The 52,700-nt window shown below is 37.4% G+C and overlaps 1 protein-coding gene and 1 long non-coding RNA gene across 2 annotated transcripts; one reads left to right on the top strand and one right to left on the bottom strand.

Annotated features, from left to right (window-relative positions):
- Nucleotides 1–28,027: 28,027 nt before the first annotated feature.
- Nucleotides 28,028–37,796, top strand: LOC131737932 (uncharacterized). Its single transcript, XR_009329518.1, has 4 exons — nucleotides 28,028–28,199; nucleotides 31,073–31,326; nucleotides 37,530–37,622; nucleotides 37,702–37,796. It is a non-coding gene; the product is annotated as an uncharacterized LOC131737932 (long non-coding RNA).
- Nucleotides 37,608–50,145, bottom strand: LOC117405569 (seven in absentia homolog 3-like). Its single transcript, XM_034008733.3, has 2 exons — nucleotides 49,840–50,145; nucleotides 37,608–38,260 (listed from the first exon to the last, which is right to left on the bottom strand). The coding sequence occupies exons 1-2, from the start codon at nucleotides 49,975–49,977 to the stop codon at nucleotides 37,682–37,684; spliced, it is 717 nt and encodes a 238-aa protein (XP_033864624.3). The 5' UTR covers nucleotides 49,978–50,145; the 3' UTR covers nucleotides 37,608–37,681.
- Nucleotides 50,146–52,700: the final 2,555 nt, after the last annotated feature.

Raw genomic sequence — 52,700 nt, 5'->3', positions numbered from 1 at the left:
TTTGGCAAGCCAAACCCAGTCACTCGGCCTGGTGACATATATATATATATATATATATATATATATATATATATATATATATATATATATATATATATATACTGTGTGTATGTATATATGTTGGGCAGCTGGCTCTTTGAGCTTTTATATATATATATATATATATATATATATATATATATATATATATATATATATATATATATATATATATATAATAAATTACACCATACAATTATAGGGGAATGCCTACTGAAAACAATTCTCTTGTTTTCAACCTCTGCAAGTGTTTCGGTGGATTTGATCTGCTTTTTTTATTTTATTCCAAGTAAGTTTTTCCATAGGGTATCCATTTACAACATCCCTTATAAACAAAACATAGTAAACTATGAGTATGTATTGTATAATATAAATGTACTGCAAGTAATTGTAGTCCAGATATTCTTATTTGACTGGCATCCAAATTTAGTTGAAAGAATGCTGGAAAATTATCACAATAATGACTTTGGGGGGAAAAAAAGAGTAGGACCTGTGGCGCTATGAGCTTTACCTGGGAAGTGAAAACCTGCGGAAAGTGATGAGGACTCAGTATGTGCCTCCTGATCGCTGAAAGGTAACGAGTTACCCTGAATAAATGGACTGAGGTATCAATTGCAAGTTCATGCATGGTTCTGTTTTATGGCGACTTTAGTTGATGGATGAAGTTTATGCTTTTTTTGCAGCTTTCTCCTCTGGTCTCTGAATCTGAACAGTGAGGTTGTACTGGAATGGGGTCTTCTCAGTCTGTGAACGGTGTGGGTATTCCACAGCATTCCAGATCTTCTCCAGAATGTCGTAGATCTGCAGAGTTTTGTCTTTGTGTTCCGGGCAGTGCACATCTAGAGAAGGTTTCCGTAACAATGAAGGATCTTTCAGCTGTTCCAAAAATCACACAATGTCAGTGAGTTAGTACCTGACTGTGTTTTAATTTGACTTTCACATATGAAATTATCACTTTATATAGAATACATACAAAATCATTGTCATTTTAGTATGTAAGCTACGAACTGTTAAAATAGTACATAACTTTTTTTTTTTTTATTCGATTTAGAAAAATGGAATTGCTTTAACCAGAGGTACTTATGTGAGATTCACACTTGACAAGAGAACACTATTCTGTTTCAGTACATAATAAAACTTGAATTGTTTCTTATTTTAAGTAAAATCTCTGATGCCAATTGGATTGTAGCTAACAAAAAAAAAAAAAAATCCATATATCTTACCTGTTTTGCATTTGCACTTGCAGTTTTGAAACCAACATGTTACAGCAAACGTGTTTTCATTTTACAACACAATCTCTGGCACTATATAACGTTAAAGAACATTGTCAGTTTCCATGCCTTATTCACAAGGAATTTGTTTCACTTGTACTTTCTGGGTAATATTACTAAAGCAGTGTCTTCTGTGACAGAGTGTGTTACTGGTGGAAAGCAATAGGGGAAGCAGTGGGTTGGTTAATGACCAAGGAATAGCAAGACAATCTGAAAGCAAGACTTGCAAACAGACTTATTTTACCTGGTGTAGTATCAGAAATCATGTTTACATGTTTTAAGCATGCTTACTAGAACTAAAACTGCACATTTGAGAATTCTATAATAAAAGAAAGTGCCGAACAGGTAAGAATTACATCATTGTTTTGTTAGCTACACTTTTATATACTGTAATGTTTTTTTTTTTTTTTACTGGACAACACCTCTAATGGAACTGAAAAAAAAATATCTGTGTTGACAAGACAGTAGAAACCTAAAATGTTTCATCTACTGCAAAGCAAGTGCCTCAGAATGTCTCTGAGAGGCTTTGAGAGAGCAATGATGGCCACTAAAGTGTAATTATTCATTTACTATACCCATAATAGACCTTGACCTAGTCATAGAATAGTGAGATTTGTAAGATACAAAAAGTTGAAGTGGTAGGTTTACAAAAGCATACAAGCTCTCCTCACAGGGATGATTAATCTGGTGTACAAGGATACAAGACGTTCCAAGTCCCATCTGGGAATATAGTGAGAAATGTTTTGCCATTGGGATAGAACTTTTGAATAACTCTGTGATTGATGTCTCTGTAAAAGAAAGGAAACTTACCAAATTATGATTGTGATCATCAGGCTCCTGTTGCATCTCAAAAGCAGGTCGGATATCAGCCAATAGATGGAATTGTGAACTACATGAATGTATCACCAAGTGCATTTTAAACCCACCACCAAGGCTGTTTTGGACATTACACCTGGATAACAGAGTTTTTTTCAAACCGCATCCACAAACGGTTAGTTTTCTGTCTTTTATCACTAGAAGGTGTTGCAACAACATTGAAACTGCATACATGTAAACCGGACAATATCAATGTAACGTTGACATGACACAGCTGCAACACACGTGGGAAAATATAGCTATAACTCCATCATGGAGTTAAAACAATTTGCTGTGTCTACTGTTTACATGCATCAAGTCATCGTCAGTGGTCCCACAATGATAAAGCAATCATTATTTCCTAAAGGCCAATGGAATGAAGAGTTGTTAAAATGGTACTGAATTGGTAACATTTCATCATCACAGTGGTAGGGGCCAGAGGGTGGGTGGATGCTTCTGAAATTAAGCCTTGTTGATCGAGCCATTACACTGACATGCTTAGCCATTGACTGGTTTCATTCAGGTAGTGCCTTCAGCAAACAGTAACCTTGTTTGATGGTAAATCGACTGCGTTATCGATGAATGGGAAAAGGGCCTACAGCCACTGCCTTGCTGAAAATGTGTAGAGATTGATATTGAGTTTCACTATCCATAGTTACTATATATTACAGGTAGTTATGAAAAAGAGAAGTATTTCCCACTAAAACCTCACAGCCCACACAATCTACAATCCCCTCCTCCCCCACCCTCTTTACCTTTTCACTTATTTTCTCATCTATTTGCTTCATTTCTCATTCCTTTATTTTGTTATCTATTCCTAATTTTGCCTTATGCCACTCTTGCCTACATAACTAACTAGGCACTCACCCCTCTGAAAGCTTAATGTCCCATCAAGGATAATTAGAATCTCTACAGTCTGGCTTCCGGCCGCATCACAGTACTGAAACTGCTCTACTCCGGATTGTGAATGATCTCCTGCTCAATGCTGATGCTGGTGTCCCCTCTGTGCTTGTCCTCTTTCACCTAACAGCTGCTTTTGACACCATAGATAATGGCATTCTTCTTGACCGCCTTCAGAAGTATGCTGGGATCTCTGGAACCTGTCTCTCCTGGATGTCCTCTTACCTATCCAGAGGCATGCAGTCTGTTTTCTATGCTGGATGCAGTAGTGTCGCAAACCCGGTCACTTGTGGTGTCCCCCAAGGATCTGTTCTTGGAAATAATCCTGAGCCTACTGGCTAGGTGCCTAGTGAGCTTAAACGAACACCTGCAGGGCTGGCCTTTGTCCTCCAGAGGCTGGTAGCTGACCGACATCCACTCCCGAGTTCCTTGGTGTAAACAGACAATTGGCTTGGTCGTGGGACTGGAGGACACCCACTAAGCTTCAGTTCTCCTGAGCTGTTATGGGCAATTGCTGTGGTGAGGGAATGTTATTGGACCTTCTAAATTAGCCTTAGGTGGCAGAGCCTCTCTAGAAAAAGTCTCCTACCCTCTGTCCTACTGAGAGACACTTCTTTACACAGCGTGATGAGGATATGGAATGGGTTAACCTAGCCATGTTGTTGATGTAATCATTGGGATCCTTGACAAAGTTTTGAGATCAATCAGCTACTTGGAAACAGACCAGCATTGATGGGTCGAATGGCATCCTTTCATTTGTAAAGTTGCTTTAGTGTCAAATGGCTGGCCTGGCAGATTGAAGAGATACTGGTCTGATTTCTTGTTAGGACCAAAAGTTTAAGGACATAACATCTTGTTATTCATTGAGTTGAGATTCAAATATACAGTAAGGTACACTCCATAGACAACAAAGGTGCTATTTTAAACACACGTGTCTTTATATATAGCAGAACACTTGGGTTGCATTGCTTTTCCCTGTGTATACTTTGCTGGTGTTGTCTTTATAGTGATAAGAGCGGCTTATGCTGATGCTGCTGACCTACATGATATCCATATGAATGAGATTTGGTCTCGGTAGACTACGCTGCTGCAGTGTGTGTGAGACGAATATAGAAAACGTGCACATGGGAGATATCTTGTTCTTAAGAATGCATCTCAGAGAAGGCTTTTGTGATCTCACTGCTGTATATGCAAGAGGGATTATATCAGAATGTCTTGAATTGAGTTGTTACACCTTAGGAGTGTTCACTCCTGAAGAAAGGCAGCTTGCAGAGACACTGGCATTTGGAAGTGCCTTAAATAACCAGTTGCCAAGCCAGCTAGTCTCTCCACTGTCACTCTGACAGCTCCTCAACTCCTCACAGTCTGACAGCAGAAGTCCTGCTCAATCACATGATCCATCACTTCAACCCCCAGATCCTATCAGGAAGGCTGTGAAGCAGTGATAGCACTGATCTGACATGACAGCATGGGACAGCATGCACTGCTGAACTTCAGAGAGGCTGCACATGCTAGGACCAGAGACTGGTTCAGGAATCACCACAATGCTACAGCAGTGTAGTGAGCGGTCAGGGCTGTTAGCTTCTGCACTCTACTGAGTTATATGGGACAAAAATAATGGAAAACTGCCCTTTCAGGACAAAAATGCTTTGTGTTACCTAAAACTAGCAACAAGAATGTACAAGGGCTTCAGTCGGTTTGGTATTATAACCACAATTACAAAGCCAAATATAATTTTCTTCTTATTCATGTAAGGTGTCATTGACAATTTTTCTTCAGTACCACACTGACTGATGCAAAAACCCAGGCAGGGCTGGCATCAGGGGTGATGCAAGGGACTCAGCTGCACCTGGGCCCAGCCTTTGTTGGGGCCCCCCCAGCCCTGAGTCCATTTCAATTAGTTCTGAGCCCACTTTAATGACTAAATGTTAAAAACATACAGGCGCCGTCTAATCTACTGGGATTAGAAAAATAAACTGTAGCAAGGTAGTATTGGCGGACTGTCAATCAAAAAACTAATCAAATCAGAGCTAACAGATGCAGAGCGACAGCTCTGGCAATAGGTCAGTGTTACGGTCGTGTGATTGCAAAGTGGGCTGTGCAAAGCGTAAAGAGCAAAAAAGCTACAATTTTGTCAAACAGAAATAGAAAATGCTAAAAAAAAAATTGTATTATTGCAAATGTTTTAAGAGTGGGCCGTTTACGGTGCTACGGTTTAGAAGGGGGGGGGGGGGGGGGGTGCTACTTTACAGTCTTGCACCAGGCACCAATAAATCCTAGCGCCAGCACTGAACCCCGGCACTTTACCTTTTTCTGTCCTCTCGATACAATAGCAAAGATGTCGCTCTGCTCTTCAGCTGCGGGAAACATGTCCTCTTGATCCAGGGACTTCATAGCAGACAGGCGGTAGGAAATGGTTTTCATCTGGTGACCCAATGCAGTGTTACAAAACAAAAAGTTAAGATGCAATATAATTGGTAAGCAGTTATTAGGAAACAAAAATTCATGCAAAATTAACCAACAAACAACCCTGCCTTACTTGCATGGTATATAAATGATGGACATATTTAGTTAGCCAATCAAACTACAGTAGCAGACAAGTCTCACTCATCTGTGGCCTCAATTAAGGCAATGCCAATATTAAAAGAAACAAAATGACAAAGCATTTTTAAGGAATATTCCCAAATCTCACTCCGAATTCTTTCAAATCTCATCCATTTGGATGTTCTGATTTTAGCTTCTCTGCAGTAAAACCCATTTTTAAAAGGGGAGTGTGACAAGATTGGCAGAGGGTGAGGCTCAGGGACAGTTTAAAGTTCAAAATAAGTTTTTAATTCACAAAAATTCAAAATAAACAGGCACGAGGGCCAAACAAAAAGGTTTCAAACACAAAATAAACACAAAACAAAACTTACAAATAAAGTTTCCAGGCTGGGCGTTGCCTTCACTGGACAAAAACCCAACCAGTCATTCGGCAATAGACTGCTGTGCTATGCTGTCAACGGGAGCCTTTGTGCTGTCCCTGTAGATCAAAGGGGACAGTGTCCTGTGTATGGCAGGATATGCAGATCTGGGATCCCAATTGACGTCAATGGCACAGAGATTCCATTTGTACCAATAATATTGAGTTAAAAACTTTCGAGCATTTCACCAGCCAAAAACGTCACTGTCTCACGTGTTTTGACTGGACAATTCTGTTAACGTCTTTCCAAATAATATTTTAAGCATTGTTCTACTGAATATATTAAGATTGGGTGCTTCAAGTAGGGGAGTGAAATAAGGACATGCTAAATGTATTGCTTGTGGCAGGTAATCTCCCCCTAGCCTCATCTCTGGTGTTGTCGAGTCAGTTTAACTCACTCATTTTCTAAATACACAGCATGCTCCAGTGATTACGTGAAAGGAGTCCCAGACAGGGGATCTATCCTGGGTTCAGTTACTTTGTGTATTATTGCCTCACTGCCTTCATTATTACTGCATTACTTCCTGATGATTCCTAAAATAAACATTCCAAACTCCCTGGCCCTGGTGGAGGGTTTTTATTTTTTTGTTGTTTTATTTTTGTTTTGTTTATTGCCCATATGCTGCTGCTGTTGATAAGGACATGTGTAATAAATGTAATAAATATATATATATATATTTTTTCCACTTCAGTTAATCAGACAGGGTATGTAACAGAACCCACCAGGATGAAGTGAAAACCAGCTACACGACCCACTGGTAATTTAAACTATCCATTATTCTGTTGGATGAAGAAGAGTTGTTTAAACAAGACATTTCTAGTCTGGTAAACTGGTTTTAGTTTTCATTTTTGTATGTATTATTTGAGGTTAGTAGAGAGATTTAGCAGAGTGATAGTATGCATATATGTATGTATATTTTTATAATCATAGACATAGCTATTTCAATAAACAGCATCAAATCTTCATATCGTATCAAATAGTCAACGTGTGAATTCAATGCTCTGTGAGGATTCGAAAGCTTACCATCGTCAGGCTCTGTTTTCTGCTGCCAGTTCCAGTCCATGCCGGTTTGGGTCTTGGGGCACACAGCAGCACACTCCCTGCTATCGTGTGCTTGGGCCCCAATATCTTCTGGAGATGTACATTTGCTTCCACTACCTGGAGATGTTCTGTGGAGAGATTCAAGGACTTTATTACACTGCTTAACTCAAGCAAAAATACGGACAGTAAGTAAACAACACTGAATAAAGCACTAAGTATATGAGAACCTTAAGTTATATTTCCACAGCCAGACTTCTATATGGTGTCTAACATGATCAGTTGAAGGAGTGGGGAACATTTTGAAATAGTCTAGTAAACAGTGATTTAGCATGCAAATATGGTTTACATTATTTTTATGAGTGAAAATCTAACAGTCTATAACAGGTTTATGGCTATAACAGGTTTATGGCTAGGAAGTTTTATTTAATATATCAAAAAATCGGTGTTATTGGTTTACTCCTTTTACATGATTTTGGAATAAGTTAATAAAATTAGAAGCTTCAATAATGATACAGTATTTAAAATTGGGTACTGTGTAATTATAGTACTGTTTGTATGTTTTAGGTTGGTTTTGTATGTTTTGTTGTTTTTATGAAATGTCATTGCCCCCTTTAAAGTGTTTAATACCCCTTCACTTAAGGCACATTTGATGCCAGTCTAAAAAAAAGGCAAATTGGAAAAGTATAAAAAAGGATCAACTGGAATTTTAAAGTGCTGCACTTGTGGGAACAATAGGCCCGTACTGCGATCCATCAGTGTCTTTTATACACTGTTTGTACATGTCCATGCTGAAGCATGTGAGATACTAACACGCTTAGCTGCTATCTTTGTGATTTGGACCCACCTACACCGCTAAGCGTCAACTGAAGTCACCTGACACCGACTTCTCTGTTCTACTAGTAGGGTCGTTCTTTCAGCCGTTCTGCACCCACTCTGGAACATTCTGCCAAGGGATATCAAGTATGCCTCCACTTGTGCTTTTATGTATAAACACTTATTTTCAAAGTAATGCTGCACATACACTCTGGCGTGTCTTGCAATGTGTAGGCTATAGGCTACAATACAGCAGGAAACCTACAGTAAGGTGGTACTGTACAGCGACATTAAAAATAAAGTTATTATGCAAATTGTCATGTTAAATCACTTTGTAATGTGACCTGCAGTAGCAAAACATGGATACAACTCAAAGCCTTTTCTTCCAAAAGTATTTCGGGGAAGTCCACTATGTTTTTTAAATGCATCTTCCCATTTTGTCAACCACTTGGTGGCAGGAATAGTGAAGTGGAGCTGATTCAAAGCTGGTCTGCAACATTGGATCATTTTTGCATTGCGCCAGTGCAAAACTGGCAAAGGCCGCAACTGTATATTAACATGGTTTGAATGGGCCTGAGACTGAATGACCTTAATACCAGTGAGATAAGGTAGAAATGGCTGAAGCACCCTGGGGTTGCGTACGTTGCTGTCTGCACAGAACCAGCAACACAGAAACTATAGAGATTTTATTATTTTCACTGAATTGAACCATCTCATTTCCTGTGCCTTGGGAGACATCAGAAATGAATTAAAAATCAATCCGAATGTAATAGTTACACTGCTGTCATTGTGGAAGCATTGTTGTTAGTCTCACACAGCCCAACAGGAAAGTTTTAAGGAGCCTGGGGATGGTGGGTGACTTGATGTTATTAAGAAATGCACTCCAAATTAAAGAAGCCCTGTTGGCTAACCTGAGCTTAATGAAAAAGGACTGGTTAGCAGGAAGCTTTACTGCTTTTAGACAAGGAAAATGCAGCAGAATGTACAATGGGAAGCTGGGAACACTGGTATTGTGAAACTGTGTTATCTAAAAAGTAGAACAAATATCCCATCTACAACACCTAAATAATGTGCGATCACATTGAACTGCAGGAGATGGGTCTTACCGGATGGTAAATTTGATTAATTAAAACTGTATGGGCAAAAGCAACTATTGTAGCTAACAAAATATAAAATGAAACATATAATGAGTTCTGAGATTCAGTTGTTTATGTGCAAATTGAAGACTAGGCGCAAACCCTTACCATGTGATATTCTTCTGTATTTATGATATTATAATAATGAACGGTACAGGACTGTAGTGCTGCTGTATAGACAAAGACTGTGGGCTCCAGATCTGGCTGTTACTAATTACTTATTCATTATTATCTGTTAAATAACTGTTTGAAATAGGCAAAGTTAACAATGTTGATATTTTACAGATAAATTCAGCACACTGAAATATCAAAATGTCAGGGTTTTGGCTATATACAATTCAAAAACATAAACAGACACCCTCTGTCACTGTTATATGGAAATATCCGTGCATATGTTTTGTTTAAGTCTTTTGCAAACAAGTATGTTCATTACACACATATGATATGCAGCTGTGTGGGAACATAATGTCATTCTTCATAGTGATGCACACTGTGTTCGATCCAGGAGATAGCATCAACACACCGGCAGAGCAGAACTGTGTAATCAATCATGTTTACAGCCAAAAGCAACAATCCACAGCCCTGTAAACTGTTTGACTTTCAATAGAGCAATCACTGAGGGGGTCGAGTGAAAGCCTGAATGAAGAGAAATTAAGAGTGCGGTTTTCTTTTTTTTTTGTTGGCTAGTTCACTTCCAGTTTGATACATACTACCTCTTTAAGTGTTTAGGTGGGTAATAATGGTTAAGGAACAGTGACGCATGTCATTGATCTTTTGCAAAGGTGACACTCTGAAAAATATTATTGAGGTTCTTGCTCAAAAAGGTTGACTCTAAATCCATAGTATTTACTGAAGCAGAGACAGGATAAACTTTAAGTACAAAGTAAAGGAAACTCAAGTGATCGGCCCAAGAATTCAAAGCAATGGAAAGATTAAATACATGTTGGCAAATCCTTCCACCTTGTGCTTCTTGGGACCACTTCTTGGGACTTCTTTGTGGGCCCAGACACATGGAGCCACTGAAGCCTAATAGTGCAAGCTTGAAACTATTTTAGGCCCCACTGCCTGCAGCAAATAGGTGCAATTGCCCTAGATCTGCCAAAGCTGTTGTTACATGTATCTTCTTTGGGTGGATTAAAAAAATACAGAGCATGTGTTATTGCTGTGTTCTGTGGCACTAGCTAATCATCAACCAAGGACAGGAGAATGTCCTGGGTGCTTGGCAGGAAGGAACAGTAAGCCATAGAGAAGTGGACGCTATGATCCCATGTCATACCACCCTCTGCTCTACCACCAAATGACCTTGCTCTTTGGTGTATGGCTATATCTGCAGGATATCTGAACTGAACAAATGACACCTGGACCCTGAATAAACCTTCTTGAAAACTGGATAAAACAGGGAAAATACTGTCCACAGGTCACAGGTCATTTTTGACTGAATCCTGGCAAATATATTGTATGCCTCTACTGGGCCCAACCACATGAAGGGAAAGTGCAAAGTTTATATAACCGATAAATAAAAAAGACAAGAAAGTCAGTCTGCACATATTTCAGCAGTGTATTAAAAATGCACAAATACTGTAGGTAACTAGACAGTGAATACTTGATGTAGAAGAATAAGCCCACACTTCTTTTGCACATCTTAAAAATTCCATGATTTCAGATGTCTCTCTTACATTTTCTTGTGACTGGTGGATGAAGGTGCTCCACTCTGGTTTGGGTCTGAAACCTGGAACTTGTAAGCACTTGCTCCGCTGACATCTGAAATAAAGCATATTATCATGCGGAAATTGACATGCAGACTGTGTTGTATCTTCAGTTCAGCTCAATATCTTTGCTTCTGAAAAACATATATATATATATATATATATATATATATATATATATATATATACACACAAACAGTACTTACATTTTACATATATAGAAATACAGAGAGTTGATTGCAATGGTCACTGATAAACAACCTTCTGTCAATCTTTACTGACAGCAAAGTGATAATCTGAACAAATTGTCCCCAGTCTAACACCTTCTTTCCTATCTTTAACCAACCATCTGCTTTCCCTAATGACTGACATAATTTTGCAGCCAGTGACATGCTTTGACCCCACTGCTAAGGTGACCTTGGAAGTGAAACTCTAGCAGACTACATGGAACTACAAGGGATCGTAATGCAGTAAAGGAGAAGATAAATCCTGAACAGGGAGAGACACTGGTGCTATTGGAAAAATAAGATTCTATAGTTAAAGAAGCAAAGAAACACTTTGAGAAGTTAGACATGTTCCGACAGAAGAGGCTCATCTGTACTTGTCAATTTACCATAGCCTCCCACAGCAGCATCACAGCTTCCATCAGAGGCTTTCACAATTCCCACTGGGATGGCTCCAGACAGGGACTGTGCTCCGGCACTGCCCTGGCTCCCCTCTTTCTCCTCCTGCTGCTCGGTCCTCCCACTCTTGGCTCTCTGCTGTGTGCAGTACAGGTGTGTCTGCCGGATATACTCCTCCACAGCCTTCTCTGGGCTGTACTGCCCATCTGTTTCATACTGCCGCTCCAGCCTCTGCACATTCTCCACAGTGAGACTCTCAGGAGCGGGACATGGCTGAGGAGATTCGGACCCTGCAGACCGCCGCCCTTTACAGCTGGAGTGCCCAGATTCTTTGCTCATCTCGGAATGCTTTCTGCCTTGAATTTCTCCTTTATAGAGACGGGAATAAAATACAGGGGAATAAAATGAGGTACCCTCAATTGTTGAGTGGAAAAATAATGATTCATACTTAAAACTGAGCCATTGCTATAGGAGAAGAAGGGAAAGCTGACTGACCAAACATGTGTTTTAGTTCCAAACTATCAACATAAAAAGCGTGGTCATCAAGGTAATGCTTTGTCAAGTTTCACTATCAAGTATATAAAAAAAACCCAAAAAAAAACCAAAACTGATATAGCATTGAAAATGTCTCCTGTCCTCCTGTAATATTACAACATGACTGCTATACCCTTATTAGTTACACTTTAACACAGTTGAAGCCTGATTAGAATGCAAGATTTAAGTGGATTTATACTACAGTGTGAACTGCCTCATGGACAGATTTTAAAAAGCAAATCGTGCGCTAGTTTATAAATACAGCCAACCCTGTGTAAAGACCACCGCTCTTGACAAACCCAGTACGTGTTGAGGACACATACTTTGTGTAATGTTGAATGCCTTTAATATTAGTGCATGCAACCCTTATACACGTTTAATATAGTAAAGGCATGGCAAAGCGTAATAAAGCAGAAAAAAGCATGGTAAAGCATAGGTAAACAATACCCTCTCAGATTCTTTCAATATTATTTCTCATAGGAGCATGCAAGCAAATGCTAGTGCTAATGGTAACAATGTCAATAATCGTCAATTAAAGATATGCCACTGCATTCATTATGACACGTTGATATCGACGGGTACATATGATCTTCTGTACGTACAAGAGCGCATTCAGACAGCTGCAGTTCTTCAAGTGACGATTATCTAGTGCCTTGTTATCGATAATGACATAAATCACCGCTTTCATTACTAGGCCTGAACACATTTCAAATACCTCGTCAACAGCAAGTAATGCATTATCATCACTGAGCAACTAAAAATCATAAAACAATATCCAGGGTGATTAGAAAGTAAGTTACCACATCAACGCACCATATAAACAAACGTGGTAAGACGTGACTTGCTGTTGTACGGTTCTCATCAATTTGCAAGGTAGACCAGTGTATAGCACAAGACTCAGATGATGGCAGGTTACTCTAAATTAAACAAAATATAAGACTGACTATAATAGCACAAGCGTTATTACGTTGGTATGATAACACCGATAACATATTTATTTCGTCACAATCGCTAAAGGGACGTGTAGCTTGTGCATATAGCTTGCGTTTTTCTGCCATAATGCTAAAATAATACTACTAATAATAATTGTATATTTTGAGTAGTTTGAAACAAGTAGAATGTTTTATCATACATTATGAACGTTGCTTGTTTAATTATTCATTCCTAATAAAATATAACACTAACATATCTACGTATTGAACAGCTATAGATTACATAGTGTACGGTAGTAACTTTACCCGTAATCTGTGTTTCTTGCTGGGCAGCAAAAGTACCAGCTACATACAGTATTTTCCACTCCGATTTAGTGTTTGACTGAGCTTTGTGACAATCTGGTCGTACAACAGCAATGTGTTCAAGCCTAGTAATGAAAGCGGTGATTTATGTCATTATCGATAACAAGGTACTAGATAATCGTCACTTGAAGAACTGCAGCTGTCTGAATGCGTTCTTGGTAGGTACGCACAGAAGATCATGTGTACCCGTCGATATCAACGTGTCATAGTGAATGCAGTGGCATATCTTTAATTGACGATTATTGACATTGTTACCATTAGCACTAGCATTTGCTTGCATGCTCCTATGAGAAATAATATTGAAAGAATCTGAGAGGGTATTGTTTACCTATGTTTTACCATGCTTTATGTAGGTCATTCTGCAGAAGTGAGACAAATTAATGTCCTTTAAGTCCATTCCCATCTCCATTAATCGAAAATTGATTATATTTTGGGGTACAGATGGCCTTGTGAGTGAAATATTTGCCTATTAATAATAATTAATATATAATATAAATATTTTGCTCTATTTAACAATGGCAGGATATTTAGTCAGTAAGGTGGTTATGTGCGGTAAAATGGTAAATAAAGGCCTCAACCCCACCAGATCCAATATGATAGAAATGCACTCAGTAAAGTGGCCGAGCAGTGCATATCTTAATGCTTTACTGAATTTACACTTTATTAGAGTAAAGGCCTCTACACACCGGACGCGATGTGACAAGCGAATGTGTCGCACCACGACAACAACAAAAAAAACCCTTTTTTTTCTGTTTGCCAATTTTGCTGCCCTTCCTCTGACATATGGTAACCAGTAGAGTACCACAGGGATCAGTATTAGGTCCTCTGCTCTTCCGAATCTACATATTCTGGTATAGTAAGCAAAAGTGTTAAATTGCCAGACAACACAAAAATAGGAATGGCAAACAACATTGCAGCAGCAAAGGTCATTCAAAATGATTTAGACAGCATTCAGAACTGGGCAGACACATGGCAAATGACATTTAATATAGAAAAGTGTAAGGTACTGCACGCAGGTAATACAAATATGCATTATAAATTCCATATGGGAGATACTGAAATCAAAGAAGGGATCTATGAAAAAGATCTAGGAGTTTATTTTGACTCAGAAGCTATAAAAATGGCCAGCAAAATGCTCGGATATATAGTGAAAAGTGTTGAATTTAAATCAAGGGAAGTAATGTTAAAACTTTACAATGCATTAGTAAGACCTCATCTAGGATATTGCTGCTCTAGAAAGAGTGTAAAGAAGAGCAACCAGAATTATTCCAGGTTTAAAAGGCATGTCATATGCAGACAGGCTAAAATAATTGAATCTATTCAGTCTTGAACAAAGAAGACTATGCGACGATTTGACTGAAGCATTCAAAATTCTAAAAGGTATTGACAATGTTGACCTAAGGGACTTTTTCGACCTGAAAAAAGAAAGGGGCTACAAATGGAGATTAGATAAAGGGGCATTCAGAACAGAAAATAGGAAGCACTTTTTTACACAGAGAATTGTGGGAGTCTGGAACCAACTCCTCAGTAATGTTGTTGAAGCTGATACCCTGGGATCCTTCAAGAAGTTGCTTGATGAGATTCAGGGATCAATAAGCTACTAACAACCAAATGAGCAAGATGGGCTGAATGGCCTCCTCTCGTTTGTTCTTATGTATATGTTTTTGTTTGCTTTGATTTTCGTGCTCCACAAATGTCATACAGCCCTTACTGTTCTCTATACTCCTAACTCACCTCACCTCTGGGCTTTAAGTCCGTCCTCTAAATACCCCGATGCACAGGCGGTACTCATTGCGACCCTCATTATCATGATTGCAGCTCATTATTTGTGTGTGTTGAGTAATTTGCATTGCTCTTAAGTTTACATAGGCCACAGTACAAAATAATTGCCTGGCCACTAGGCAATTTGGATTTTGCAGGCACTATTGTTTGCACTACAGCTATCCTTACATCAGCCCCAGTGTGTTTTAAAGTTTTACGATTTCCAATAAAACCTATTTTGGAATCTGTGTAGTGTCATTATAAAGGGTTTATTTGTTTAAATATTTTTTTTTAAATCACTGTTTAAATCTTTAAGTGCCATTACCGGTTACCATAACTGTAATGTCATAGTTTTAATCATTGCTAACATATTTCTTAATTAAAAATATCAGTACAAAACCTGATAAAAGTGCCAAAACTAAGTTTAACTTTAATTCTATTTGTCAGTAAATATGAAAATCAAAGTTTATTTTTTGAAAAATGAAAGAAATATTTTCACTAATGTGCAATGTTAATGTTATAATGCCTAATTGATTTTATGTATATTTCTCTTTATACAACAGTTTTTAGTTGTGCTGCGGTAATGACCGATTTATGTGCTAAAACATTTTTGAACAAAAAATACATTAAAATTTCAGCTTGGCTGAGTTATCTTATATGCAGATAAGACTTTTCTTATTTAATTTCGGTTGTTTCACTAAAAGAAAATATACATTTCTCAATTTTTGGAACCCCAATCTGTCCCATATAGAATGACTGATATATATATATATATATATATATATATATATATATATATATACTGTATATAGGAAAATGAAAAAAGAAAAGGAATATTTCAGGTACTTAAAAAGGTAGAATAATTGATTGCAAATCAATTATGAGGACGTTTCAGACTACAAGACTACACTTGTCTGTTTTTCATCAACTTCTTAAAGCACTGTTTTTTTGTATTCAGCCGATGAAGGACTTGTAGTCCGAAACATCCTGATAATTGATTTGTAATCAACTATTCTACCTTTTTAAGTACCTGAAAAATCCTTTTCTCTTTTTCTTTTTTCTTATTGATCATTTTGGTACACAGCAGTTTTCCCTTTTTTTCAAATTTTATATGTACTGTATATATATATATATATATATATATATATATATATATTTAGCTCAAAGAGCCAGCTGCCCAACGTTTCGATATGTTGTACATATCTTTCTCAAGGGAGCCTGTGTTTGAATCCAAACATTGGAGGTATTTATAGGTTTTTGACGGCATGACAACTACTTGTTATTGTTTACATTCAAATATATATTAAAAACTAGTAAAAGATAAAAATAACAATAGCAGTTGTGTATGTCTTTATCTAAAAAAACTAGGTTGGAAGGGTTGGCAGTTCTCTGGGTTTGCTCCAGGCTGGCTCCAGGCTGGCTCCAGCAACCCTTGCTCTCGCTCCGGAGCCGCTCTGGTGCAGCTCCGCACTTCTGCTCCCGCTCCGGTGCAGCTCCGCACTGCTGCTCCCGCTCCGGTGCAGCTCCGCACTGCTGCTCCTGCAGCTTACCTGTTTTATTTTCTTTTGCAACTTTTTTAGGTACCTGTTTGACAAAATCAACATATTTACAACATAAAAAACATAATTTTAACATAAAATAGTATAATAAATAAAGAGAAACAAAAAAACAGTGACATATTTTTTTCTGTTACAAGTTAGGGGTAAGTAAAATATTAAATACTAGAGAAAGGAACATATTTATATGAGATTATTAATTGGAAATACTAACACAACATATTAAACATAAACATTGTTTCCATTTTGTTTGACCTATTATTTTAGCAGGTACTCCCTTTGTCTGACTTTTTCCAGTTTCCCCTTTCTCAGTCCTTACTCATGGATAGGTTAAGGTTGATCAGAATACTTTTTTCAACATTTGCAGAATTCAGTCTTGTTCTCTGATCCGTGATTAGGTCCCCTGCTTTAGAGAACACTCTTTCACTTTGCACTGATACTGCAGGCACACAAAAGAAACGATGTGACAGCTGTGCCAACAAAGGCAATGAAGAAATAATGCCACCGTACATACTGGTTTTTTCACCTATTTAGGAAGGTTCTAGCTCTTACTTATGTTTGAAAATATATAAAATGCAATATCAATGTAGGACACTGCAGCTTTCTATTTCATGAATATCTGTATAGACCTGTATACTATACTGGTTTACTATATGGACCCTTAGATAACCATTAACTTTATATGTACATCAACTTCCATTGCATTTTCTTTTAAGGGGTAGAATTGACAGATATCAGTAGTTTTTGGAGTAGGCACTACATTCACTGGTATACCAATCTTGACAGTTAACATGGAAGATTTTTTTTATTTCCCAGCCATTTGTTATGCATTTGTTATAAATGAATAATATTTTGGGTAGCGCTACACTTGTGGGGATGTGATGCTCATTCCATATTCTGAATGTTATGTATTTGAAGAGGGAACATGATTTATTCAGGGATACCTAGGTTTAATAAGTAAGGGAGTTTGGTCAAATAGGCAGTTAGTGCCCCACCTCAGTCATTCATTCTTCATTTATTTATTTCTCCCTGCAATACACCAGGACCCCAGGTCTTTGGAACCAGAGCCATGTTTGAATAACAAGGCTTTTACATTATGTGACTGAATACAATGTCTGTTACAAAGGCATAAACCATATTTATGTATAAGCGGTTGCACATTAGCTTACAATTGGTTGAGTTTGTTCTCTAGATTCAGAATTTTAAAAAAAATCTATGCACAGTATATTTCCCCTAGGAAAAACGTTTATTAAAAACTCATTTAGGTTAGAAATAGCTCTTAAAGAGCATGTATTACTGTTGATAGCAATTTTAATAGCTCTGTGCCTATACCTAATGAGTTGAAGGGTCATTTTTTTCTCACAAAAATTGTGAATGGCAGAAATGTATTGGAAATGCAAATTGACCATCACTTTCATTTGATGTGGGCTACGCTAGAATTTAAGCTTAGCTCTTTGATCCCTTACCAGGTCAGGAGAAATCAGAGGTTTCTAACGTGGGATAATAGATTCTCATCAAGGCTCGCTTTAGGAAATTGTTTAATCTCCTCGCCTCTTTAAAGCAGCTGTGACTAAGGGGTCCCAAAAGCCTCCAAACCAGCTCAGCAGCCCTGAAGAAAGCTGATTATGTAAATTGCACATTGTCATTCTGCCATGATTTAATTTGGTTCTGTAAATAAATATGCTGTTCACATCCAGCTGTTAAGTCAGCCAAGATTATTTTTTTCCTCTTCATGGCTAATATATTAACAAGAACAAAAATTAAATATCACAAGGGGGTTTAAAGTAAAAGATAACTGGCACTAAAAACTAATAGCGGCAACAGAAGCTGGGAACTTGTAAGAAGAAATGTTTTTTCCAGTATCGTTGCAATTCATGTCAAAAAGGAGATGAATATAGGATTTATATATGGCCCAGTGATTATATGACACAGATCTGGACATTTAAAAGTGCAAATTCTTGCTGTCAGGTTTAACTTACACTTAAATATAATTCCTCAGTGTCTGTTTCCAAAAGTCTGCTGCAGTTAGCCTTCTGTGCATTCTACTGTTTCGGTAAGCAGATCTTTGGTCACTAGTTTGTTTAAAGCTGCGCTGTCCTGCAAACATCTCCAGTTTCACACTAAAATATTTTTTTCCTGGGTGAATGTTTACTTATTTTTTCATTACCCATCTGCGTTGGCTTACTAGTTTGTTTACATTGCCTAAGATTTAGCTGCAAGCACACAAGCTTCCTCTCTCCTTGAAGCTTACTGACCACACTTTTCTCTGTGAACAAAACAGTAATCCTATTACTGCCTGCTACAGAGGGGAGTTATGGATGAATGTGGGGAAACAAGCCTAGAAATAAAAAAAAGAAAAATCTGAACACTAATGAAACCACTTGGAACTGTGCACCATTAAACACAAGGTTAAGAAGGGCCACATACTGTACCTCTCGGACACCTCAATACATGTACAGCATATTGTTTAGGTTTCCTCTGAATTTCCTCATGCATTTTCTGGAAAAACAATTTCTAATAATAATTCCAATATGGTACGTTCAGATTTAAAAAGAAAAGAAAAAAAAACTTACCTTAGGACATCTCGCGCTTTGTCCGAAGCAAAGCATGCTTTAGTTTGAAATCAAATATTATAATATCTACTGTGGTAGAAAAGCAAACCTCTGTCATTCTGCCCAGGCTTAGTGCTTCTGCGTGAAACTGGTGTGAAAACACCAGGAATTCAATAATACTGTCTTTTGACACAGAAGAGTTTCACTCTGTACATTTTCTAAATTACCATGCTGTTTATGTGCCTCCTAAACATCCTGGTTCCTAAATCACTTTCCTTTAGAGTAAACCATTAAACTGATAAACATTGCAGGGCCATCTGCCTTTGCCGTCTGAACGAAGAATCAGAAATATACAACAATGTAGTTCTCAGGGCCCTGAGCACCTCCGCAGAAGAACTCACAAGAGCTCAATGGGAAAGGTTTAAATTCCTCACCTGATGTTTGGTTGTTGTTTCAATGGTGAATTGTCATTATGTACAGTACATGTGATGAGTTGCCTTGGGGGTTTATTGTGGTGCTGTATACCTGGCTAAAAAAATAATTACACAGTATGTGCTCCACATAAACAGTATATTGTAATCTGTCAATAAGTCAGTCAGTAGTTTGTTTGTGCAAAAATGTCCCTTTTAAGATCGCTGAAGCTATTCAGTATCTAGACACCGGCCGGCACTGTGTGCTTCAAGAAAATGCATACCCCATTTACACAAGCCACTTTTAAATGCATACCCCATTTACACAAGCCACTTTTAAATGCATACCCCATTTACACAAGCCACTTTTAAATGCATACCCCATTTACACAAGCCACTTTTAAATGCATACCCCATTTACACAAGCCACTTTTAAATGCATACCCCATTTACACAAGCCACTTTTAAGCCAGCTTTGGTGTGGCTTAGCTCTTAGGACGGTTTTTAGTATTTATTTATTTATTTATTTTTATACTGTAAATGCAGCCTTTCTAATTCCAGCCATCTCAAAAAGTGGCCTGCTCCAGAGGGTGGATTTGCAATGGTCTGTTTTTTATGCTACTGTGAACTATTTTGTTGGTTCTGTTTTCAATGTCATATTAACAGACAAGTGTACTTTTTGTGCTAGTACTAGTAGCCTCTTATTAGCGGTCAGCAAAATAAATATCCAAGTTCCTGTACCTGAAATTACGACGGCTGTATTTACACTAAAAAAAAAAGCTGGCTAAAAGTGGCTACTCTAAAGAGGGTAGAAGAGAGATTTAAGTAAGTGGTTTGTAGGTTTGCATGAGGACCAACATTTAATAATGGATACTTAATAACATACACTGAAAGCGCAAATGTGAACCACAAACTGTTAAAAAATGCTCTAATAATAATCTTTGTGGCAAAATGCAACTGGCACCATGTTTGGTGAAAGGAAAATAGGACTGCATTTGTCAACTCAGAAGGTTCATTTGAAGAAGGGTTCCTGAGTTCTTTAATATCAGTTCTGTAAGATTAACATTTAGATTTTTCTTTACCGAAAATGGTGCAAATTGAATTTTGATGGAAAGGCCCAAGGTGGGGTGCTGCATCAGTGTGTATGTTGATGAAGGAACTGCTGAAAATATAAATAGGTTCAAACAGATAAGTAGCTTCAAATTTAATTTTGCAGCCATCTTCAGCCAAGAGCATGGTTAGCATTGTTAGCACCTACCAATGCTAACTCTCAGATCTTGTAGTCTATTCAGTAAAAGGAGAACACAATCGAAACTTTGATTACAATCCTGATTTCAGAGCAGCTTATCTACGGTAACACTGGAAGTGAAGATTAAGTAATTGAATTCAAAACATGTGTTAATAATCAAATATTTGAGCTAATTTATTGAAATTTCAGGTAACATGATTGTACATTCATACCCCAAATCTGATGATAAGATTAGGCATTTTCAATGAGCTTCTGCTTAGAAAAAAACAACTGAGATAAAGAAGACAAGAGCGCATCTCATTTGTGATATCTGTTGGCTTCCAGCAGATGCAGCATAGCAATGATCCTGCAGTGAGTTTCAATCGAACTGATCTGATGAAACATGGATGTCACCGTCTTAATCCTCAAGACTGAGGTTGCTGTATAAATTAGAACAGGCTCAGAGCAGAGTCATCAGCAAAACAAATCAAATTGAGCTGCTTATATGTATCAATTAGATATATCACTGCAACCAAGTGTAACATACCCTAATATATATTGCTGTTATCGCGTTAAGAGTTACTTAACAGTATGCTTACTGTAAATTACTGTTGCACCTTTAACTGACCCCCATGACTCAAAAGTTTATGGGAGCTCTATGTAGTTGGCAGATAATCAGCATGGGCCATTACAGTAGACCTGACCTTGGAAAATAAAAAATAAACTGCCTATAACTTAGATAAATCCAATATACTTTTATTAGAAGTTTTTGCGTTGGACATAAAACATCTTCTGACCATAGCTCTTTGACGTTCGATGCCAGAGTAGGGTAGGGCTGACTGTGTACAGTGTTCGAAAGTTTGAAGTGATACAGTTTGGTGATGAGACCCCTAGAAGGCCGCTGTTAATTCCATTGCTCCCTGCTCACTCACACTCACACAGCAACCCTGCATGACAGGTGTGGTAACAGTGAAGAGGGATTAATGGACGCTCTGATCATGGCTGTAGAGAAGGTAACAGATAGCTGTGTACAGTATGCGAGAGTCGGCTCATTCACAGTACCCATGAAGTTCCAGAAGAGAGAAGGATAGCTCCTATTGGCTGATGGTGAAATACCCTTCCAGTCACTTAGAATAATGAGGAGTTTTTTTGTTTTTTTTGACTTCAGCCCACTTTCAGTGTAACATGCCCATTTCCAAATCTGAATACTGCACACTCTGATCTTACATTAAACTTTCTGTTTACAAAAGTGAGCTTTCAAAGGGCTGTATTACAAAAAAAACAACACTAGTATGCTGGTAAATGCATAGGACTAGAATGCAATCACAGTAAGTGAACACATGTTTACAGCCCTAAAAATATTTGGCTCTTTCTTGATAAGTAACTTTTATTACGTAATTTTAAATTGTCACTAACCAATGCTGCTTAACTTAAAAATAGAACTAAATACTGTATCAAAGACAACACATTACATCACAACAAGACTCACTTGCTCAAGGTTTTAAGTATTTTTTCAAATTTTGACAAGTTGGAGAAATCAGCCGCACAGCTTCTCCTGTCTCTTTGCCTAATGATGAAGTCTTTGTGTAGAGATACTGTATTATATGCCCCGTCTATATATGCACACTCTAATTGGATTTAAGCTACCTATTTCAGGAATTGATTTTAGGTTTTAGTCCAATTGAAGCGCACAGGTTCAGAAACGTTGATTCCTCCAAACCCCACTTATCTTGCTTCCAAAGCTGTTAAAGAACAAAAGATGTTGATCTATAAGCATCATGTTACTGAAGTTACTGATCCAAACAGGTTTAAAAGACAGTAGGTGTACCTGATGTATCCTGTACCAAACAGCCGTTTTACCTGGACATGTTTTTAGTGACTGTATTTTCAATAGTTCAATAGTCTAAATATCTATTCTGTGGAGTTCCTGACAATGCACAATGGAGCTGCCAGTGGAGTGTCAGAAACCCAAATGATTTGCTCAGAGACACTCCATTGACTGCAGAGAGACACAAGAGTGTGTGTGTGTTAATAAAGCTGATGGGTCCTGACAGGCTGACAGCATCACCGTCCTTCACCTTCATTTTCAATACACTTTATTTTTCTTTAATCAGATCCTGCCTGAGATATTTCTGCCACTGAAGACAGGGGCCCACGTCAAGCTTTCTCGCTTCTCTCCAAAATTTTTGTCAGATGAAAAGGCACTGCCTTCAACTTTAGTGTTTGATTACCTGAAAAATGTGCTGCTCAAGCACTGCTATTACACAGTGCTGTAAGTGATCTCAGTAGGGTAAGTGATGCGCTGGTGCTTTCTTTGAGCCTCTCTGAGACAAAGTGAGTTTCTATAGTATGAACTGCCACTGCTTGATTATAGCTATGGCCAAAAGTTTTGTATCACCGAGAATTTTAGGATTGAGACATAATTAAAAATAAAAATAAAATCATTAAGACTTTTATTTATCGTCATGTAATCAAAGAACTACAAAATTATATCACAAAAGTCTACCACATAATAGCAGTACTGTACATTATTTCATGTTAGATTTCGAAATGTCACATTTTTCCATTTTTGTTAGTTTTTCATTAAGTATATGGAAAACTACAAAGCGGCATGTAGTTCAATATGTTAACGTAACATTATATAGCAGGTTTCAATCAACTTTCTAAAGCAAAATCTGTTAATTCTATATGGTCATGCAAATCTTTTGGCCATAGCTGTACATGTTGTTGGTTCAGATTTTCTGTCACAAATACAAAGTGCTAATAATCATTCCCTGTTTCAGACACATTATTAGAAACACTCTTGCCTATCCATTATGGCAAGATGTCCTTAATGAACCCCAACTTAAGTATAGTGTTTTTGTTGTTTTAGACAAGCTACAGTTACTGCCATCGCCTTTTTTTTATTATTTTCCGGGTGCTTACAAAAATCACCACAACACTTATTGGAAAGCAGTCTTTTGTGCAACCTCTGGAAGCAGAGAAGGGTAGCAATGAAATATCTGCAGGGAGCGATCAATACAGTTTCTTCACAAAATCAAATCTGTATATCTTTCATGTAGGCAAATGTGAGAACTGACAAATGTAATATTTGCTGGAGTTATTTTGTTTCTCTTTGTACTTCAAGGGTTTAGCTCCATTACAATGAAAATGTAAGGCTGTGTCCAAACGAAGAACCTTCTTCTGCTGTACCACTATCCTGCAGTCTGTTGTGTTTCCACCACAGATAAGAATCATTAATATCTGTGCTACAGAAAAGCTATAGCCACTAGCTTTCACAAAATAAAATCTTCTCAATAAAATGTTCTCAAGCCAGATTTAATGAGGCGGTTACAATCACAGACGCTCTTTCATTGATTCGAGCAGATGTTAACCTTTAAAATTAAATTAATCTAAAGCGATAAAAAAGCTTATTTCCTTGCAAAGTTTTCCACAACAGCAAATGTCTACTGAACCAGTAAGTACACATGACAACATAGAGTGCTACAGTACATTTCATTTTCCTACATTTGTGTAGCCTGAATTGAAAGGGTATTTACGCTTGTGAAAATGATTTCATCTCTCAATACTAGTTTATCCTGAAGATAAATGCAGCTGTGTTTAAACAGAAAATATTACTAGAGGTTATCTCCGAATTAAATGTTATATGATAATTAAATACTGCAGGTCCTATTCACACCTGTACTATAAGCTATTTAACCACAAGCGAGTTCTCATAAAACTAACAGGGTATAAAGGAAGGAAGAGAAATAGAAGGTTTACACTCCAGATAAGCAGTGTACTAGCTGTTTTACGCATTGAAAAAATATCAATTACGTATGATATTTAAATTTAATGCGTAAAGAATATGCATAGTTTTTTTGCTGCTCAGCTTGAGTTTGCATGTTATCAAGCTTCTTGTACTTCGCTGGTTCCCGGCATCTCACTGGTCAATTGTGAATAAACTGCACGGGGTAGCTAGAGAATGGATCATAGAATGTGACCAATAAGTCTGGGTTTTCAATTAAATAAAATAATTATAATAATAAATTAAATTAAATTAAATTAAATTAAACTTACGGTTGAATCCAGTCACTTGCAGTGGTACTGGAAACATTTTTAAAGTGGGATTGCTGAAAGCCATTGAACAAAATTGTAACCCCTGCATTTTTTTAACCTTGGTACTTTCATTCAAAGAGTCAAAAGGCTGATGAAGCGAATTTCGTTAAGTGGCTGAGTTATGTGCCGATTGTGATGTCAATGTTTTCAATTGAATTTACAGTTGATGAGGTAAGGTATGTTTTTTACAAGCAGTTGATGTAAACCATACCCATATGGAGAATAAAACACGGTATAACAAATATTGCACTGTGCTTCTGATACACACTGAACTGCAATGGCTTACCAGTCAGTGTGTGCTGATTAAACCCTTTCAAAATATGAGAATGTAACCCCATTCTAGCACTCACACGTACAATTGCAGCTGTCTCTGTGCAGATAAGCAGCAAGACAACTGAAATGCAGAAGTGAATGGAGAACCTCTCACGTCTCCAGTTTTATTTTTTGCAATGTTAAAAATGGATGCCTCTGAAGTCTTCTGGAGAGTGGGGTGTTAAAAAGGCGTTGGGAACGTCTACTCAGCGAGGACTGAACTAGTTAAGTAGCTTCTTGTTAACAGCAAGGAAACAAACAGAAGGCATTCCTGCATTTCCAATTTGCTCCTTTGATTCAAACACGTGTATAATAGATGTGAAATCATTGAAAGTGGTGAAACTGGACACTTGGAAATTGAAATAACAGTCTAACAAAACCACAATTAAAGTGGGATTTTGTGGGTCACATACCAACTTACTTTACTCTTGATATTTATTATCTTGTGCAGTCTTTTTTACAAATGCGCTTATTACTGTATATACAGGGCTTGACATTTATACAGGACTGTTCATTTCAGAATAGATATGAGACTAACAGGATGAGTTTAGTAGAGATGCTAAAGGTGATACTGTGTTCATAAAGAATTGGCATTGTAGCACTGGATATGTATAGGGATGTAATGTTTTATGAATCATAATTCACTACTACTTTAATGACTGATTGCATCCATGAATAACTTCCACATGTCTTAATATGTTGAAATGACTAGCTCATGCAGGCCCACCGAGAGGGCAGGGAGGACAGGGAAATTTCCCCGGGGCTCAACGCCTCGAAGGGGGGCCCTGATGAAGGGGTGTGGCAATGTGCCCCGCCCCTGTGTGCATATTATGTGTTGTATGTGTTGCGTGCGTGTGTAAATGTTGGTGTATAGTCATTGGTACACGGGATATAAACGGGTCTGTGTTTCACGTGTATTTAAAAAGTGTAGATTTGTATTTAGGCACGAGGAGGGCACAAATCACTTCACGTGCTGGTTAAATGTAATATGTGAGCACGGGGTTGCACAGAATTAATTCACGTGCTGGGATTCAAGTGAATAATTAATTAGTAATTGAATCCCAGCACAACAGTATATATAGATGCACGTTTCTTTCACTCGGGGTTGGGTGTTCGGTGAGTGGAGAACGGGATTGGAGACGGAGGTAGTAATTGTTAAAATAATAGTAGTGAAATCTGCTCACCGTGTTTTGTCTGTGTAGTCCGTTTTGTTTGTCTTTTTTATTTTGGCGTATAGTGCCGTGCCCTGTGTTTTCTGTTTGTTCAACCCTTTTATTTTCTGTTCTGTGCTGTTTATTAAATGCTGAGCGAAACCATTCGCTCAGCTCCACCAAATCACAACTCTCTGTCTGTTTATTTCCTGCTTCTGGTCTGACGCCACCCACTCCGGCCGTCTTTGTGACAAGGGGGAACTTTTTTTTTTTTTAATATATATAAAATATTTTAAAACAACTAGCCCTGCACAAGACCCTTTGTTCCCACCACCACATTAAAAAGAAGAACTCCCGTCCTGCACACCGAGCCGATGTGCTTCTGTTGTGTAATGATTGTGTATCCAGACGCTGTCAAACACTTCCTTTCACACAATGATTTGAACTTTCGCATTTCATATTTTACTACACCAAAAAGCTGAAAAAAGGCATAACAATTTTATGTATTTCTTTAAAGACTTTTAAAAACTTTAAAAGAACCCTAAAGTTGCACAATATATACCACAGTATGAATTATTCTATTATTAAGATCTATAATTTGCTCAAAACAACGTGGTGCAGAAGTTTGTTAGAAAAATTGTATCGTGTAAAATAAATAAAGTACTTTCTTCAGCTGGTGGTAAACACAATTAGAGAATGATCCGTTATATTGCTTAAAATACAAATATATTTACCAATACAGGCTATTAGTTAAGAACAGAGATGAGTGGTTTATTTCTGGCACGGGATAAATAAAGTAGTGTATAGCAACACCATTAAAATGTAGTTTATGCTAAAAACATGTTTTTGATGTTAAGTAAGCTTCCGATTAATGACTATTACACGTGGAGTTTGTACAAAAAAAATATCTATTCACTTATCTAAAAAAAAAGTTTGAATACTGTAAATAAAATTGAGATATTGAAACTTGTAGGCGTCGTTGACAGTTTCCTTCAAACCCATTATCAAAATACTGTATCAGTTGAATGATCTTCCTCAGACACTGCTATAATTTCAAGTATCATTGCTTGGTTTACAAGCTTGGTTTAGACTACAGTATAGTACAAAGTCGGATGAATGTAGTACCGGGGGGGGGGGGGTGGGGTGGGGGGGGGGCTGCAGCGGGACATACCAATCCTTCCCGGGGCCCATGATGGCTCTCGGCGGCCCTGAGCTCATGAACATTTTACTCCCTCAGAGCAATGGAACACTTCACCTACCAGACTGTAGACTGCAGCTACATTGAGCATGCATGTTGTTTCTGGATCATGTGACAGGAGGGGCCAATGTTTATTTTATACCGCCAACTGCCAGAAACAATGTATCATATGTTTTTCCATACCTTACCATCATCATCAAATTGCCTTAATAACTAAAAATATGAATTGCAATCAAAACTATAAACGTCAGGGGGTGGAAATAGCCTCAACAGCAAAGAGACACTTAATGAACCTTTTAACATTCTGTATAGCAAACCAAAACAACTCACAGTTAATCAATACTGCTGAACCAAACCATCCAGTTTATATTACTGTAATTTTGTACTGTACTAAGGTCACTTGAGACAAATGCTTTGGAATTATTCTAAAGCCAGTCTTAAAGAGGGCTTTGTCTTCCAGCCTTGCATTGAAGATAAAGAGAAAATTACATTGATGTGATCTGGCAGCCAAGAAAAAATGTTGTTTCAATTCTCCCCTTAACTGCCTTCGCGCCGGTGTTTCTTCTAATCTTTCATTTTCACAGGAGGGATTAGCATGGAGAGTAGGTGTCTTGTTTTAGAGACCAAACCTGCTGGAAGCCTCAAAGCTTAAATCTGTACAGCATCTCTATAAAATACTTGAGACGTGGCTGGACTCTGAGGACGTAATGCTTGCAGGCTCCTATGCACTTTGGGAGCTCTCTACCGTGGAGGAAAGGTAAAAACAGTTCTCTCTGTATGAATGAGTATTGTTATTCACTGGAGCATGCTTCTGATTTTCTTTTATTACTTCAGTGGGATGCACAGGCAATTTTTTACAAAATGGGTCACTCAGCAGTGAAAGTAAAAGGGAAGAAGATTATAAAATAATTTTCTTCTTTCTTATTTATGAGCGTGAGGGAGATTGGTTAGTTCAATTTGTGTTCACCCATCAAAAAGTCAATGGGCAATTACTGTTTCTTTATAAGACTGCATCACGATAACCTTTTCAGCACACGTTTTTTTCACAGTTTTGAGGCACAGCCGGGTAAAAGAGCAACTCTTATATACTTCCAGAGTAACCCCTTCTTGACAGGTTTCTACAAGATCTGTGTCCAAGTCAGAAACACTCCCAGAGCAAAACAGTCCAAACAGTAATGACATTTAAATAAAAAAAAAAACAGTGTGGTTGGCCCTAGTCACAAAGGCCCAGGGTGTAAGACCATTAAAGTAATTGCAGCTAATAAAATAATTCCATAAATGTTACCTGTTTTGCACTTTCATTAGCTACAGCTATGGTGAAAAGTTTTGCTTCATAAAGTTGAATGAAACCTGCTGAATAATGTTACATTAACATATTAAATTACATACCGCTTTGTAGTTTTCTATACAAATGAAACATGAAATACTGTACTACTATTATGGCTTCTGGTAGACTTCTGCAATATCATTTTGGAGTTTCTTTGATTACATGATGTTAAATAAATAATCTGAATTATGTTCATATATTTTAAAATGATGTCTCAATCCTAAAATTCTAGAGGATATAAAGATTTGTGCCATAGCTGTACATAGGTCACATGTTCTAGCAAACTTATATTATCCCTTGAAAATATGATATCTGTTACTATATTAGGTTAAAGAACGTTTACCTCAGCAGTGTCTTCTGTGCCAAAGCATGTTACTGGCTGGAAGCATGTCAGTCCATAGAGGAAGCAGCTGACTGGTTAATGACAGGAAAGAAGCCATTTAAATAACCAAACATAGCCTGGAAACAGAGCTTTATTTAACATGTCAGGTTATAAAATGAACATGCATGTTTACTATGATGCTTTCAAAACTGGACATTTGTGATCTATTTAACAAACAGAAGTGCACAACAGGTAAGATTTATGAAATTGTTTTGATATCTACAATCACTGTAATGTTTCTTTTTGTACAGACTGCACTTCATAGACTTCGCCTGTGCGAGATGACGTTCCTCATTATGCTGGGACAACATCACCGAGATAAGAGTGTTTTTCATGTTATGAAAAATAAACAATAAATAATCAAGCTAGACAAGTCTTAATTGGTCACCTCTGGACTGCAGACTAACACATGCATTTTAATGAATTTCCTCCTTGAAATGAAACATGTCACATTGGATTGTCAAACAGATGTCACAAATAGAGTAATCAATGGTGAATTCGCCTTTATATTAATTTCTTTCATGAGAAGGGCTGTCAATTTAAAAAAATGTAATTAAAAAAAACAAATAAACAAGTAAACATGCTTTCCAAGACCTTGAGCATCTCATCAATCCGGGGGCCGCTGTGTATCTTCTGATAGCAACCCGAGCAATTTGCACCAATAGCAGATATTAAACAGTAACTTCATACAGGTTACATCATGCATGTTTTTTCTGGATCATGTGACAGGAGGGGGCAATATTTATTTTATACCTCCAACTGCAAGAAACAATTTGACATATGCTTTTCCGTACTTCATCACCATCATCAAATTGTTAATAACTACAATTATGAATTCCAATCGAAACTGTAAACGCCAGTTGTGGAAATAACTTCAGCAGTGAAGTAGTGAAGAGACACTGACTTAATGAACTTTTCAGCATTCTATATAATCAGTGATGCTGAACCAAACATTTCTCACCATCCAGTTTATGAAATATATAATGTTAAATCATTCGCTTTCAGCACTGCCTGAAATATATAATCTTAATAAGTCTTTGAAAGCAAACCCTTTGGAATATTCTAAAGCCAGTCTTAAAGATGGCTGTGTCTTCCAGCCTTGCATTGAAGATAAAGTGAAAATTACATTGATGTGATCTGGCAGCCAGGAAAAAGTATTGTTTAAAAAACAAATAAACAAGAAATAGTGTAAGCAGGCTTTCCAAGACCTTGAGCATCTCATCCCTCAGGGGGCCGCTGTGTATCATCCGATATCAACTCAAATTACACAGCAACTTGCTACAGGGTTGAACATTTCCAAGTTATCTTGACTAATGTGTTTTTCTTGTTGTTTAAAATCTAATTTTTGGTTTCAGTCATCACATCCTGGTGACTCAGAAGTTTAAAGCACCACTACGACCTTCAAATGGCTGTCAATCACGTCTTCTATGTAACCTGTAACCTATAAGAAATACCACATTTGCTCTATGTGGTATTTCTCATTGATGTAGTTACATCCACTAGGGCAGAGTGTTGCAGACGGACACCCTGGAGTACCAGCTGTACTTAAACACAAGCCGTGTTTGAGAGCCCATTTGAGGCCACAGAGGTGCTTTAAACTTCTGCATTTTAAAAAGATCAGCAGGCATTCATGCTGGATAGATCAGCAACAGAGCTACCAGAATCTAAATGATGGGGTCAGTCATGGTTTAGACATCAGCCTAGGTTTTCATTCCTTGTTTATGTTGTCTAATTTCTAATTCAAATAAACTGTGTTCCCTTGGAACGACTGTTTACACCATGCAATTCATGAAACAATTTTTAATGTACTATCAGTATATGTTTTCTATATGGTATCAGAAGCACAGAAAGAAGTTATATAATTAATCAGTAGATCCCTGATTGGTGGGCATTATATATTTTTTTTTATTTGTTTATTTAGCAGACGCCTTTATCCAACGCGACTTACAGACTAGGGTGTGTGAGCTATGCATCAGCTGCAGAGTCACTTACAACTACGTCCCACCCGAAGGACGGAGCACAAGGAGGTTAAGTGACTTGCTCAGGGTCACATAATGAGGCAGTGGCTGAGGTGGGATTTGAACCGGGGACCTCCTGGTTATGAACCCGTTGCTTTAACCACTGGACCACACAGCCTCCTATTTTTACCATGTCAAGCTTTGAAAAGGCACCAAGGTAAGACTTTACTGTATAGCTAGACCTACTATCAAGGTAAATTGTCATATATTTTCCTGTAAATGGGCCCTTAACTGATTCACTGTTTTCAATAGTTCACTATTTTTTAATGTACAAGATATACAGCAAAATGTAAACCTCCTTTGACCTATTTATGGTTTGCACTGTATGGTCATTTCAAAGTTATCTAAAATAAATGGCACACAAATAAAAGAGGCTCTACAATATGCACAGGAGTTCCAAATGTACATTGCTTTTTTAAACAGTTTGTGTTCTGCACGCTTCATTTGTAAATGCTAATTTGGTGAATAATGTTCAAATAAAAAAAAGCTGTATTCTACAGTATTTGTGGCCTAATACACTAACTTGTGTTGTCTAGACCAGGTATTGTTGTGTTATGGAAATGCACTAAACAAAAAAGTGTACATTCTAAATCTTGATAAAAAGGGCTGATTGAAATATTACTTTCAACAGTCCACTAGCATCTTCCCTCCAAAACACCTTGAAACACCTTGAAACACAGACCCCTCCCCCAATGCCATATCAAAGCCAACGCTGCCTGTTTGATATTTTCTAAAAAAAATATATCTTGGGCTGAATTAAGAAGAAAGGTCAAAGCCTTGCAGGGGATGTGTTATGCCAGGGCCCTGAAGCACCATGATTCAGCTCTGCCTTATGCCAGTGAACCCAGGATTGCTGTATAATCTGCTGGGGTTAAGCTGCCACTGTGTTGGAGTCTCCTTGACAGCCATGCACTGGTGTCAGTGCAGGTCAATCTGCAGATAATGGACTGGCCAAGGTCAACTCGCTGAATAATACAAGAGATCTCCAGTGTATTCTTTTTTTCTTTTCTGCCTGTAATTGCCTCATACCTACCTGGTAGTTATTTCAACTTTGTTTTTCTGTTTCATTTTTGCTCAGTGCTTTCAACTACCACATTTAAAAAAAAAAAATACATCTTTCAGAACTGACCTTTAAGGAGGAGGTCTGCTAAATTATGGTAGGTCTGCAATGGTTTTTATAACTAACAACAAGCAAAATAAGGCTTAATTCCACACCGGACAGATAGGAGCAGGGGCTGCACTGCACATAAATTAGTGAGTGGAGGATAAAAGATAGCCTTAAGACTGATGAACTGGAGAGGAGAACTGCATTAAGAATCTCTCCCTTCCTGCATACTGAATCAAAGCGATTTATTAAGGCTAAGCTGCTGCCGGGAGAGACAGGTTGAGCAGAAAAAGGTAAACAGTGTGACAGTCTCACTGTTCTCAGTTCAGTCTCCAGCAGCCACTGACAGTGTAGGTTTAAAAGGGGAGTTTAGGGATTAAAGAGGGGTGGGTCAGGAGTTCTGAAGAGCATCAGCTAGGGAGGTGTTGAGAGACAAGATAAATTCAGACTAATGGGGAGAAGTTTCGAAATCCCATCTGAGTGCTGTCTTGTGCTGTTGGTTTTCTCTAATATCTTCTGGTTAATGATATCAGCAGTATCGACTTCATGCAGGTGTAGGATTGAATGACAACATGTATTCCATTCAGGATTGATGTTCACTCTTAAATGTATGGTTTATAAAAATGCCAATCATGCTAATTAAATAAATGACTGGTCTGGTTATAGACTTTCATGAGGAGCTGGTTAACCGTCAGAAGAGGTAATTCCTATGGAGTATAGTAACGTATTCATGAGCTGTGTGAGAAACTTTTTTTTAGCTTGACATGAAATCAACATGGTTAATTTGAATAACACTTGGCAAGGACATAACACTACACTACGCAAATTAAATAATTGCTATGGTGCTGCCATACCTATAATTTATAAATGTCATTATTTGATTTAATCCAGACCTTGATGGCACAATAGTAGTTGGGAAGACAGTGTAGAAACAGGACCTTTTATTCATGGTTTATTAAGCAATGGTACTGATTAATGTATCTGTGAAAAAAAAGTTGGGGGTGGGGAGGTTACCATAACTATCTCTTCTGAGCCCATGCACTTAAATCCCATTAAAACCCCAACCTGATTCCAGCTCCAAACTGTATACATGCAGAATATATACTTTGGGGATTGAATTCCTCAAATAGCTTGAATCCAGTTAGATGTGTGTGTATAAATGAGGCATCTGAGCCAACACTGAAGGGCAGGCTCCTGGCAACAGTCAAATGTTTGAACCATTGAGATATCATTCTAGGACACCAGTCCAGATATTGTACTGGAATGAATTACATTTGTGTATTGGCTCACGCCATTATGGTATCATTGTCATGTCACAAGAATGTTCCATTGTGGTACAATTCCTAATACTATTGTAACTTTCCTTGTGCTACATTTACTCCTTACTCCAGAACCATTGCCACTGTAGTGTCGCTTCAGTTAGTAAATGAGGGTAAATTTGGATTACCAGAATCCTTTCCCAAAGATTGTCCTAACATCTACCGACCTCTGACCTACCCTTTCTTCTAATATACGATTCTGGGTAATAATAATAATGATGACTCTGGCATCCTATGAATAAACCCATCATTTTGTTTTCTGAGGGCTTTATCAAGCAGCACTCAGAATAATCCTGTGATGGTTACCTGCTGTCATGTCTGTGTGAGTGAGCAACCTTTGCATCTAGAGTCTTTTTAGGAGCAAAAGGGGAAAACTGCTTACTCAGTGCAAATACTGTTCTGAATATGTACTCGCCTCATGACTTCAAAAACAAACACAAGGCTTAAAAAGGATTGTGAAAGGGAGACTATTGAACCATATATGTTTTCAGTAGAGTGCGCTGCTAATTTTATCTTTTATCTAAAAGGTTTGTATTCAGACCAATTTAGATGAAACTGGGTTCCTATGTATTTGTCTGACTAAGATTCTTAATCAGTTAATGTGTGAATCCTAATGATATGTAATTACTGATAATTACAGTCTTTTTGTAAAAAAAATAATAAAATTAGAATCTTAATAAGAATTCCAAATCTTCAACACAGGTGCAGATGTTTGGGACTTGAAAATCGTGGTTTTCGCTGATTTGCATACTTGATGGATGAATGCAGCTGATTACATGCTGTAATTAAATTAAGATTAACAAAAAAGAAAAAAAAAATGTTCCTGATAACAGCATATCAATTTGACATGTTATTAAATCTTTTATTTTATTTTATTCTGTTTAACTTTTACGTCCCATGGGCTGTTTAATTAAGAGGATTACACTGCACACCAATTAAATTACAATTGTAAAGTCAAGATGAATTGCTGTAGAGAGCAAAGAAGACCAGTGTTTGACTGGTGGGACAGTATATATGTTTTTTACAATGTATGTGGTATGGCTCATCCACTGATCCACACACCTTTTATCTGCTGCCCAAAAACTTCCTGTCTATCTAATACAATTTTGTAACAAACCAAAATGTGTTGTGTATTTCTTCTACCTAATTAAACATCAAAAACAGTTTATGTGAACAAACCTTAAAGAGTAAGTAGCGAGGTTCTGAAAAATATAGTGTGACACGTCCCCACGTGTTGCTACAACTGTTTAAATATCATACCTGTAATTTTAATTTTCATTGTTAACATCCTGACAGCTTTTTACACTTATATAAGTCTGTTTCAAAGCTCTTTTTAAAATGGCCGCTCCAGTGCACTGGGGTTTGAGATCTATCCTCTAAATCACTGCAGGAAGAGTGATAAAAAAACAAAACAAACAAACAAACAAAACATAACAAGTGCTCTGGCTTTTCTGTTCCGTACCACATCATGGATAATTATTGCTGTGTTACCTGTTTGACAATGTGGGCAATAATCCTTATACTGCACTAGAGCGGCCATTTTGAAAAGAGTTTTGAAACAGACTTTAAAGTTATAAGTGTAAAAAGCTGTCAGGATGTTAACATGGAGTTTTGGGCCCACAGTTACAGTATAAAACTGAGAAACATCTATATTACCAACCAGATAGGGCCACACTTTATAAGTTAATATGCCGTGTGTAGTGTCATGTGTATTTTTATTGTAAGAGACTCTCATGCTGTTTGGATGAAAAGACTGCCAAGTGAATCTGCTCAAACTGTACATAATGATTTCTGTTATAAGAGACATTCAGCACACAAAGTACTAACGTATTAGAAATCACAAAAAACAATGTGCTCATAAGCTATTATTTAACATTAAAAAACTGATCTTGTTTTTTAATTAAAGAACTGTGTACAGGATGAGATCTATACACAGAATGAGATGTACTGGAATTTTGACAACTCCTTAATGATGATTGGTTGATTCGTCATACTTGATTTATAGTACTTTAGGGATCCATTTATATAAAACATCTATACATGTTTTATTAACGATTCTGATAATTATTAACAAGGAGTTTATTACAATAACATTTTAATGATGCCTTACTAGTGTAAACACCATTATGTTATAAAAGGTTTCTTAGCTACATGTTCTTATAACACTATATTATTAATAACTATCTAATATTATATTTTAAAAAATAAAAACATTTATAACACATTGATAGATGCATTTTTGATAAACTGTTTCCTAGATAGATATGTTGATGATTTCTTAAGAAATGTTAATCATTGCAACACTATCAAAAAACATCAAAAACATTTATATCAGCAAAGGGTTTTAAACATTTATTACAGACAGTCTTAACATTCACAGTTCATAGCAATTTAAAAACATTCTCATTGGCTCTGTAGTTCTATTACAGTCATTGTTCACAGTGGACTTCACTGTTGTGGATCCTGTTTTACAGATGGCTTGTCATAAGGAGAAAATAAATATAAAAAATAATCCAAATCTCTACATTGCCAAGGGCAACTTAACAGAAAACTATTAGGCAGGCACGCCGTCTTGCAGTCCCATCTCATTTTACTAAGGTCAGCTGCACAGTCCATTTGTGTTCACTGAGCAGGAAAAACATGTACTTACACTTCTGAATCCCATTTCTCCTACAAGTCTGAAATCAGATTTACTTTATTTAATCTTAATCTTCTCATTGTATTGAGCTAGTAAGTAGTTTGCTCTGTGAACAACAGGAAAGAAAATAAACAGAATAGACCAAAGTGCAGTCCAGAAGTACATCATAGGCAATCTCACAGAAGCTTGACCTTTCATTATATATAAAAAATACTTTTATACAATACAAGATACAAGAGACTGGGTTATAATATTTTGTTTCCACTAGAGTCCTGCTTGTACCAGCTTTTACAGCTACTGTAGTTGGGTTTAAGGCTCCCTCTTCTCGTAAATGGGCAGTCTTCTCAACTACACCTTCCATTTTTGAACTGCGTATGTTTTATTAACATGTCTGTGTAATAGTAGACGAAAAGCTTAATGCAGACCCAAAATTAAAATCTGTTCCTTGTTTGTATGATACATAGAACAATACATGGAGTTCTTGCAGAGCACAGTGATTTTATTTGATCTAAACTCACTAAATACTTTGACTCAACAAATAGGTATATTATTCCAAATGGCACCAAAGATGCACTGTTTCACGTTTGATTTTTATAAATTGGTATTAATTTGAATCTCTATGGCTGTACTTAGCCACTGTTTAGATGAATTGAATAGACCCCAATAGCCCCTGTACACGTTTGCCATAGTAAAAGCATAGTACAATAAACCACAGGAATGGCAAAACAAACATATTAAAAAAACAAAACAAAACTGGTAAACCATGGTAACCTGTGGTAAAAGCAGTGTAACCATGGGAAAAGCATGAGGAAACTGCAAAATAAATGTGCAAATGATCTGTAATAAAATTAGGGAGGAGATACATTTTATACCAACAATAACATGGATATTTACACAAAATGCCAAAAAAATGCCAATCTGCATGTGCTTGGTAATGTCTTATAGTAGCCAGTTTCTGACCTGATGTGCTTCTGTTCGCCTCCTCCTGGATGTACTTAACCTAAGTGCTTCTGCTTTTATGAAGCTTTCTTTTTCAGTGAATTTTTTCTCATTGGCAGCACTAAAAACACCACCCCTGACCAACTTTTTCACATCAAATCTAAGTTATTCAATGTAAAGCAATTGCTGACGATATAACTGTAATGACAAAGTAAAAAAAAAGTCTTTCTTTTTCCTCAGTTTTTGAAAGATTTCCCCATAATTCTTCAGGACTGAATGTAACTGAAGAGTTATTCAATGCGGTGCTAAATTATGCAACATTTGTCAATCTCACAGGAGCAGTGTTTTTTTCTCTTCAGGTTTGAACACTTTGAAAGCAAGGTATGGATTGACTCTGAAGCCTGCTGGCAAGTTGTGACCCCCGCTTTCCATCTTCAACACTTCAGTACCAGGTAAAGGATTAGCATATACAGCCATACTGCCTGTAGTTTTTTTTTATGTAAAAGATGTGTTATGCCTGTTTGTCAGCAGATATTGAAATACGGATCCCCAGTTTCCCTTTGTCTGAGAAGAGGTGAGCAAGAGAGGCATTGAGCACTAGGCAGTCACTCTCTGCGATCACAGTGCCGAGCCCCTCGGAGAAGGATCTCACAGCAGACTCCCAGCTCAGTCGCCTGCGTTCGCTGCTCAGCTCCAGCCTGTAGGTGAACCTTTCAGCCACCATACTGGGCCCCAGCAGCATGACGGCAGCAAAGTACTGCTGGTGTCCCTGTCGCCGCTCCTGCTTCTTGAGCACCAGCAGGAACTGTTGCCCCAGGCAGGAGTGCACCGTCACCCAGTCCTCTGCATCCGGGAGGTGGACGTCTGACGCCAGGAACACGATGCGCTGTCCCTGGAGGGTGGAGGCCCTGTGTGTGTCTTTGAGGTGGAGCGCCACCACCTCCAGGTCCCCCTGCCACCCACAGGAGAGCAAAGGGCAGGAGCAGGGGCAAGGGATGGCTACTCCTGCATCGCAGGGGTGAGAGGCTCTGTTCTCAGTGTGACCGGCACTGGAACTAGAACTGTAGCGACCACTCCTGGCTGATGCATCCTGGGAAATACAGAACATCATATTTTAATGGAGAGTACGACCTCCTCTGTGTCCCTAAAGTTTATTTTTAAGTTGTAATTTGAATATAAGTTATCAAAATGGAGAATATTTGCTAAAATATACTATTTGATATATGTTGTTTACTATATGACACAAAATGTTGTTAAAAGGGTTATGACATAACTGCATACATCTTACCTATTCTGCACTATGCCATTTGGATCTCTCATGTGCAGTTTTGAAAGGATGGAGAGAGTGTCACTCTAGGTGACCTAGGAAGTGCAAGTAGAACAGACTACCTAAAAGTAAGGCATGATAGCAAGCTTTCTTTAACCTAGTGTAGATATTACTTAAAATGAAATGTGTTTCTTTCAAAGCTGCACATGTAAGACCTAGATACTTGTGAATGGAAATGCAATGTAGGGTCAAATGTAGGGCTTTAATTCATTAGATATATGGTAAAATCATTTTTACTAACATGTACCTAAGGTCCTACTTCAATTGAACTTTGTTATGTGAGATATAGTTATTGTATTTCTTGCTCTTATTGTATTACTTGTATTGTAACACTTGAAATGTATTTGCTTACGATTGTAAGTCGCCCTGGATAAGGGCGTCTGCTAAGAAATAAATAATAATAAATAATAATAATGACCACTACAGAGAGCTCACACTTACTAACAGATTTGTATTGATGTTAATAGTCATAGTAAACAACATATTCTACCGAACACAGAGTGATTCAAATTCAGTGCAACAGAATTAATTTAATAGAAAAGTTGTATTCCTCATTTTGTTTTCAGCTGTAACATTTGGAAAATGGTAATAAGCGACAATAAGTTCTACTAATGCAGTTATAGGCTTGCATAGGAGAAGGCCTTTCAATTACTGATAAAGAAAAACAACATTACTTCTCGCAGATGCTTTGCTAACTGATGCGTTGTGCATATTTCCAGATATTAATGCACAAGATTGAATACCCTGAAGTCCAAGGCTGTAAAATTGGAATGAACAATAAACCAGTGTGTGGCGCAGTGCAATTATTTTTCATTAACTTAAAAAGATAATGAAGGATGGAAACTGTTCTCTGCATGCATCTCTGAGTAATTTGGTTTCATTAAACGCTTTGGCGAGGATCATTTCTAAGGGCTTGTAAGTCTTTAAAGGAAATACAATCTACTTGAGTTATTTGTTTAACCAAGTCCCTTGAGGTCTAATTCTCAAGAGTCGCCTAGCAATAGCCTTTACATATTTATTACAAACTACACATACAAAAGTTTTAAATTTTAAACACCAAAAATAGCAAACAAAAAAAAAATATATACAATTACAGCAAATAATGTCATGGTAAGAAATGGAATCTTAAGGTATACAAATATTGCTCATCATTGTTAGAGAGCTTATTATCTATACTGTATTATCATTCTTAACATTCTACATTATATATATATATATATATATATATATATATATATATATATATATATATATATATATATATATATATATATATATAGATAGATAGATAGATAGATACGATCATAGAGTGCTGTGGTTATTAATTTGTGGTAATGTTCATGGTGTATCCTGTATATATCATAGTGTCTCCACTCAATAATTATGCTTTCCTCTAATATGAACCTTCCAGATATTTTTTAATAGGCAGAGATAAGCTAAAGAGACTAATGTGTACTGGCCTTCTTCTTCTTCTTCTTCTTCTTCTTCTTCTTCTTCTTCTTCTTCTTCTTCTTCTTCTTCTTCTTCTTTTTAAGACCACTAGTAAGTGTGCATATTTTTTTACCTCCTTTGTTAATAGTTCTTTTTTTTCATTTAAAAGATGTTGTAATGGAACAAGCTTTCAATATCACCTACATTTCTTTGCCTTGTTTTGACAGCCGGTGGTGCTGTGCCCTAATGGCTTGCGGTAAATGAGTAAAAAGCAATTGCTTGCTAAAACAAAATCTGGGCAAAATCCAAAACCACTCTCAGTTTTTTTTTTCCTTTCAGATAAGCATTAAAATACCCTCTCTAATGTAAAGTTAATGTGTTCATCTATTTATTTATTGGTGTTCGTGGAGGGGGAAGGGGAGGGGGAGGGGGAGGGGGTGAAGGTGGAGGGGGAGGTGGAGGTGGAGGTGAAGGGGAGGGGGAGGGGGAAGGGGAGGTGAAGGTGGAGGTGGAGGGGAGGGGGAGAGGGAGGTGGAGGGGGAGAGGGAGGTAAAGGTGGAGGGGGAGTTGGAGGTGAAGGTGGAGGTGAAGGTGGAGGTGGAGGGGGAGGTGAAAGTGGAGGTGGAGGTGGAGGTGGAGGGGGAGAGGGAGGGGGAGGGGGTGAGGGAGGTAAAGGTGGAGGGGGAGTTGGAGGTGAAGGTGGAGGTGAAGGTGGAGGTGGAGGGGGAGGGGGAGGTGAAAGTGGAGGTGGAGGTGGAGGGGGAGAGGGAGGGGGTGAGGGTGGAGGGGGAGGGGGTGAGGGTGGAGGGGGAGGAGGGGGTGAGGGTGGAGGGGGAGGGGAGGTGGAGGTGAAGGGGAGGGGGAGGTGAAGGTGGAGGTGGGGGGGAGGGGGAGGGGGAGAGGGAGGGGCAGGGGGAGAGGGAGGTACGTGTTTTGTGTTCCGTGTTGCGTGCTGGGCTGTGCTGTCCCGTCATTTGTTTTGGCCCTTGTGTCGTTTTATTTGATTAATGTGTTTTGTCTAATGTTTGTCCGTGTTATTTTTGTTTATATGATTAAACGTGTGCACTAGTGCTTCAAAACTTGCAACTTCTGTGTCCGAGTCTCACTTCCTGGTCGTAACGTCCTGGCCGGTGACGCTGTTCTGTCACAATGCCAGACCGTCGTTTTTGGGTTCTATTAGAAAAAAACACACACAAAGGGTGCTATTATAAAGCCCAAATATATTTTTACCACAGTTTACCACAGTAATCTTTGCGGAGGTCACTTCTATACTGCAGTCTTATGACCCTTTATAGATTGCATTTTTAACATAACTGGCAGGCAAGGGTTTTGAAGACTGCCGTGAAGGGAGTGAGATTGTTTACACATTGCTATTGCAGCCTGAATGCTGCGCTGCAGAACCCATAGTCTTGTTCACTGGCAAAACTAATCTTCAAAATACCACAGAAGTCATAGTTTGGTGAGGGCTATGTGACTATGACAAATGCAAGGGGCAAATACCTATAGTGAAAGTCTCTAACAGCTTTCAGAAGCTATATTCAATTCTTGTCTCTTTGTTAAAGCAGCTGCTTTTCCTGACTGCAATGAACTGAAAGCAGCACTAAAGAAAAACGATTGCCAAAATTAAACAAGTATAGGAATTGGCATTGCAAATAGCCATAATGTAATCTATATTTTGCCATGGAGAGACTAATAAAGTAAGACTAATACTCCAATGAATCTCAGTCGCTTACCTTTAGCCTCACACTGATGACACAAAAAGTCCCTGAGGGGAACTAACTAGAAGCATGTGTTAATTATCTTTAGTAAAGAACATGTTCGCTGTCCTCAAACAAGGATTCAATGGAAAAATTTAAGCAATATAAGGTTTGGAAACCAAATACTGTAGCATGAATGATACGTTGGTGAAGAATTATTGTGTGCAACCCTAGAGCAAACCCACTACTTACCATACCGGTCTCCTGTGCTATAAACATCCCTACATTATCTTTTCTTACCATAATCATGTTTGATATTTATTATTCACATACCCTGTATCTCCTTACAACCATGTTGAACATGTGGCAGTGTGTAGAAACAAAATCAGCAGCCACAGAAGGGTTGACAGATATTTAAATATGACATTCTGCCTGAGCTCCAGTTAGCTTCAAATATATGTACAGTTTCATTCCATAGTTGATAAACTTAGTTTATCAAGGTATATTTGAATGGCAATTTTGCAGTTGGCCATACTTTTTTTCCTTGCAAACAAAATACAGTGCTTTTACTGGGCTGTACCAAGGTTTTTACAATGCATTACCAAGTTACCAGTAATTCACCAATGTGAACTGTTGGTTACTATGGCAGTGCTTGTATGTGCTTTACCATTACCATGCTTTACTTTTCTATGCTTCTACCCTGGTGTAGTTTTAAAAGGGACAGTAGGCGAGTAGCAATCAATCAGAGGGATTTCTTTTACAGCAAGCAGACAGTTAAGGTAAGGATCCTTTAAAATAGTTTAATAACATAAAATGGCACTGCAGTTCTTCTGTTTACAGTGAATTATCAGCCCCTTGGGTAATAAGAATGACTGACAGTAGATAATAACACCCTATAACTGTCAATCACTTCTCTGACCCCTGGGGCAAGCCACCCACTTAACTGAAGCATGTTGGATTTACTTTGAAGTTGTTACTTGCTGTTATGAATGTGACATGGTTGCGAAGTGCAGGGTTGTACTGATTTGAAAGAGGATGTGTCAGTTTACTGGATTATTAGAATACTGGGTTATTCTGTTTTATTAAATGGTTCTGACAAAAGAGACGGTTTATTTTGCATGTTTTATTTTGCCATCAGCTACAGTGTTACTGTAACTAGAATTGTGAATGAACAGGCGATCAATAAACAGCAGTGGTCAATTAGACATTCCTAGCCACACAGCATCAGTTTCCCAAAACAATACTTTAGCATTGCTGGTTATTTACTTTGAACTGTCTAGAAATGCCAGCCCCCCCCCCCAAGGTTTTATTACAAATGAAGAATGACATTTAGCTGCTTGATGTATTTGCATGCGATACAGAATCTTTGTGAAATTGTATAATCTTATTGTCTAAAAGCTTCACCTATTGATTTAATCCCAATGGCTTGACTTAAGATGATATAGATCTACTTTCTTGGCTGTTTCTTAAAGGATTGATTTTTTTTTTTCTTGATCTAAGCATAAAGGTCAATACAACTAAAAGCTCAAAGCACCTAAGAATGTCATGATTTATGAAGACAATCCACATTTCAGTTACAGTGAATTAATCATACAGTGCTGTATACAGGCCTTTTAATCGAATGTAACATATCACAGTACTGCACAGGCACCCATGTCATCATGGCTTCAGATATATTAAAGACAGACATCTAATATGCACTTACATGGACTGTTCTTGTGCTGTAATGTATACTGATTAAGTAATCTAAAATTAGCCATTTAAATCCTGAGGCCTTTCCCTATTAGCCATACCTCTTTTAGCTTTTAACTTTGTGTTTACTTTACTTAAAAAAGCATATTTTATTTTCATAGTATTTTATAAATGTGTTTAAAAATGAGCTTAGTCCCTTAAAAACAGTACTTATATACTTGTATTTAACAAGTATCATTACTAAGTATGGATTTTCCTCTTCATTAATATGATTTATGTACCAGTACTTTCAACCAACTTGATCTTTCAAAATGTCTTCATTTATGTAATGTCTGAGCTGTAGTTCTCCAGAGCACAACATACAGCAATTTAAATATAGTGAGGACAATTGCTTTAAACAAGCGCCCAGCCATTCAATATCGGGCCATTATCGGCTTAAAGACTACAGAAAATCTCTGAGCACTAAACGGATACCCACCATGGAAGAAGACTGCGACTGTTGAAGGAATAGCCCTTTGTAAGACAGTGTGTGTTGCTGTCCAAGGGGCTGAAAGAGTGCATTATCCTGGCTTGAGTATTATTACACATTTCTGAACCATGACATTCCTTATTATTAGTACAGTTTTCAAACTGAACATGTCTCCAGCTATCTGTCCTTGCCTGTCTATACTTATTATTCCATTATAATACCACACTGTGAAAAGAATGTAGCCTTTACACATAACACATATGCAAGTGAGGCTTCCATCATGTGGGGTTCAGGGGTTGGGTGGTTAAAATAAATATTCCATTTTTTTGCTTTCAAATCAGTCATTCTCAATATAAAATAGGCTTACTAGGCAACTTAAACAGCCCCTTCTCCACAGATGGTGGTGAGCCCTGTTCCAGCTCACTGAGCTTAGTCCCTACACACAGCCACTAGTTGAACATGTGAGCTGCACTGTTGTTTGGCAAATCCAGCAATCTAAAGAGAAATCTTACTGTAAAAACGTGTCAATTTTCAAAAAGGACAGGAAATAATATTAACTACAATTTTCTAAAATGAATTATAAAATCAACCGAAGACTGCTTATAAGACCTTAAATCAAATGTCCGAGTTATTTCCTTCTGGTTTGGTAACTTAATCGAGTGCATTCTGTCCTTTTAAAAAAATGTTTAGGCGCATGGCCAATTGAAGTAAATTCTTTGGGAATGTAGCCCACTGTTGTGTGTTAACGTTTTTGGAAATTACTTTTTGTAATTATACTGTAATGCATACAATGTAAGTATTTTACCCTAAGAACCAGCTGATACTTCATGAGAGAGCCTGATATGAGGTTGAGGTTAAGTACTTTCAAACGGTAAAGTGATGCAAATTGGCACATCTCTCTTTGTCACTGAGGAAATCTTCAAGGCTGACCTATAATTATCTTGTCAGGCTAACCATCACTAAAATATACCAGCATCATTTAGGTTTAGTGCTTTAAAAAAAGAAGAAAAAAATGTTTGCAAAACTGAAGTATTCAGATCATCTCATAACCTCTACAGCTCTGAAGATACAGTTCTCTGATGATGTATAATCTCAAACTGATTAGGATGAAAAATGAGGATACCAATCAGGCTGCCTTTTCCTCTCCATTGCGGGTAACAGTCTTTTACTAGGTCCCTGCAGGTTTAATTTAAGTGCTAATAAACAGAGCCTGTGGACAGTAACTTTGTTTTCCAAGATCAAGTGATCCGCTTGAAAATGACAGTGAGTAGGCCTCATCAAATTACAGCATTTCCAACTACACTCTACGGTATGAAAATCTTTCACGTTTAGTTCTATGGCATATTAAGGGAGGATGAAGCATTTCAATTTCTGGTTATTAGTTACAATATGGTTTCACAAGTGCTGGTCAACAGGCTCAAAGACATTGATGAAATTTGAACATAACTTCCATATCATTATTACTAATTTAAATATATTAGTACTGTCTCGCTAAATGGTTGATATTGGATTCCTCTACAATTCTTCTTGACTGGGCAAAAAATTGATGAATAGCCTTAATGTGTAGCTCCTTGTATGTCCTTTGAGCGGAAACAGATGTAGCTTGTCCGGTGCTGAAGGTTTCTGTAGCATCTGTTGCTTGTCACAACATGTTGGTGTATGTGTGGTCTTGATCCGTCATGACCCTCTTGTGACTGGAGTTTGTGCTTCCTGGTCCTAGTTCCCTACAAGTTTTGACATTTCGGGAACTCCCAGGAGACTGTCTTAGAGACAAGAGTAATGAACCCAATGCACGGGTACCCACTATCATGCTCCTTGTGAAGTCACTGAGATCCTTCTGCTTTCCAGTGATTGTTGCTGAATAGCTGCACACAACTCTCGCACAGCTTCTAAAGGTGTCACGTCATGTGACCACATTAATTTGCATGCATGCGGACCAGGGGATGTTCTCATTTTACTTGCATTCTTATGCATGCAACTGCATGTTGTGTACATTTTTGTAAGCACAGGTCCTGAAAACTAAGTCAAGTAGAGGCAAATGCCTAAAAGTTTATGCGTTAAAAGTTATGGGTGTAATACCCAAGGAAGTACTATGTTATTAGGTTACGGTTATTACTCGTACTTGGAATTGTCTTTAAGAAGTACTTATTGGCAGGTATTTCATAAATCCAATCCATTCATTAACGTGTTGATTTCAAAACAAGAAAAGCTGTCCTCCTTCATGTTTACAATTGAGTACCAATCAATGGCAATTAACTTTCGCATCTGATGTTATAAAGGAATATTTTCCTCTCATCTGAGGGTGCTCCCCTTTTTACTGCCTCAGCCTGTTGAATTGAATAGAAAGACAAGGACTGGAGGTGAACCAAATGATTCAAAGACGAACATCTTATCATTCAACTAAAGAGCAAGTTCTGTAGTCGACAGTTAAGTATGTGTCTTATGGTGATGGCAGTGTTATTAACCAATCAGCAGCTAGGAGGAGATCATTACAGTAGAAACACAATTTATTCAAACTGCATTATGAGAGTTGTGGTCTTTTGTCCAAAAGCCTTTACTGTATAAAGCTGCTCCAGAACTACAGATTATCAATGCTAATATGTCTACTTATGAAATTCAGTAAAACTAAAACGTTTTAACAAAGTGTATTTTTCAATGTGTTTAATGTTGATGATGATGTGCTTGTTTACTGTAATAAAGGTGTGGGCATGAATGCTGTATTCGATCATTCGCAAAACTTGGAGGATTAGGCCTTAGCGCCATCTACTGGTGCAAGACAGTATAAAAACAAGCCACATGCCCGTAAAGCAAACTTTATGGGAAATGCATTCTGCTACACTGGCATGAAAGATGGAGAGTTTAGGGACACATTGAGGGGATTCAATCATTTAAGTGTGAGAGTACAGGAAATCAGGGAGATCTCAATAGGAATGATAGTGGGTGCTTGTGCAACTGGCTCCTTCCTCAATACAGTGGCATTGAACAACCTTCCAGCAATACAGAACACTGGGTGTTCCTAACGTTCCACAACTCTAGTGGGTCATGACAAATCAAGCTCGCAGACATGTGAGTTACAGTGGCTCAAATCATGGAAATATTCAACACTGGACAAGACACACCAAACAATATGCCAAGAGCTATGCATTGTTAGGTAATTAGGATATTCTCCAATGTGTTGTCCAGTCAGTGTAACAATGACTTATTTGTCATATTTATATTATCGACTTTTTTTAAACCATGTGTGTGTTGTTTACGAAGCTTGTTTTAGCTGTGGTTTTGACACATACCTACTTTAACTGTTGTTTTTTCTGCATCTGCAAAACCCTGAGCTTGAATACATGAATAATTGAGTATGGCTGAGGAGCTGTAGCCATGAGTGTATGTGTGGGCTGGGATGTGTAAAAAGAAAGACAAATGACTTAGATAAGACCAGCAGCAACCTCTTACCCTGCATGGGTTGGTCCTGACAGATGGAGAAAAGAGACACACAACACAGACTAAGAAGAGGAATGGCAATAGATAGCTCAATGTGACATGTTTCAACACGGCTAAGTACAAAAATAAGTCATGCAAAAGTTAACCATGAGGACTCCAGTATACTAGAGTAGACAAGCAATGTCTTGCACTTTTAAAAATATCTGTCTGGGTCTCTATTTATTAAAATGTTGTTTTTATCTGTTTTTAACAATTTCTCAAACAGCTGAAAAAAAACACCCTGTAATTTTCTGAATATAACACATTGTGAGCATGCCTGAGTCATTTAATTTATCATCCCTTGTGAACCCTCACCCTTGTATAATGCACAGCTCTTGTAAAATGCACACCCCTTGTAAAATGTGCTGTTCTGGTAAGTATAAAGCAGAAGGGTAAAGCAAAAAATAATACTTAGTAGAATCAATGATGCTTTAAACTGTGTTTATATACTATATATTATAAACATATCAATTGTGCATTATTTTACACTTGTTATAAATTCATACAATCCCAATATAAAATCTTTGGTCCCAAACATAAATAAAGGCTCAGCAGCTTTTAGTGACAGCTGCAAGATAAATGGGTCTGTATTCATGTGCTGTAGGTTGTGTTATATATGCACATGTAAACTGCAGTCAAGTATGCTCCGCATATACAATATGCGCCCTGTGCATAGCGTGCCGCAGTGCTTCTAACATTTGTCAAAGACTTTGTGAACAAATCTAATACCGTTTTCAGACCAGGCTAATATGGTAGCAAGAGCGTCCTGTGTTAGACTTGCTACTGTCTGCCTTCACAGCAGTGGAAAACTGTGGAGTGAGCTCTCTTAACTCCTGTATTAACTAAACCTGCCCGCAGAAGTAATTTCCATCATGCATTTTTAATGTAAGGAAAAAGATGTGTGTAAAAATAACTGCACAGGACTTTGGTGTTAGGTAACCTCTTGCTTATTCCAGAATACTGGACCATATCTCTTGGTTTCTATAATTTGTGCAGATCCAACAGAAAGAGAAACTTGGCAGGGGTAGGAAATGCTGTATGTGGAATGTCTTACAGTCACTAGGGGCAGAATGTGGACAGGTTAATAGTTAAACTCTGGAGTACCTGAGCTTGAAATAAATATTATAATTAATGTGCCATTAGAAACCCATTCTAATTTTTAGAACTGTAATTAATGAATTAATGAATTAGTTGATTGATTAATTATAGTCCACAGTATTTCAAACTCTATAAACAAGAGCATCTAGTGGGCTGAATTCCAGTTTGTAACATTTACTAAAGCTAGATGTTATCCAGATTATAAACTGACAGGGTGGTTTGGTGATATTTTGACCGCAGATTATAAAGCAGAGGAGCTATCACTACCCCGTTTTTCCAATTCAGCCCAACCCAGTTCCTCTGAAATTAACTTCCCTCCACAAAACTAATACATTTCTAGGGGATGTAGCAAAAGCAATGTAAACAAATAAACTATATATATATATATTCACTAACCTTAACAGAACAGTATCTCCAGGGCAGTACTGGGCTGTGTAAACTGTGTGCAATGCAATGTCACTTATTGTGTACAGCTGGTTGGGGGTAGATTAGAATGACCCTGTATTATCTCTGAAAACCACATTTCAGTCTTTAATAACTCCAATATGCAGCTCAGGCTCTGCCCTATTACAAGGTGAGGGAATGACTCCAATTAATGTAAAGTATCCGGTTAAAAAAGAAGGCTTAGCTCAGCTCCATCCCATCTTTTGAATGTTGAACTGCAAGGGTTAAACTGACAACTGTGGTGACAGCATACTTCACTGGAATTAGCTCAACCATATGTGGCTTTATGTCTGTATGTTTCATTCAATGGAATGTGGAATTCTACTTCAGCCAAATTAAACAGCTGTAGCTGGAACTATTAAAAAATAGGCTATATTAACTTTTTAACCTCCATTATTTACCTCCACCCTGTCCTTAGGAGTCACTGTTCACCTCCCTTTAATACATCTACTTCATTTCTGTCAACTACTTGCATCTGTGTGAGTTTAGTCATCCACAGAAGAAAATACAATCTTTTTTTTTTTTTTTTTTTTTTTTTTAAGTATTATTGTTTATTTGTGTTTTATGTTTTATGCTGGCTGTATTATTCTTGTGCTTTTCAAACTCTTTCAAAAAGAAAAACATTAAATGATCTTTGTACTTGGAATGCATATGCAGAGACATATTTAAAATGTGATTATGTGCAAACTAACATAGGCTTTTTCTATTAAATTCATATTCAAAGTTACCAAGAAGTTTTTAAGTGTGATTCTTTTTATTGAACAACAGTTGAAATATATATACAACGTTTCTTCTTCATTGTCGTTTTCTTGTTTGAGTGTATAAAGGATGTTTTATCCATGTGTCAGTAAAATAAAACAAATTAGTCCAAAAAAAAAAAGCCCTTTTCCCCTTAGATAATGTACTGAATCGTTCTTACACAACTTTGTAAGATTTAAAATATCAGGAAATAACAAAGCCGCATAGGGATTTATATATCCAGCAATGTCAGATATTGTCTGGCATGAACACTTCACAGAAAACAATATGAAACTTACCCTGAGGGGACTGGCCGGGTTCACAACACACACACGTTTTCCAGCAGCTGAGAAAGCCCCCCTATGTTTGGAGGTGTGCTGAAACCTGAGGTGTATGAGGTCCGTGAAGATACCAAAACACTGGGTGAAGAAGAGCATTACAACTTTCTTTAAGAAAAAAAATCTTCTTGGAAATAGGATACACAACCCTCCACTAACCAACTAGCAGCCAGCCCTTCTGAACCAGACCAAGAGAGAAAGTAGTGAAAGCTGTGCGAAGCCAGCACAGCACAGCACAGCATAGCAAAGCAGCTTCATAGTCCTTGTCAAAACCAGAGGCTTTAGAATCTTGCAGTAATGGCACAGCCAATCAAAAGGACAGAAATGTTATCCTTGAGGTCCACAGACAACCAATAACAAATGTCTTCCCTGGGAGAAACTCTCTGATGAATAGAGCGGGCTGCTGGAGAATGTATTATTGAACATTACCATACATCAGCACTATGCATATATCTTCTGATTACCTACATCCATATCCCCAGCACTGGGGACACTTAGACACAATCGATTGCTTAATTCAACCACTAAATAAATTACATACAACTTTTTTTCTGAACAGGGAAAGCTTTCTTTTACCAACAAGGATATTGAAAATGCTATAAATTGTGTTGTACAGTAAAACATAGTATACAGTATATACTATGTTTCATTAATATCATATGAAACATAGTTTATCTTATGTATAAATGATATATTACTTCTTTTTTATGGTGTTTTTTTTTATTGATTTTACAAAGTGACACATTATTCATTAGCATATTCATTGAAGTTAATAGTTAAAAGTTACATGCAGGTTTGTAGTTCCTTATTCTGTATTATGGTAGCTGGCATAAGAACGTGGTAAATATATGGCACTCTTACCTGTGCAGTGCATTGCAGTATGTTTACCATGTTTCCATTTATGGTATTTCTTTTTAATGTTAAAGTAAAAATCTGCATTTTCCCCTAACTTCATTGAATGAATAATGCATATTTTTTTTTGGAAGGAAAAAAAATACCTGTTAATGTTACAGAACTATAACCAAACAACTAAGCAATATAATTTATCATAAACCCTCTCAGGTTCTTTGTTTCTCATGTAAGTTCATTTAGTTTAAGAATCTAGAAAATATCTAGAAATATGTTATTTAAAGGTTCTAATGATTATTAACAAACAGTTTAATACAATAACAATGATACGTGAGTATAAAACGTCATTAGATAGTTACAAGGTTACTTATAACATGTCACATGTTCTTATAACACTGTATTGATGCAGCCTTTTATCCATACTAATGACTGTCAAATATTTCTGATACCATCCTTAACACATTTAGATACATTCAAAAAGTAGCATATCGTAAAAGGAGTACACCTTCTGAATACATTGTCTCTTGTATTGTATGCACTACTCTCAAAGTACTGGGACAGACAGATAAATGCATATTGACTGGGCATTAATAATAATAATAATAATATTCATTTGCTATCAATACAGTTTTTTTTGCAGTAATCATGGACCAGTATTTGCAGTAATCATGGCAGTAATCTAACTGAAATTGATGTTAAAAAACAAATTAAATAATCTAAATAATCAGAATTATTTAAAAGAATATGTGGCTTTGAAGAAATCTGCACTTAAAAAGTCCAAAAATAGTGATGTGAGGTCATGCTGCACCTCAGGAATGTAATTTCGAAAATGGCTTTTCAGTCAATACAGAACAGGCAGACTGGCCTGAGACTGTTGAAATCACATTATCATGGTGAAAACACATTTCACAAGATGGAATTGCAAAGTGATTTACCAGCAGAGCCAAAGAGCTGCAGACGGCATACAGGAAGGCAGAGCACAGGAAAGCTTGAGAGAAGCAAGTGGAGCTGGTGGGGGCAGTGCGCCGATACAGAAAGTCATTAAAGAGATTAAAAGCAAACGTCTAAGAAAAGTAATGTAAGCATAAGGAAGATATAACTGGATTTCAAATTCGCAACAAAGGGATTCTTTTAAGAATCGAAATGCATGTCTGGAAAACAAAATATGCACTTTAGCTCCAATAAGTGTTTTTGAATGCATTTTATCTTTGTTTTGTTTTACTGAGACAAAATAATGTTTTTAATTTACTTATAAAAAAATAATGAAAAGACTATAAAATTGCAAAACAATTTAGCAAAATGAGTACTACCAGTAAAATGAATTGACCAAGACTACAAAAAGAATGCATTATGAATGCAAATGCAGGGTTGATATTTGGCCCCGATCACTGTGTTGAGAACCTCTGGCTGGGAGTTGAAACCCTGCTTACTGGTCCCATGCTGGTCACACGCTGGTTAATGGAATCCAAGCACAGTTTTACAGCAGATGCATTCTTCTAATGATACATTCACTTGAAGACAACTGTCAACTGCCTGCAGCTTTTTACAGTATAGTATTGAAAAGCTTGTCCCACAATAATAATCAAAATATAATGTTTTTTTTGTACGATGGCCATGAAGTGCAAAACATAAGCAGATAAAAAGTTAGAGTTATGCAAACAAATTTCAGTCCCTGAAGTGCAAAACACAAGCAAATAAAAAAAACAAAAGGTGGCCCTGAAGTGTAAATTCTGAAACGGAAATAACTTTGAAAACGGAAATGGAACACTGAGGTGGGCAGGTGCTAGGTAGTGGAGGGAGGGAGGGATTAATAATATGCCTGTGAGAACCTTATCATTAAGTTTTTCTTTCATTTGAAACCAGCTTTCCACTACCCCTCTTTGGGCCACTGTTTTCATAATACAGTAACATTATACAAAAAACAGCCTTACCACTGTGCACTGCCAGTACAGCCCAAAGAGGAATGCTCCACA

The sequence above is a fragment of the Acipenser ruthenus genome, chromosome 9, assembly GCF_902713425.1.
Source record: "Acipenser ruthenus chromosome 9, fAciRut3.2 maternal haplotype, whole genome shotgun sequence".
Classification (NCBI taxonomy): Eukaryota; Metazoa; Chordata; class Actinopteri; order Acipenseriformes; family Acipenseridae; genus Acipenser; species Acipenser ruthenus.
Note: the sequence above shows the minus strand (reverse complement) of the source record. Positions and strands in the feature narration are given on the sequence as shown.

What these genes read in the sequence shown, in the direction of transcription:
- LOC117405569 (XM_034008733.3), bottom strand. Translation starts at nt 49,977, where the DNA reads ATGCTCTTCTTCACCCAGTGTTTTGGTATCTTCACGGACCTCATACAC. An exon ending in ACCCGGCCAGTCCCCTCAGG is followed by an intron (nt 38,261 to 49,839) that starts GTAAGTTTCATA and finishes TGTATTTCCCAG; the next exon opens with GATGCATCAGCCAGGAGTGG.